The sequence below is a fragment of the Magnolia sinica genome, chromosome 15, assembly GCF_029962835.1.
Source record: "Magnolia sinica isolate HGM2019 chromosome 15, MsV1, whole genome shotgun sequence".
Lineage (NCBI taxonomy): Eukaryota > Viridiplantae > Streptophyta > Magnoliopsida > Magnoliales > Magnoliaceae > Magnolia > Magnolia sinica.
The window spans coordinates 16,898,932-16,971,020 of record NC_080587.1 but is presented as its reverse complement, the minus strand read 5'-3'; the positions used below and the strand labels follow the sequence as shown (position 1 = coordinate 16,971,020).

Sequence of the window (72,089 nt, the reverse complement as noted above, 5' to 3'; positions counted from 1 at the left end):
GCGTGTTAAACCTTATCCATCTAGTCATCAGCTTAACAATGGGGGACGCTGATTTGTTTCACCCTGCTCAACCTTAGCAGTTTGAATACCACTCATCTCGACCCAGCACACGATGGTAGGTAAGCTTGTCACACCTCTTCCCTTCCTAGTCCCGGCAATGGAAAATGACTCTTGCACCAATCATACTATGCCCACCCACACTTGACACACAATGGAAGAGGACCCGATTGGCCAATCTTAAAGGGTTCATTAGAGGATAGGCTTCTCCAATATCGAGATCTAAGCCTGGGGTGGCCATAGCACACCATTCTTAAAACTTCTTAATAATATCAACACTTGGGCCATAATTAGTTTTTAAGGCATGGGGAGAGCTAATGATAGATTTTGGGGCAGAATTAATTTTTGTTTTATAGTACATTGTCTTATATGTGCTAGCTCTTTATTTGTCATGTAATAATTATCTAGGGTCACATGGGCTCAAGTCCAATGAGCCTAGCACAATAAAAGTTACTTATTATTATAAGATACGCATTTTAAGCCGTGAATTTGATGGGCCGTATCTCACTAACGGAGCGTCGGATTGCTACACGGTTTTCGTTATTGCGACCGCAACAACAGGTGTTTCGAAGGCATCTGGAACAAATCACTCGGGTGGGTTGTTGGGTGCACTAGAGTACAATGTAGGGGTGCACACGAGTCGGATCGGTCTGGTTCTGGGGTGAAACTGGAACCGAACCGTTCCTAATAGTTCTACCCTTTTTGGAACCGGAACCGAACTATTGGCACCTTGGAACCGAACCGGAACCGGACCGTGAAAAATGGTTCGGTTCCAGATCGATTCCACAGTTCTGGGCTATCATGCTGAGGACGAGCATGAGGCCAACAAATTTCTACGAATTACTTTACATAATACAGTGAAAGAGGAGGTGGGCCACAGTGGGCATATAGGCTTAATATTATAAACTACTGCTCGTGCTTGACACATGCTTTTAAGATACCCGGAACAGGAGGTGAAACAGGCAGCTTGCCCATGGCATTGGACCTTGGTAGATGCGACATCTGTTGTTGATACATGGTAAGCATGCTGGTAGAGCTTTCACCCCCATTTGCAGTAGATTCTTGGGCCCCATCACTTTTTTGTCTATCACAGAATCTCATTGCTTTGAGAACATAAGCATCATCATGCACCTTAAAAGGGGTGCGCAATTGATGTCTCGGCGATAGAAGTTCTCTGAGAGAGGGCAGGCAGGGGCGCAGACGGTGTCGCGATGAGAGAAACTCTGAGAGAGGGGGGGGCGACAGCAGTGGGATAGTGGGATAAAGAGTGGAGACTTTTTAGGTTTTTTTTGTTTTGTTTTAAAGTAAAGGCACGGTTCGGCGGTTCGGAACAACGGTTCGTGTAACGGTTCGAATATACAGTTCGAATCAACGATTCGGTTCACGGTTCAATTCGGTTCTACAGGGCCTTAAACCGTAACCGATCTGTAATCAATGGTTCTCCAAATTTTGGAACCGGAACCGGAACCGGTGCTATCTAGAACCAGACCAAACCAGACCGATCCAACGGTTCCGGTCCGGTTCCACGGTTCTACCGGTTAGATGTGCACCCCTAGTACAATGTATGGTCTATCAATGGTGTAGGTTGGGACATGTGTATGCACGAGCGATGTTATAAAAGACTAGGATCCCATAATATTGAAGGTCTAATGCAAAAAAATATTTGTAATAAATCCAGCCTTAAAAGGATTTTGGGTGAGAGGAAAGTAGGAGAGATGAAAAAACTCTATTAACATAGGGAGCATACTACCATGTTGGTAGAACTTTTATAAGATCCAACTTGTTCATTGAGTATGTTGTCTCTCATTTACCCTGTAATTCAAAATTTATAACAACCCATAATTTAGATAGGCAACAACATAGGAAAATGTTGACATAAATGCCCACCACTAGTCTTGTATAAGCCACACCACAGTCTCTATATTTCATCCAATCCATTTATATAACTTGCCTCATCAAGATGAAATCATTTCCTTAAAATGGTGTTATTCCAAATCTCATACATGTCATAATCCACATTAATTTAGAGGCTCAAGGTGTGATTCCAAGTAGTCCATACGATGCTGGCTAGATAAGGCATGCCTAAATTATACGTAAAACCCTAAATTCATGTTGTATGGCCCACCTGAGTTTAGAATAGTGTAATATCTTGGGACCTGGCGAGTAATGTATGAATGGATTGTATTGTGAGTAAACAACTCGACGAGCCCTATAAAGAACAAATGATAAATGTACCATTTCCAATTATTTCCTACTTTCAGTTAATAAACTCGGCCTCAGCTTGTGAGCCTGATGAGTAGACCCAAATCCAACAAAAATGGCTGGGCCTTTTTTCACATGGTCACTGTTGCTAGCTAACCCACACAACAAACTAAGGTATTATCTCAAGGGAATGTATGGAATCCTTGGGCCTTTGCATTATATGAGTGGGACCCACGATGTCCAATCCATTAATCTTATGGCCTTCTTTGTACAAGGACCATGGCCCTATTGTTGTATGTTCTCTTAGCCGTTTATTTGTAGGCTACTGGTTTAAGGGTTATGGTCTTTCATTTGGAGGATTTGTGGGGCATTCCTATTCACATTGGTCATAGTATACAAATGGTTCAGATCTATGTACCATGTGGTCCACTTGTAGTAACTCAGGCTTCAAGAAATTTCAGTCCTTACCCCAGGAGCATATATTATGATTTCCTTAGGTCCTTAGTAAAAAATTGTTATGTTCTCATCCGCTTATATAAAATGTGGATCGAAAGGGGTCACATTGATGTGACATGTCAAGGTCCTCTAAGGTTGGAAGATCCTAGCCATCCGACCTTTTCTCTTTAGTGTCTAATGTGGGATGGCTACCATATTCTTTGACTAAGCATATTCCAGTAAATGGGAGGGAATTGGAATCGGCATTTCTTGAAATTTTATAAAAATAAAATGTTGTTCTCCATGAAATAATGTTTCTTCAATTTACAATTTTAGTTAGGGCCCTTTTGGGAGCTTGTATTTGGAATGCATTTGATTCCAAATCACAAATTAAGGTGATTTTGAATCGTTAGTTGTGTTTGACAGTTTGTAGTCAGAATGCATTAGAATCTAAAAATAGGAATGCATTGAAAATTTGTAGTATGTGTGTGTGTGTGTGTTTTGGGGGACCGCGGAATCACACAGAGATGAATCAAGGATAACTATCCAATAACACCAATTAAAAAGAAGAAAAACAAAGAGATTATAATGTGGAAAAATCCTTTCAAGAAAAAACCACGACACAAAACGATAGATGATCACTATAAAAGTAGAAATTACAAAGAGAAAGAGCTTACCCAATTCGAACAACCTCGAATCTCACCATTGCTATACCCTTTGAAATCTTATGACGATTTAGAAACCCTTAGAATCTCTCGATACCCTCCTAATTCCGATTGCACTCTAATATATAACATTTGGAGGAAGCACAATCAAAATAGGAAACAAATCTTGTAAATTCGCAGTTCTGTAAAAAACTGCACAAAATTTATTAATAGCATTGAACACTCATGGTGGCATCGAAACTAATCATTCGATGACATTGAAACCATGTTGACAACTGTCTAGAGACAAAACATGATTTTCTGAAATTTCTCAATGGCATCGAACTAATCCTGTCGATGGCATCAAACACTCATCAATGGTATCCAAAAAGCGCCCAGTTAGTCCATCGACCAGCTGAAGAAATTTCAGAAAATATCGATGGGATCGAGCATTGTTCGATGCCATCGAAGGTGGCATTGAACAGACTGTCAATGGCACCAACAGACCCAGTAATAGACACGATTTAAGACATTTATTACAACAATCTTCACCATGTCTTCAATCTTCAATCATATAGCTTCATATCTTCTTTTCTTATCTCTGTCTTGCATCATAGCTTTATCAACGCTTCTCGTGCACACTCCGTCTTTCTTTTACGCTATCGCTAAGCCCAGAGAAGTGACACAAAACTTGAACTTCTCTTCAGGAACCACGTTGGTGAGCATGTCTACCATATTCATGTTGGTGTGAATCTTCTCCAAAGTCACGACTCCTTCTTTAAGCACATGTCAAATAAAGTGGTGACGAACATCAATGTGTTTAATACAAGAGTAATAAACAAAAATTTTAACCAAATTGATAGTGCTCTCGCTATCACAGTTAACCGGCATGGCCTCCTACTGAAGCCCCGACTGATTGATCATGCCTCTTAACTAAATAATTTCTTTAAGCACTTTCATCACTGCTATATACTCTGCTTCGGTCGTAGAAAGAGTCATCACAGACTAAAGTTTCGACATCTAACTAATTGCTCCACCCACTAGTACAAATGAGTAACCTGAAATAGATTTTATGAAATCCACACCGCCTACGTAGTCAGAATCTACATATCCAACTAACTTGGTCCCTGTCTCCTCAAAAGTTAAAACGTAAGTCTTTTATACCTCGAATGTATCGAAATAGTCATTTCATCGCTTCCCAATGTTACTTGTCGGGGTTTGACATGTATCTGCTGACAACACCGACTGTCTGTAAAATATCTGATCCCATACAAACCATGACATATATTAAACTTCCAACGACATTTAAATAAGGCACACGAGACATATCTTGTTTTTTCTCATTAGATTTAGGACATTGTTCTGAGGAAAGTTTGAAGTGAGCCACATAGGAAATGATGACTGGCTTCGTCTTGTCCATCTCATACTTGATCAACACCTTTTAAAGGTATTCTGCTTGAGATAATCAAAGCTTGTTGTTCTTCCTGTTTCTGTGTATATCATTGCCGAGAACCCTCTTTGCAACCCCCGAATCTTTCATCCCGATTGTCCTTGATAACTGAGTCTTCAGTATGTCGATTTCAAACATATCATGACTAACGTTCAACATATCATCAATGTACAATACTATTATGATGAATTTTTCATCGCTCAGTGTCTTATAATAAACACAGTGATCGTATTCACTCCTGGTAAATTTCATACTCAACATGAAAGAATCATTTTTTATACCACTACTTAAGTGACCATTTCAAGCCGTACAACGACCTCATTAACCTACAAACTTTATTATCTATTCCTTTAACTTTGTATCCATTTGGTTGCTTTATGTAGATCTATTCTTCCAACTTCTCATGAAGAAATGTAGTCTTGACACCCATCTGTTCCAGCTCGAGATCATATTGGGCAACTAACGCCAACACGAATCTGATAGACACCTGCTTAACCACCGGCGTGAATATCTCTATGAAGTCGATTCCTTCTCTTTGAGCATAACCCTTCGCTACCAACCTTGCTCTGTATCAATCTTTTTTCCTTTTGAATGACCACTTGCATTTGATTACTTTTCGACTCACTGGAAGCTCCACCAGCTCACATGTGTTATTTTTGTACAATGAGTCTATCTCATCGTCCATAGCCGTCTTCTACTTTTCTGCATCAGACTCATCAAGAGCTTCCTGAATAGTAGACGGCTCCCCCTCATATGTAATGAGAGCATATGCGATATTAGAGTCATCCATGTATCTTACCGGTAACTTGCAATTTTACGGTGTGTTTCTCATGGGTGGCTACTTCACCTGCTTTTGTACCTCTGTTTGTGTATCCGTCTCTGCCTGAGTATCATCTGTGTCAATCTGGATGTCTATGATCGACCTTTCTAGTTCCTCTTGCTCCTCTTGATCATTCTTGTGGAATATGGAGTTTTCATTGAATCTGACGTCACAGCTAGTGATGACCTTGCATGTGGCCTTGTCGTATAACTTGTGGCCTTTCACACCAATATCATATCCAACAAAGATGTATTTTTTGGCTATATGGTGTAGCTTATCTCTCTCAACTGATTGTACATGAAAGTAAGCCTCATAACCAAATACGCACAAATATGAGTAGTCCATCTTATAACTACTTTATACTTCCTCTTGGATCTTACAATCAATTGTCATGTAAGGAGACCGGTTCACCAAATAACAAGCCACGTTAACGGCCTCACTACATAGGTCGTTGCCCAATCCAGCATTACTTAACATCTATCGAGCCCTCTTCAAGAGAGTCTGATTCATCCGCTCAGCCACACCATTTTGTTTAGACGTGTGGCACACCGTGTATTGCCTAATGATCCTTTCATCTTTGCAATAATCATTAAACTCAATGGAAATAAATTTTCTACCATGGTCGGTCCTTAAAAGTTTTATTTTTCGCCCTGCTTGTTTTTCCACCATTGTCTTTCATTGTCTAAATGTGGTGAAAACTTTGGATTTACGTTTCATGAAGTAAACCCAAACTTTTCGGAAGTAGTTGTCAATGAATGAGACAAACCATAACCCTCCAACGGAAACTTTTGTCGATGAACCCCATATGTCATAATACACATAATGAAGCACTCTCTTGTATACATGTTTTCTATATTTAAAAGATAATCTAGATTATTTACTATATATACAATGCTCGCATATATCTAAATCAAAATTCTAAAAAATGGAATTAAACAATGATCAGAAAGTACCTTCATGCCCCGCTCGCTCATGTGACCTAAACGAGTATGCCACATACGTATAGATGTGGAATCCACAACGGTTGATGTCACTCCACCTACTAAAGTGCTCCCGATCAACCTATAAAAGTTTTCGTGCCTCTATGCTCTCATAATCACGAGTGACCCTTTTAAAACTTTAAGAACATCATTAAGATTGGTGAACTTGTACCCTATAGTCTTGAGTGCACCGAGAGAAATCAAACTCTTCTTTATATCAAAAACGTGCCTGACATAAGTCAAGGAATGCTCCATCCCATCAAACATCTTGATGCATATTGTACCAATAGCTACAACATTTCAGGCATTGTCATTGCTCATAAAGACATGTCCACCAACGCACTCTTTGTAACTAGTGAACTAACTTCGATAAGGAGTCATGTAATATGACACTCTCGTATCGACAATCCACTCGTCTCTACGATTATTGTACACGTGTCCGATTATAGACATGGACAACACCTCACATATGCTTGTCTCTTCATCAGATATGACAATATTAACTTATCTGGAAGAAGCCTATGAGTTTTCTTTCTTCGACTTAGGATTTGTACAGTCCTTTTCATGTGTCCAGTCATCTTACAGTTCTAGTACTTTAACTTGCCTTTGCCCTTGCCCTTGGTTTTGAATCTAGATCTTGAAGTTCCTGTATCTCGTTCGGTATTCTTGCCTCTCGTGAACAGTGCATCAAAAGAGGTCCTCATTCTGCTGTTTATCTTTCTCATAGCCTTCTCCCGAAGGGATGAGATTACGATGTCCACACTCAGGAACTTATTACCGGTGCACAATAAGTCCCTGAATGACTCATACGATGCCGGAAGAGAATTCAGCAAAATACATGCTCAATCTTCATCTTTGACCACTTCCTCCATGTCTAGCAACTTACAAATCAACTTATTAAAATTACTGATGTAGTCTTCCACATCTTCGCCTTCTATCATCGTAGAAGTTGAACAACTGCAACTTTAAGTATAGGCTATTTTCAATGGACTTTTTAGCATAAACGTCCTCTAATTTCGCTCACATATCCGCTACGGTTTTCTCCCTTATAACATTGTAGAGAACCTTATCTGTTAGATACAATTGGATAGAGGATTTGGCATTCTTATCAAAAGGTCTTTCAATCATCGTCACTCATAAAATGGTCTTCGCTCATCAAGAGCCTCATTTTCGCCTTGCTTAGTTAATAGGCTAATCATCTTAACCTTCCATAGCTCAAAATTATTTTAGTCTGAGTACTTCTCAATGTCATACTTAGTGTTTCCCATTAATATTGATCCTTCAGACTCGAGCCTATGCCCCAACTTGACTTTGATACCACTTGTTCGGGGACACAGAATCACACAAAGATGAATCAAGGATAATTATCCAATAACACCAAGCAAAAAGAAGAAAAACACAGAGATTTTAACATGGAAAAACCCTTTCGAGAAAAACCATGGCACAAAGCGACAAAGGATCATTATGAAAGCAGAAATTACAAAGAGAAAGAGCTTACCCGATTCTAACAACCTCGAATCTCACCCTTGCTACACCCTTTAAAACCCTATGACAATTTAGAAACCCTTCGAATCCCTTGATACCCTCCTAATTACGATTGCACTCCAATATATAGCCTTTGGAGGGAGCACGATTAAAATAGAAAATAAATCCCGTAAATTCACAATTCTGCGAAAATTTGTCGATGTTTTCGAACACTCATCGATGACATAGAACACTCATTGATGACATCAAAACTAATCATTCGATGGCATCAAAACCATGTCGATGACATCGAACTAACACCTCAAATGTCTAGGGACAAAACATGGTTTTTCATAAATTCTTGATGGCATCGAATTAATCATGTTGATGGCATCAAACACTCATTGATGACATCGAAAAAGTGCCCGATTAGTCCAGCGACCAACTGAAGAAAATCCGAAAAATATCGATGGGATCGAACACTGTTCGATGCCATAAAAGGTGACATCGAACAATCTATCAAAGGCATCGACAGACGCAGTAACAAATTCGATTTAAGACATCTATTACAACTATATGTGTGTGTGTGTGTGTGTGTGAGAGAGAGAGAGAGAGAGAGAGAGAGAGAGAGAGAAATGGTACTATGAGGTGGGCCTCATGGGAGCTTTTCATGAGCTTGAGTAGTGTGGGCCCCACCATGATGTGTGTGGAACATCTACCCATCAGTTGATGCAACATTCCATGGTGGCCACATGCTTAAAAAGCTACTCAATTCATGACTTGGGTGGGCTACACCGCATACAATAGTTGAGAGGGGTTGCCCTCCTATTAAAACATTCATAATAAGTTATTGGGCCCATTGAGATGTAGTTCACAAATCCAGCCCATTCATTGTGTGTGTCCCACTTGGATGAGAGATCAGATGAAGTTTCAGCTGCATCCAAAACTCATGCGGGCTCCACCAAGTGCTTTTATATGTTTTAGGCATGTCTTCACATGGTTTTAGATGATATGGTCTGCCTAGATTCCCTGTAGCTGATTTTTTAGATATCTTATAACCTAAAGGGGACCCATCAAGTGCACATGTTGATGTTGAACACACATCACGGTGGGGCCCACACAGCTCCAGCTCATGGGAAGTTCCCATTGGGTCGACCTCATAGTATGTGTCTATATATATATAGTAATGGTCTCCTGTGAACCATCTCGCAGGATACCATGCTACAGTCCAATTCCCACCGCAAGGGGATGGGAATTTCATTCCTGCGCAAGGATGGTGGGTGGGACCCACCGCTATGTTTGTGAGAAATCCACTCCGTCCATCCATTATGTGAGCTCATTTCATGGAATGCGACAGAAAATCAGGAAACCATTTGAGGTTGTGAAAGCCATTCACTTTACATGAAAGGCATTTACAACTACACAGTCGTGAAAGCCATTCATGGAAGGGGTGGTCCACCTTCAGTAGGTCCCACTATTATGCATTAAAAAAATCTACTCTGACTATCAAGTAAATGCCTTAGTTTTAGGCCCATGGTTAAAAAACCAAACCCAACCATGATTCAAATGGACCATAAGATTGGAAATAGCATGAGGGTGACACTTACCCTCCAAATTGTTTAACTAGTTATGGGCCGCATGTATCATGGATGGGCCTAATTTTTAAGTCGCTGACCTGAATTTGTGTCATCTAATGCTTTGGTTATATGGCAGATAAACATTACGATGGGCCCTATGAAGTTTTTAATGGTGGGTGTTCAACCACCAATGTTTCTTGTGGTGTGGTCCACTCGAGATGTGGATGTAGTTCATTTTTGGGTCAATGCCCTAAAATGAGTGGGCAATATAGATGGATGGAGTGGATATATAACACATACATCAAGATGGTCCGGATCACAGCATAACTAAACCCGGTGTTTCAAGGACGCAATGATGATAGAGACTTCTTCGGTTAAGTCTTTTAATAACACATAACATTAGCCTCCTCTGAAGTGACATCACTAAGTTCTATGGACGATGTATGTGTTATATCCACAACGTCCATCCATTTGCGGATATTATTTTAAGCCATGAACCAGAGAATGAGGCAAATCCAAAGCTTTAGTGTCACGCCCCGAACTCGGAAACCGGGCTCACAAAATTCTCGATCGCCGAATCCGGCGCCGACAGCCTCCGTAGAACCCCATTTTCGGGTTCCGGCACCCATTCACCAGGTTCCGATCCTGGGATACTACAAGGAGGATTTCAAGTCATCAGTCTGATTCATAATGAGCATAACAAAAGCATAACCCACAAACAATAACCACAAGAACACCACCACAAAATCCACTATGATCAAAAACTTTTTGAGTACAATGCGACTGAAAGAAAATAAAATACAATGTAACAAAAGAAACAAAACTCCAGAAGCTGGAGTCCTCAAGCTTAACTCTACTTCATGCTCTGCTGCTACGTCGCCTGCCTAGAGTCTCCCGCACGCATCAATCGTGCATAAGCTTATAAAAGCTTAGAGGGTGGTGTAAGTGTGTGCAATGCTAAGTATGCTCAAAATGCAAGGTCGAGGAATGCGGAATCATGGTGATGAGCACATGAATGCAAGCAGATATCAAGGCTATGCGGTGCAATATATGAATGCTATCGGCCATAACACGCCCATGCGATGCGAGATGCAACTCAAGCATGCTAATCCTCATCATGTATCAATACAGTTCATTCTGGATAATCACCGGGTTCAATACACTTCAAATGGCACTGTCGCTCTCCTACCGCACACCCAAGTGAGCGTAAGAAACCTCACTATCCGCCCGACCAATAGTCCGCCAATACCTATCCGAAGGATGTCGATAGCGGACCCATTCGCGAGCTGGTCAAACTCACCTAGTATTGCCCCTACCCTGGGCGAGTAAGGCCACACTCCTTTCCAACCGACCACGACACTGGGAGACGCGGCCTCCTGGTATTCGGCCCTCATGCGCTCGTATATCCACTCGGTCTCGACGTTGGAGTCATCCTCTGGTACCATCGGGTTTAGGGATTTTCACCCAGGGACATCTATGGTGCCCATATGCTAGAACCAAATATTTCCGGTCTCCAATCCTGCCATCCACGATGTATCTGTGGAGGCTATGGCCCTGATGTCGCTAAGGCATACAGTAACTACAATCACACAAATGCAAGTGCATGAATCATACTATCAGTCATGCAACAACCCTGTATATACCATGCACTTATATGAGGCAACTCCGCCTATCAGGGAGCCCATAAACAGTCTATCCAAAGGTATATGCTATGATCGGTCATTCCTCACATCAGGCATACATATGGTGCGAATGATCATGAATCATGCATCTATACTAAACATGTAATAAGAGATGAGTTCTAGATATAATGGAGATGGCCCTAGGCGACCTTCTTACCATAATTTTGGGCCTATCAGTGGGCCTTAGGGAGAGTTATAATGCGGACATTTAACCAACATTATCAGTGTGGACGTCAAACCAGCATTGCTCCCAAGGCGTGGCCCGTTACAAATTCAATACATATACCATGGTGGAATTACACTACATTGGGCCTTATGTATGTCCTATGGGGCCTTGACCCGTGGGCCTCTAATACATCAAGTGGCCTCATACAAGGGTCTCACAGATACATATCAAGGTGGGCCTCAATGACGGGCCAAAATTGCATCAACATGGGCCTAGTCACACGGGCCTTGCATACATTACAGAGGGCTTATGCAATTTAAGGTGGGCCTCAATAATGGGCCTAAAAAAATTAATTTTCAAGGTGATTGCATGATTGGATGAAACACACGTATAGTCTTGAGTGCACCGAGAGAAATCAAACTCTTCTTTATATCAAAAACGTGCCTGACATAAGTCAAGGAATGCTCCATCCCATCAAACATCTTGATGCATATTGTACCAATAGCTACAACATTTCAGGCATTGTCATTGCTCATAAAGACATGTCCACCAACGCACTCTTTGTAACTAGTGAACTAACTTCGATAAGGAGTCATGTAATATGACACTCTCGTATCGACAATCCACTCGTCTCTACGATTATTGTACACGTGTCCGATTATAGACATGGACAACACCTCACATATGCTTGTCTCTTCATCAGATATGACAATATTAACTTATCTGGAAGAAGCCTATGAGTTTTCTTTCTTCGACTTAGGATTTGTACAGTCCTTTTCATGTGTCCAGTCATCTTACAGTTCTAGTACTTTAACTTGCCCTTGCCCTTGCCCTTGGTTTTGAATCTAGATCTTGAAGTTCCTGTATCTCGTTCGGTATTCTTGCCTCTCGTGAACAGTGCATCAAAAGAGGTCCTCATTCTGCTGTTTATCTTTCTCATAGCCTTCTCCCGAAGGGATGAGATTACGATGTCCACACTCAGGAACTTATTACCGGTGCACAATAAGTCCCTGAATGACTCATACGATGCCGGAAGAGAATTCAGCAAAATACATGCTCAATCTTCATCTTTGACCACTTCCTCCATGTCTAGCAACTTACAAATCAACTTATTAAAATTACTGATGTGGTCTTCCACATCTTCGCCTTCTATCATCGTAGAAGTTGAACAACTGCAACTTTAAGTATAGGCTATTTTCAATGGACTTTTTAGCATAAACGTCCTCTAATTTCGCTCACATATCCGCTACGGTTTTCTCCCTTATAACATTGTAGAGAACCTTATCTGTTAGATACAATTGGATAGAGGATTTGGCATTCTTATCAAAAGGTCTTTCAATCATCGTCACTCATAAAATGGTCTTCGCTCATCAAGAGCCTCATTTTCGCCTTGCTTAGTTAATAGGCTAATCATCTTAACATTCCATAACTCAAAATTATTTTTTCTGGAGTACCTCTTAACATCATACTTAGTGTTTCCCATTGATACTAATCCTTCAGACTCGAGCCTATGCCCCAACTTGACTTTGATACCACTTGTTCGGGGACACAGAATCACACAAAGATGAATCAAGGATAATTATCCAATAACACCAAGCAAAAAGAAGAAAAACACAGAGATTTTAACATGGAAAAACCCTTTCGAGAAAAACCATGGCACAAAGCGACAAAGGATCATTATGAAAGCAGAAATTACAAAGAGAAAGAGCTTACCCGATTCTAACAACCTCGAATCTCACCCTTGCTACACCCTTTAAAACCCTATGACAATTTAGAAACCCTTCGAATCCCTTGATACCCTCCTAATTACGATTGCACTCCAATATATAGCCTTTGGAGGGAGCACGATTAAAATAGAAAATAAATCCCGTAAATTCACAATTCTGCGAAAATTTGTCGATGTTTTCGAACACTCATCGATGACATAGAACACTCATTGATGACATCAAAACTAATCATTCGATGGCATCAAAACCATGTCGATGACATCGAACTAACACCTCAAATGTCTAGGGACAAAACATGGTTTTTCATAAATTCTTGATGGCATCGAATTAATCATGTTGATGGCATCAAACACTCATTGATGACATCGAAAAAGTGCCCGATTAGTCCAGCGACCAACTGAAGAAAATCCGAAAAATATCGATGGGATCGAACACTGTTCGATGCCATAAAAGGTGACATCGAACAACCTATCAAAGGCATCGACAGATGCAGTAACAAATTCGATTTAAGACATCTATTACAACTATATGTGTGTGTGTGTGTGTGTGTGTGTGTGTGTGAGAGAGAGAGAGAGAGAGAGAGAGAGAGAGAAATGGTACTATGAGGTCGACCTCATGGGAACATCTCATGAGGTCAAGCTGTGTGGGCCCCACCATGATGTGTGTTAAACATCTACCCCATCAGTCAGATGCACCATTCCCTGGTGAGCCACAAGCCTAAAAATCTAGTCAATTCATGACTTGGGTGGGCCACACCACATACAACAGTTGAGATGGGTTACCCTCCTATTAAAATATTCATAATCATTTATTGGGCCCACGGAGATGTGGTTCACAAATCCAACCCTTCCAGTGTGTGTGTCCCACTTGGATAAGGGGTCAGACCAAGTTTCAGCCGCATCCAAAACTTAGGTGGGCCCCACCAAGTGCTTTTATATGTTTTAGGCATGTCCTCGCATGGTTTCAGATGGTATGGCCCACCTGAGTTATGTTTACGACTGATTTTTGGGATATCCCATAATTTAAAAGGGACCCATCAAATGCACGGTGTTGATGTTCGACACACATCACGGTGGGGCCCACACAACTCGACCTCATGGGAAGTTCCCATTGGGTCGACCTCATAGTATGTGTCTATATATATATAGTAATGGTCTCCTGTGAACCATCTCGCAGGATACCATGCTACAGTCCAATTCCCACCGCAAGGGGATGGGAATTTCATTCCTGCGCAAGGATGGTGGGTGGGACCCACCGCTATGTTTGTGAGAAATCCACTCCGTCCATCCATTATGTGAGCTCATTTCATGGAATGCGACAGAAAATCAGGAAACCATTTGAGGTTGTGAAAGCCATTCACTTTACATGAAAGGCATTTACAACTACACAGTCGTGAAAGCCATTCATGGAAGGGGTGGTCCACCTTCAGTAGGTCCCACTATTATGCATTAAAAAAATCTACTCTGACTATCAAGTAAATGCCTTAGTTTTAGGCCCATGGTTAAAAAACCAAACCCAACCATGATTCAAATGGACCATAAGATTGGAAATAGCATGAGGGTGACACTTACCCTCCAAATTGTTTAACTAGTTATGGGCCGCATGTATCATGGATGGGCCTAATTTTTAAGTCGCTGACCTGAATTTGTGTCATCTAATGCTTTGGTTATATGGCAGATAAACATTACGATGGGCCCTATGAAGTTTTTAATGGTGGGTGTTCAACCACCAATGTTTCTTGTGGTGTGGTCCACTCGAGATGTGGATGTAGTTCATTTTTGGGTCAATGCCCTAAAATGAGTGGGCAATATAGATGGATGGAGTGGATATATAACACATACATCAAGATGGTCCGGATCACAGCATAACTAAACCCGGTGTTTCAAGGACGCAATGATGATAGAGACTTCTTCGGTTAAGTCTTTTAATAACACATAACATTAGCCTCCTCTGAAGTGACATCACTAAGTTCTATGGACGATGTATGTGTTATATCCACAACGTCCATCCATTTGCGGATATTATTTTAAGCCATGAACCAGAATTAGGACACGTGTCTTACATTTAGTGGACCCCACCACAGAAAACAGTGGGAAGATTGATGCCCACAATTGAAACCTTATTAATGCCCACTCTGATGTTTTTTCGAAATATAACTTGTTCAAAAGTTAACAAAGACATTAAAGAAGGGAAAATACAAATATAAACTTGATTAAAAAACTTTTGTGGCCTTTATAAGGTTTTTAACGGTGGCGTCACTCTCCATATTGTTTTATGTGGTGGGTTCTACTGGAGCTTTGGATGTGACTCATTCTTTGGATATTACCCTAAAATGATCTCTCCAGATGGATGGACCGCGTTGATACAAAACAAATGTCATGGTGGGGCCACAAAATTTGGTGACGTCACTTCAGTAGCAGTCTCGCTATCACTAGCCAATTCGCGCCCCCGTAAAGGTATCCCGTGGGGACGCAGATTTTCTGTAGGTTTCTGCACAAGGATGGTGGGTGGGACTGCTATGTTTGTGAGAAATCCACTCCATCCATCCGTTTTTCGATCTCATTTAATGACATGAAACAAAAAATCAGGAGGATTCAAAACTCAAGTGGGTCACACGAGAGGAAACAGTGGGTTTTCAGCTAGCACTGTTGAAACATTCTATTGGCCATAAAAGTATTTTATCAGCCTAAATTTACTGTGTTTTGCTTCATCCATGTGGGAATAACCTTATAAGCAGTTTGGATTACATATAAACATCAAGGTGGAGCCCAAAAAGGTTTCAACGGTAGGAATTTCTTTCCCCAATTTTCCATCTGGTGAGACCCACTTGAGTTTTTAATTCTCCTGATTTTTGGTCAAAAGTAATGTAATGAGCTCACAAAATGGATGAACGGAGTGGATTTCTCACAAACATAGCAATGGGTCCCACCCACCATCTCATGTGAAAGGCTTTATAAGGAAATCCACGTCACTCTTACGATGGGAATTTGGACCGCACCAAAGTATCATACAGGATGGTTCGCAGGAGACCATTACTCTCTCTCTCTCTCTCTGTGTACACACACACACACACACACACACACACAGAGAGAGAGAGAGAGAGAGAGAGAGAGAGAGAGAGAGAGAGAGAGCCAAATGCTCAACTGTGCGCTAGGTCTCATGAGTTATCGTGAGAACCTTTTGAGAACTCATCATACGTGGTGTGAGTCCAAAATCTAAATGGTACATGTAATGCAACACCCCATGAAACCCCAGGGCCCAACTTTTACTTTGATCCAAAACTTTGGCGGGCCATGAAAAAAGAAAACATTTTCCTCCCTTGATTTACATCTCTCTTTGCTATGGCCCACCAGAGTTTTAGATCAAGGTGAAAATTGGTCCCAGGGGTTTTCATGGGATGCCGCATCACATGGACCATTTGGGTAAGAGGATCATGACACGTGTGCAAAGGTGCACACGTCCATAAGTGAGCATGCCTATATGTGTGTGTGTGTGTGTGCGCGCGCGCACACACACACATATATATAAAAGAATTTGAATTTGATTACTTAATCAACTTTAATATCTCTAATTAGTTTGCATATGTGATATTTGACATAATGATTATAATAAGCCCATTGAAATATATAATTTGACAAAAAAATGACAAATTTGAATTTGATTACTTAATCAACTTTAATATCTCTAATTAGTTTGCATATGTGATATTTGACATAATGATTATAATAAGCCCATTGAAATATATAATTAGACAAAAAAATGACAAAATTACAAGTCTTGGCTGGTCCATAAGCATATGATCACTAATGAGCGACTTGCCAACATTTTTTAACTGTTAATTTACTTGACCAATGTTTGGATTGTTCATATTGTTCTATTGGTGTAATTTTAGTGATGAAGCCGATAATTTAATTGTTTTGGGATATCATCACTATGTCACGTGTACAATGGATTAGTACCCTAACATTTGTTATACGTGTGATTCTCTTACTTCTAAAAGAGCCAAAAAAGACATTTGGTGCTAAATTAAAAGATAATTGAGATATTTCAAAACAACAATTTTATGGATTACAAATACCTCTGATTTTATATACATCCAAAACCACAATGTTAAGTGACTTTTGGATTATGACTGTACTTAAATACATGCTGCCTAATAACTCCTTGATCCAATACACACCTTTATTTAATATTATATATTAGATATTTAAGACACTTATGTGGTGGTTCTCACTAGACTAACAGTCATGATCAATAATATTGCCTCTCACTTGTACGAAAGGAAAAGCTCATGGCTAATTCACCACACCATAATCTGATCATCCCAATATGGTTTTGAATATTGGTATCGGGCAGTGTGTCGGCTCGGCAAAAAACCGATACAATATAAACATCGTGTATCCGTATTGGCTCATATCGAACCATATTAGCTCATATCAATTGATTTGTTTAGTTGAAACTTAATGAAAATATTTAAAATAAAAAATAAAAAATAAAAAATGTGATATTCAAGAATATATCTTTTTTCTTTTGTATTCTAGACATGCATAGAATAGTGTATTAAATCATTCTTGATAAGAAAATTCTTTATTGGTTTGACTTATTAAAAGTCAATCAAATAGACCATGAATGAATGTAAATTAAGCATGATTTAGTGATCTAGAGCTCGTTATCTTAAGATACTCAAAAGGAGCATGAAAAAAGAATGTTGGTTGATCATGAAGAATGTTGGTTGATCTAGAGCTCATTTTTTTAAAGATCTCTCTGTTCCAGAAATAAGATGATCGAACCATTTCTTCCGACTCTTTTTCAAATTCAATAAATGTTGGTTAATCGTATATTTTATTATAGTTAAATGATTCAGAGTATCATTTTCGATTTGATCCCTTTAAATTCTATATTTGAAGTTGTGATCAGTTCTATTCATTAAAAAGAATTGATTCGATACATTTCTTATGTACCCATAGGTGTTAGATGTCCAAACATCCCTCTATCCATCAATAGGAGTGAAAGACAAAACTAGCATCCATCCATCCTTAAAGAAAGCTTCCGAGTCGCTAGAGGAAAATCAATCCTTCAATGGCGGAGTCAACTACGGATGCATTCCAACAATTCATCAAGTTGTGCCAAAGGATCAAAATGGATAGTTATTAATGGAATCCCTTACCGGCTCCATGTGAAATACTCATTTGGCTGAGGGCTTCTATACACATCATAAGCTAAACCCGTGCTAAGCAAATGTCTACCATTTTTTTCTATAATAATCTACTTTGCTTCGATTTGTCAATCCCACTTAAATCATTTGTGTTGATCCTGAAACAAGTCCATATCTAATCTAAATAACTTTTTTAAACTTCATTTTATAATTTAAATGAAAAAAGAATAAAATACATGAGTGATATTTTGAGAAAAATAAATAAAATCAAGCTTTTATGGGCATACCGACATGTTTGAACCTATCTTGGTGCTGATATGCCCGTATTAGTGGACATGACCGTTTTATGACTAGGTTGATTTGGCTCCACGGATCACATCATGCCGGTGCAGATACAATACAACCATATTGGTGGATACAATACTGGTATTGAAAACCATAGCCCTAAGTTCTCCACAAGAATGTTTAAGAATAAAACAATGAAACTGGACATTGAATATCTACGTCTCTTAATCACATTCAAAACCCCAAAACTCAACTCAACATGCAGCCAAGTCGTTTTGATCCGAAGGCTTCACTCGATACATAATACATAGGTAAAAAAGTGTTTGAAGTGAAAATAAAGATACAAAATTAATATAACTATAAAAAAAATGGTGAAATTAGCTACATGTATAATGCATGGTTGGCGAACTCTTAGTGTTTATATATATATATATATATATATATATATATATATATATATATATATATATATATATATATATATATATATATAATTTTTTAATTTTAAATTAAAAGCTCATTGCTTAGCAACTAACTAGGTTCGATTCTTGCCAATTCAAAACTGAGTTGAGCTAACGAGGGATTTACATAACAACACTCAAAATCTCTAGCCGAGTTGAGTTGACTCAGCCATGTTTTGGGTTATTATCAAGTTTTGAAACTATGCTTGTGATCTATGATCTAGAAGATTTCGTGGGGAGTCCCATCCTCCGTTTGTTCGACCATAGTTTTAAGACTTGGTCCGGTTTGAGGTGACTCGTTGAAGTCAAGCTTTGATGAGTCGGATGACTCCACTGGACCCGGTCCTGTTAGTTACCACGAGCCACCCCCAATTTAGGTGAGTTAGGCAATTCGGGTCCAATTCGACTCAAGACTGAGCGAGTCAGTCCGAGTCACCGAGTTTTTTCAGGTCTAACTCGACTCAGGGCTGAGCGAGTCGGTTCGAGTAACCGAGTCTTTTAACCATGCACTAAACCATGGTCCCACTTATGCAAAGAAAAACGCTGATGCATGCGTCAGCGGGCCGAGGATAAGACTCCCATATAAAAGGTCCCTCGCGCAAATGCCCTGAGAAAAGAAGAGATAAGAGCGCCAGTCGCAAAAACCCTCTCTTACGTTCTAGGGTTTCTCCTCCTCCTTGCGAAGGTATTTCTCCTCTCCCTTTTCAAATACTTTCGAATTTCTTGTTTGGTATATCTCATATCGCTATTTCACATTCTTCAAATCTTGTAATCGATATTTCCATTCACGGATTCGTTCTCGTCTTTCTGATTGCCGTTGGGATTTCCATTTTCCGTGAAATTGGCGATTTTATTATCATTTCTAGTAGATATGTTATGTCCAGTGCCCGTGGAGAGAGAGAGAGAGAGAGAGAGAGAGAGAGAGAGAGAGAGAGAGAGAGAGAGGCATTTTCACAAGCAGATTGATCAAGATTTGAAGAAAAGGCCCACATCTTATGCATGCACGTGTGCACAAGAAAATGGCCATTTTCTCTTTTTCGCACATCTCAAGACTAGAGGACTGTTGAGCACGCTCGGCACGTGTGCACAAGAAAATGGCCATTTTCTCTTTTTCGCACATCTCAAGACTAGAGGACTGTTGAGCTCGCTCACAGTCTTGCATTTGTGACACCTAGCATTCGGCTAGCGAATTGTTGGGTCCTTTTTCACAATCTCTTTCTTCTTTTCTTTGATCTACTTGCTTCCCCTTTCAGGGTTTGCATTACTTTTCAACTCCTTGGGAGTAGCTTGCACCACTTGTTCTCTTTTTTTGTGTGTACTCACACAGAAAGCGTAGCGTTAGAGAGCCCATGCAAAAAAAGGCTGTGGAGCCCACTGTGATGAATCTACAACATCCATGCCATACATCTGTTGTGCCAGCTTGTGTTAGGATGTAGGCCTAAAAATGAGGCGGATCTAAAGCTTGAATGTGTCCCAGCACAGGAAAAAGTGTTCATGGGTCGCCCAACGTCAAAACCCTCTGCCTTTCTCTCTCTGCATGTAGCCCGCATGCGAGTGACTGCACCCTTTCCCTCAAGTCTCCTTCTCCATTTTTCTCACTCCGCTACTTTCTCCAAGTGCGTTGCACGTGCCACAACTGCTAGTATACATTACATGCGTTGCTATGGATAAGTCATTGGAAGATATGTAAACTTTAGATTTTAAAATGAGTTTGATGTCTCTGTGTCTCCATCCAGGGCTATTTCTGTCATTTTCTTTTCTTGCGAGCAGCCTGGCATTGTGTCCTCTGCTCTTCACATGTAGCCAGCACCTATGCTACTGGACAGAAGTCCATAGGGAGCCCCTCCAAAAAAAGAAGAAGAAGCTTTGTGAGGCCAACTGTGATGTCCGTGTGACATCCACGGTTGTGAAGGTTCATTTTAGGATGCAAGGCCAAAAAATGAGGCAGATGTAAAACTCAAGCCGGCCACAGCACCAGAAATGGTGGGTTTAGGGATGTCCGCCATTAAAACCATTATGGCTGTTATGTTTTTCTCTCTCTGTGTGTGCCGTATAGCCTGCACTCACCGTGTAACTGCACTCTTCCCCTCTGATCTCTCTTCCTTCTTCTTTCCCTTCCCTTCTCTTTCCATATGCGCTGTATGTGCCATGCTGAATTGTCCCAATTACCTAAACATCATTTCTTTTGCCTAAAAACCCTACTTATGTCCTTCTTTAATGCACAGTTTAATGATCTCAAATAACTAGCTGTGGTGAAATTTTTTCCCTTCCCAACTCTTGGTGTATATATACTAGATGTTAGTACTATTATTACTTTTATTGTTGTTGTTGTTATTGCTATTATTATATCATCACAAATGTGGATTGGATATATATTCACAACGGCAACATGGAAGAGTGAGGAGAAACTATAATGCAATTCGTGCAAGAGATCAAAGGAGTCATTTGTCAGATTGCTTCACATTTGCCAATGTGGCACCAATGTGCGAGATCTGGTCATCATTGGCAGGTTTATTGTGCATGTTCCCTGATCCAAATGTCGAAATGCCCCAAAGTGCCAAAAGATGCCCAAAACAACTAATTTTTGGTTCAATCTATAGGTCTGGAATAAACATGTATCATTTGAAAAAATAAATAGAAAGAAGACACTGAAAGGAAAAATGGGTAAGAAAATCAACCAAACAAACCCTAATTGAACACATATCAAGCATGATTGGTGGATTAGCCCCATCAGGTTGCAATACAATAATAATAAGACAAAAAAAAGTGATGGCTTACCCTCGTCCAATTTCCCTCAAAATGGTCCACTTCACTTGGAATCTTCAAATCCTATTCAGGCATAGCGTATTGATCTCTTAGGGCTAAATCTATTTGTAAACGGGTTTCTAGTCTTCTTCTATCATTGGAATGAACAAAATAAGCTAGAAGGGGGGAAAATTAGCATCTCTAGTGTAGGTTGATGTGCCTAGGCTGTATCAGTACTAGTATTATTGGCTAATACTGCCCAATGCATAATCTTCAAGAAAAAAAAGAGATACTGCCCAATGCACCAACCAACACACCTGACACACTATTTCACATGCATATGCCATATAGTTGGGGTGATAAGGTCTCGATACGGTTGAAGGTATCAAATATCTTGAACATTGGAAACTAACTATAAAAACCAAATCAATGATCTTGATACGGAAAGTACCAATCAATATTTTGATAAGTACTAATCAATTTTTTTGATACGGTAAGTACTGTTGATGTTGAAATCTGGTCATCTCCTGCTGGACCACGGTGTACCTGCAAAAGCCAAATGACGATGGGGGCCCTGATTGTAGTCGGGGACCCTTCGATGCCTAAGTCAGGTTTAGAACTTGATGGGTCCAGTCGGATTAGGGTAGATGTGTATGCCTTTTTCCATAGGCAAGGTTCTTATTTATAGCCTTCCCAGGTTTCTTCCGTGTATGGTAATGAGCCTATTATGTAGGAGCGTATCGTTCAACGGAGAGCGGCGTGATCCTCGGCGTGGATTTCGGAAGGTAATCTTTTCTGGATACAGAGTCGACATCTTCTGGTGGTCAGTATCCGAGGAGACTGTTCTCTTGAGTTATGTTGGTCGGGGTCTTACTGACCGAGGTTGGTAGCTGAAGTCGGTGACGAGGTTGGTCTCGAATCTTGAGGTATGGGTCCCTGGTGGTCTCTCCCGAGGTCGGCTTCCGTAGTCGTTCGTAAGTTGCAACAGTGAGGTATCAGCCAGAGCCGAAGTCGTTGCTTGTGGCTGGTGCTCGAGCTGGTTGTGGAGGTTGTGCTCGGTAGTCTGAACTGAGCTCTCATTTGATCTCTTCTTCCGAGCTACTTGCCTTTTGTTTTCTATCTTATCTTGGTTGTTTGGTTAGTCCGATTTTACCCATAACAAGTACCAATCAATACATGTCGAATATTTTGAAGATTGGGAGTTCCCTACAGAAAACCAATCTCGCTTATCCAAAATCTCACAAAATTCTCATGCTTAGGTTTCTGTGTTTTTTTTTTTTTTTTTGAATGGTAACGACTGTTTTATTAAAGATAGCACAAAGGCTCAATGCTATATAACAAAATTGCATATTGGTTAAGAATGACCAATATTTTGGTCAAATTCCTTTATACAGGAAACCTAGCCCTTTACATTCGTTTTTGTCTCATGTTGGGGTCTCTTATGCATAAAGACTCACATTTGGATTGAATTTTTATATGGAAAACACCCTTTGCAAATATTTCCCCACCCATGACACGTGTTCTCCCACAAGCACGCTAATATATCTAATAGAAGCACTAAAACAACACCCTAAATTATTTTATGGAAATCTTTGCTTTTCTAGCATGCAAGATCCATAAGGCGGACCTAGTGGTTGTTCGATCAATTCACCACCACCACCAGCATCTAAATTTTATCCCAACTAATTAGGGTCGACTACATGAATCCTATTCTGCTATTCCATATTGTTAGGATTGATGGTGGAAGTTATGGCAAAAGTTTCATGCCAGATGCCAACTTGACATAACCCTCTCTACCTTTGTCTGGGCTTGGTACCGGTAGTGAGAGCACAGAACTCCCATAGGCACCATGTAGTCTTTTACATAGGTGGATTGAAATCAATGAGTTTTGTTCCATCTATTCATTAATAAAACTTGTTTGATCTGCTTGTGGCCTGCTTTGCTTGTTTACCATAGCGCTCATTCCCTTCTTCCGTGGATGACAACCATAGTCAGTCTATGTACTCTTCCTTCTCTGCCTTTTTACTGACTCTTATCTATTTGTAATTGAATATAGAGGGTTCCAAACCTTCTTATTCTTATCTCTTACTATTCTATCATTAAAAAAACTTGCTTGATCCCATTGTGGCCTACTTTGGAGTGGGCCATAGATAAATTAGCGGTGAAAAAGGATCCGTAAAGCGAACCAAATGTTTGGGGCAAGGCTATGGTGATGATGATGGCAACAATTAAGGTGTAGGCACGTGCTTGCTAAAGATCTCTATGGTTTGTGTTTGGTCTTATCCAAAGTATCGGTATTGTTACATGGATTGATGATTGGGAATACAAAAACATGTATCGATGTTGCTGATGCTCGGAAAAATATTGCCAATTGAGGGAAACATTGGGAAAAAGGGCAAAAATTTTCAGTGAAACTTAGGATATGTTAAAGGGCATGTTTACATATTTAGGAATCAAAATATTGCAAAAAACAACTATATATAATAAGTTCCCATTTTATAAGGATGTAAATGACATGTTGTCGGAAAAAAAAGCAGTGCAATTGTATCCAAAATGAGTTCACATCATTCAAATACCATACAATGCAAGTAATAAAACATCCATTTTCAATTAGAGGGGTAAAAATGGAGGAAATTAGGATTTCCTCAAATTTTCCCATCCACACACTCAAATGTTGATTTGTTTGCCACAAATCCATGTCAATACATAAGAATCATGCATAAACATTGCAGCGCATGCATAAACTATGGATTTTGTCTCCTTTGAGTTTCAGCCCATCTCTGCTTTTAGTTGAGATTTCTTCCCCGGATCCAAGCTTTGATTTAACCAAAATCAAAAGGAGTGTTATATCACCAAGGAACAACATTTACTCCAAAAAAAAAAAAAAGCCCCACAAAAATGATGATTATTTTTTATTTTTTTGGAAATTTCTGATTTTCTCGCAAATTTTGTTTTCTTAGAAAGTGTCCCTTGTGTTGGTGATATCATCGCTGGTGCTAGTGAACTTCTATGCTCTCAAAAGATCAAAATATGCTGATATCACTAGTATCACCACATATTGCCCATAATATCAAAATTATTGGTGAATGATATTCAGAATTTTCTTACTTGGAGTATCAATATCGCTGACCTGACAATACAGATAATATTGGCGATATTATCATAATGCCGATGTTTGGAACATTGGTCTTATTATCTTATTGATCGATGATGGTGTACATTTATTTGATCTGTAATATAACTTTTTACTACTACAGAAAAACTAGGTATCAAGGTAAATTGGAACTGTCATAGAAATGTGGGGAAGAGCAGCAAAATTTGTAAATGTTGGAAGATAAAAAAAGAGCTTAAGGAAAGAATCACCTGTCAATCTTAAGTTCAATTCCAACTTCCAACTTTTGTACTCTTGTTTCTTATGGACTTGCGTTGAGTTGTTACGCCTTAGAATCTACTCAACAAATCATGCCCAGTCTGAAATTCTAGGTTCAGGTTTTGTGGTAAAAGTTTGTTTTTATTAATGACTGTATCAACTGTCCTTTGTCTTGCAGTAACTGAGGCATCCTAGAATTGTTTATTGTACTTTCTATTCAATTCACATTTTCTTTGTTTGTTTATTGTTCTCATGCTTTCTTTTACAGGGCAATCCGAAATGGCAGGAAGAGGCCGAGCACCCCGTCATGTTCTTGATGAGAGACGAGGTTATCCTGCTGTTCATGAAGGCCCTCCATTCATTCGAGGTCCTGTACCTCGGCCACCCCATCCCGCACTGTTGGAGGAAGAGCTTGAAATCCAGCATGGTGAAATTCGGAGGCTTGTGGTGGACAACCGGAGGCTAGCTGAAGATCGTATGGGTTTGCAGCGGGAACTAGGTATGGCAAAAGAGGAACTGCATCGCATGAATATTGCCATTTCAGAAATCCGTGCAGAGAAGGAAGCCCATTCTAGGGAATTGATTGAGAAAGGCTTGAAGCTAGAAGCTGATTTACGAGCAACCGAGCCTTTGAGAAATGAGACTATACAGTTGCGTGCAGAAGCTCAGAAATTGACTGCCTTGAGACAGGAACTGGCTGGGCAAGTTCAAAATCTCTCGCAAGAGCTGGCTAGGTTACAAGCTGATAATCAGCAGATTCCTCATTTGAGAGCAGAGATCGATGGTTTACATCAGGAGCTTGTGCGTGCTAGGTTGTCCTCTGAGTGCTTTTTCTCCTGATGCATTTCTTCATTTCTTCATTTTTTTACACTGCAAGGTTTGAAGCATGTTTCTCATTTTAAGTTTGATTTGCAATAGGACTCTTTGCTATGTTGCAAGTAGCAGGGCTTGTTTGTTGAGAGCTGCCACCATACAGTTTGGTTGTATGGTTAGTGGATCGCGTTCGTAGATCTAGGGGCCCTGTTATGTATGGTCCATTATGTGGAAAAAAATATACCACAGATTTGGCAACACTAGCTATTCAGTCTCTGGTCTTCAAAGTTTAAACTAAAAGGCAAAGATCAAAGAGAACTTGCACTAAGAAAAATTTCTTTCTTTTTTTCTCTTTCAAAATTTTTTGGGAGGGGATTGGAGGGGTTTCGTCAGTTCCTTCATATGGGAAAATTATGCAATTGGATGGCTTGGATCATTTAATTGTGGTTTCTGTACAGTGGCTAGCCCATAGGAGGTCTTGCAGATTTTTGCGATCAACAGGATTGGATCATCTAATTGCAATTCTGCACAGTGGTTAGGTCCTTCATAGATGGACGATCTAGAGTCACCAAGTTTACAGCCACGTGTTGAATGGTGACTGTCAATGAACCAAGATGGTTTCATGACTGAACCTGAAACATCCTTTCGTAATCATAAAACTCGTTAATTCAGATTAAATGATTATTTAAATTCTAAAGAATTTTCTTTTGCAGGACTGCTTTTGAGTTTGAGAAGAAGGCAAATGTTGAGCTGGTAGAACAGAGGCAGGCAATGGAGAAGAACCTGGTTTCCATGGCTCGTGAAGTTGAAAAGCTAAGAGCAGACTTTTCAAATGCCGATAATAGACCATGGGGTGCAGGTATGTGTCTTGCACCATTTTCATTTAAATGTTCCTTATCATATCTAGTCAGTGAATAAGATTATAACTCTCTGGAGTTTAAGACGTGGGTTTTCACTATGGAATATTTGTTATTTTCCACATTCAATGGCTATTTTGTGTGTGTTGGTAATGAAGAATTTTCCTGGTAATAGTGTGGTGTGGTATCCTTATAATGGTATTGAGACTTTCTGATTAATGCTTCTGCAAAAAAGCATTTAATTTCTTTTTCCAGCAACATACATGTAGCCTTTAGCTTTCTTGAGTACAAATGCACCATGGTATTGTCTCCTGAATTTGTTATGTTTGATGACAATCCTAGTGGTGGCATAAACTTCTTGCTTTTGCTAAGCCCCCAGTTGCAGAAAGGATCATGCACATGTGTTGCATGCTATGATGCGTATGTTAGCATTTCATATTTATCCATCTATGCAGCCTTAAAGAAAAAGGGAAGAAAAATCTGTCCGCATATTTATATAAAAAAATTCCATAGCTATTCTCCTCCATCTACTAGTTACAGATAATTATTGATTCCTTTTATTTTATTTCAAAAATGTTTTTTGGTTCTTTTATTTTGTTTTCTAACCTTTTGTCTTTGGATTGGTGACTGAAGGTGGAGCATTTGGGGTGAAACGTGGTAGCCCAGAGGGGGGCTTTGCTGCTTCATATGGGGATGGATATGGACTTCATTCGGTATGGCTGTTTTTGCAGGAACTATTTATGACTGGAAATTTAATTTTAGATAGTGTAACTCAGATTATGAGTGTACATGCTGTTTTATTAGCTGACCTCTATGCATGGCAGGGTGCTGCTGACAAAGGTCCTCTATATGGCATGGGTTCTGGTTCTTGGGGTGCATTCGAGAAGTCTCGCCTCGGACGTCGTTGAAATCCAGTTGATTTGCCATTCGATATGAAGGAAGTGTGTTCCCTGTCTGGACTGCTGGTGCTTCTATATTCAAGGGGTTGGAGTTGTTATAAGTATCAAAAGGTGCATGCTGCATCAGTGTTCTTTTCAACTAAATGTTGTTAGTGATCATGAACCAAACTTAGTATGGACTTGTGGTGTAGCTTTTGTTGGATGAAGACATGATATCCGCTTAAATTTATTTGAAGTTTGAGATTAGAGAATTCTCTCTGACCTGTTCTAGCTTAAATTTCCTTGAAGGGGTTCTCTTATCAGTAGCTCGTGGTATATAGATACCTTTTCTTTTCCTCCTATTTCTTAGAATGGACATCTGGAACTTGTTTGTTGTTCTTGATTTAGTGTCTTCTTAATCTTTTATCATTTCGTGTAGAATATGACTGCATTCTGATCCTAAATGCTGCAATAAATGTCTCCTTTTATGGCCATCTTTGGCCACAACTATTTAGAAGCAGTCGCATCCTAGGCTGGAATATAAAGGTTTTGACCAAGGATAAATAATGTCACTATAAGACGGTGCATTTGAGATGCAAGTGCTATTCTATTTTCTTAAAAATGCTCTTGGTGCTTTGTGCTTCAATCTCCACATTATTAGCTGCCATGCTTCTTTCAATGAGGTTAATTGTTCCTTTTTGGTGACATGTGGAATTGGTATTGTTCGTTTTGTGGAACAACAATGAGGATTTTTTTTTTTTTTTTTGGAGAGAGAACGGTAATTTTATTGAAAGGCACGCCAAAAGGTGAGAAAAGAATACAAACTAAAATACCACCTGATCTTGTAGGTGGTATATATTTCGTGCATGTTGTAGTTTTGCAAGATGTGCAAGAAACCCAAGGGTTATCTTGGATGTATCCTGGTGGGGTTTCATTTGGATCATATCCTTTATGGGCACATATCTACTGTTGTTGAGTTTTCAAGTTATTGGTCGTCGTTCATGTATCTGACAAAGGTCTGAGTGAGTATGATCACCAAAGCTTGACTACTGTGGATTTTATATGAGCATCTTGTTTGATGGAAAAATGATATTGCGACTTTTAGACATTTTAATGTGAGGATGCCTGTCTATTGAATATCGATGAATGTTGGAGCTATATGCATGTTTTAGTCAAAGTTTGGGATGTCTTGCTTTGTGAAATATCTCAAGAGTATGCGATCTTTGAACATCTGAACTGCAACAAGCCCTGGAAAAGATTTCTAGGTAGGTGATTGATTGTGTAGTAGTGGCACGATGTCATATGACCATATAACAGGGCATGTTCGAGTTGTAATCATAACTGGTGAGGCTGGGTACTCTTGCATAGGCTGGGCAGTGGGTTCTCTAGTCTAATGTGAGTTGAACAATTGGGTTCTTGCACCTGGAGTAGCTTGATGCATATTGATCTAATTCTATCTGTTGGTGCTATAGTCGAATGGAGATGTGGTTGGCTGAAGTTGCACATGGAAAGTGGTTGAAGGTGTGGCTTGGATAAACTGAGAAAGCTGGCTTCCCTTTCCTAATGGTTCTTATATTTTTGTGCAGAATGGTGTGAACTATGGAAAGTGATCGAAGGTGTGGCTTGGATGAACTAAGAAAGTTGGTAGTTTCCCTCTCCAAGGGATGCTTGAATTTTTATACAGAATGGTGTGAACCATGTAATTCTTTCTATCGGCTTTCCAAATGGTTTGGGCCTCTCCAAGATTATATTCTGGTTCTTCCATGTCCTTTGGATGGAGTTCCATGTACCAGCGCAGATATCTGTGTAAGTGATTTGGTTCTGGATAAAGCCATTGACATCAATTCCACTGGGAATGCCTAGTTACTTGTTTAAGGATGGAGTTGGGAGAGTAATTTCAATTTACAATAATGTATCCATTTTAGATGAACTTGTTTGGATTCTTTTATTTGGTTTGTTCGTGGAGGTTGGATGCAGAGGCATTTCATGTTATCCATTGATATAGTGGCTGTAGCATGGAGAAGTTTGTTCTTTTCAGAATATTTACTTACCTTGGAGTACTTGAAGAAAAGTGTACAACAGAACTTTACCTGTGAAGAGGAGTTGTAGGCTGGTTTCATTATATTTTCTTGATTAGCGTGACTAGGCAACCTTTCAGATTGGATGTGCATCACAATCATTGCATGTCAGCGGAGTTATCTATGATTTGATGGGTTAAATTGGCCTCTAGTGACTACCGTCACGGTTCTTGTCATTGATTTGAACCTATATTCTCTTACCTGTGCAGTATTCTCTAGGGCATATCTTATAAGTTTCTGATTATTATGTTTATCTGTAGTTTGCCTCTTGTAACTCAGTGTTTTAAATAGTCTGGCCTGCCCTGTACATGAGAGCCAATTTGCTCCAGCATGAGTTGAGATGATCGTGGAAATAGAACCTGAAGATTTGGAGGCATGCCATCTGACTCCGGATTGACTGAGGCATGCAATTCATAGGCAAGTATCCTTTACTGTTATATGATTTTTCGTCCACTGATTAAATTACGCCTGCTTTTCAAGTGTTAGTTTGCATATGATGTGCTTGTTATCATCGTCGTAGTGAACTTCTACTTGATTGATTCACAATCAATCACATTATATTCTTCTTTTCTCTCTTGTTAGCAACCAGTTTGTTAAGTTAAAAAAGTTTGCTAGTGATTCACATACACAGGTATTATAGCACTTGCTGTTACACTCTAAACTATTGTTTCATTAGTGTGCTGTCAGACTTTGTCTATATGGCTCCTTTATAAAAGCTTTTATGGCCTGTGTATAACTTCTGAATAAGCATACGATTGCTTTTAGGCTAAACTGGAATTCCTTTTTCCACATTCATTGGAGTACTTAGGGAAACTTAAACTAAAATTATTTATTTATTTATTTATTGCTCTGAAGAAGTATTCTCGATTAGGCTAGCTGTGCAATGGTCCTTGACACGCTGGCTTGTGTATCTATTTTTGATCTGCAAGAGATTTAAGAGGATGGTGGAATATGAGATGGAGCAATGTGGAGATGTTGGTTTCTGTCTGGTTGATTTAGACCTGCTTTTGAATTTCTGTGGTAGTGCTGCTGAAGACATCTTAGTGCAAGATATAGCATAGGCTGTATATGATTGTCATTCTGCAACACTCAAGCAGATGTTTGCTATCTTTCATCTTATAATCCCAATTAGAGTTACGATCGATAATGTCTCCTGAGCGCTTTTCTGAAGAATGAGCTGTTCTTGCCTATGCTAATGGTTGGTGAGATTAGGAAACCATACAATCCTGTTTGTAAATATTCTATCCTGTAACTGGTTGGTTCCTTCAATGGGGAAAAACTTACTACGATTGAACTAGCTGTGATGCAAATACTAGTTTGTTGACATCTCCTTGGAGGGCTTCTGTCGTGCAGGAGGACATTCTCCATGTTCCATTGGCTACCGTTGCTTTCATTTATGATCTTCCCAATATAGGACAGTTTTCACTGGCTAGGTGAACTCAATATCTGGAATTAGGAATCCCTGCTGAAAATCAAGGAGATGTCTTCATATGCTGAACATAGCCAGCGTTACAGAAATTCCATCTTCCCTTTTTATATGCATTGGGTGAAATTTTTTGGATTGATTGGGGGTGCGGGGCTTAGTGAAGTCCTGAATCATGATTCATAGTGGAAGTAGTGAACCATGATGTTGCGGTAATATTTGAACTTCTGCTAAAGAACCGAAGCTTAGCACCATAGATAGACAGAACCAGCTACAAGTAAACACTAACCTTTTCCTTAAACATGAATGATGATCATGGCTTGATAGCACTACTTCCTATCAAATTCGCAGTAAGGAGCCACTAAAGTTTAGCAAGATCTCAGGCTAAGGTGGAGCTCAACCGCGCAAGTAATTTGGCAGCATTATTGATTATAACCTAGTCTGAATTCTTAGTAAGAATCTGCTTGACAAAGCAGCAGATGTGATTGGCTCATCCAGTGTTATAAGCCGCACTTCTTTTACTTTGTTTGGTGCGCTTCATGTAGAATTCTCATTATCAATCAGTGGCTATGTTAAACGTCAATACCAATATGGGAAGTGATAGCTTCACCTGTTTCCTGGAAATTATATTGTGTAAGATGATCTGAATTGGAACGGAGGAACATCATTTCATTAGTACAGTGTTGGGGTGGAAAATGGTGAGGCCATTTCTATGGAGGACACAACACTAAATGCTTCCTTGTGCTTATATTTCCTTTGGAAACAATGGATCTCAATTCTACAAAAGGAGTCCAGTTGGAAGTGGATGGAGTTATTAAAACTGTCTCTTAAAAATTATTCTGTAGTACCACTGCACTTTACCACTTTTTGCTGGATGGAATCACCTTTATCCTCAAAATGTTGAGTGGTCATTGGAACATCAATCTGTTTCCACAATATCTTTTCCCACAACTTTACATGTTTTTATCTCTTGCATTGTTAGCTTCTTTCTAAGAAATCTGTTGTAGCAGTCATGTGTTTTGGTATAATCAAGCACTCGTTATGGTCATTCTCACTTTATTACATCTGGATTCATGGGGCTTGGCCATACATATTTTTTGGTTTATTAATCTTAGTGTGTGCAATGGAAAATGCTTTGTTTTTCATTTGTCTTTACCTTCTACTTGGGTGCAGGGCGTCGTTAATAGCTTTGGTGATTCACCATTCTTAAGTTATGGGGAAAAAGTAGTTGGTAATAATTGGCATTATGCAAAATTTGTCAATTACTTCATTGGTATGGATTTTGTTGAGGCACCATACTTGAACTAGAACAATTTGGAGGAAGATCTAGGTTTTCTTGAACCAGCTTCTCAGAAGAGGAGATTTATACTGCGGTTTTTGATCTTGGAAGAGATGTGCTTTGGGTTCAGATGGTTTCTGTTTAGCGGTTTTCCACATTTTCTAGGGACTAGTTGAAAATTATCTGATGGAATTTGTAACAGAATTTTAATGAGAACTGCAGACTTGTTAAAGGAAATGAGTATGTCATTTGTTGCTCCCTTCCCTAAAAAGGAAGGAGTTGTTCGGATTAGAGATTTTGCTGGTAGCTCCCTAGGGAACCAGTGGACGATGGGAATTGGGGGCATAATTTGTGATTATTAGGGAGAGGTCTGCTGCACTTTCACCAGCACTATTGGGATAATGAGGCTGCGATTCAGGCTCTCTGGTCTTTGGTAAGGGCTGGGTTGGTCTGGTTGCATGCTCCTATAATTGAAGGCGATCCAGCAAATGCTGTACAGTGACTAACTCATCCATTGAGTACTCTTGGAGGCTATCTCGATGGATAGAAGATATTAGAGAAATGAAAGGGGAACCATCTCAGTTTCTTTCCGTCACACCCATAGAGAAGTGAATGTAGCTGCCAATGACTGTGCTAGGAAAAGTACCAAACTTATGAATCTCGTAATTAGGGATTCTCTCCCCCTCTTGCAACACTTTTCTTTTTCAAAAAAATATTTATATACCCTTAAAAAATAAACCTTGAAGAATTTGGAGAATGCTGATTTACTGATTTAGATATAGCTTTTTAACATGTGAAATGGGAAAAGCATTAAAAACTTGAAATGGGTCTTGCAAGAAGATAATATTTTGAATTCGAGAAATTACAAGGTCCTGATGCACTTGGACATGAATAGTGTGCCAGTTGGTATAAGTGGGACCCATCATTTGCTGATCCAAAGTCTAAACCTGTGTTGGGATGGATGTGGGTCTTCTCATGCATGTAGAATTGCATAAGAAAAGTTGGAAATCCTAATAATTTGATTAGCGGCATATACAAAGAAGAGGCTAAGATAACAAATACCGCGAAGGCCAGGGATTGTATAACAAGGATCTCTGGATCTGAAGTATCCACCATCTATGGTGATTTCCATCAGTTTGACGGTCCTGATCATATAACTAGTGGGTCTCACTTGTACCAACTGGGTACATCAGGATACTGTTCATGTTGTGATGCATCAATACCCTATAATTTCTCTTTGAATGCTTTTTAGGCAAGCAAAGATAAAATTTATAATAAGAAAAATACATGTTTAATTTCTCTTTGAATGCTTTTTAGGCAAGGAAAGAAAAAATTTATAATAAGAAAAAAACATCTATGGTCTGTTGGATGCAGAACACAAATATAGCAAGTCTTTTATTTTCCATCTTTTTAATTTGTTGAAATGTTAAATTGCTTTTGTGGCTTAATACATCAAAAGATCATCCCCTGTTTTAGCACATGATAAATTGATGGTTTTCTTTTTTCCTTCTTCTTCTTCTTCTTCTTCTTCTTTTTAAATTTTATTTTATTTTTTTTAATTTTTTATGTGAGACAATTAGAGATCACCATCTCCATTTTTTTACTCATAGTTGGCAACTTTTTTTGGTCTCCGAGTTGATTCTCTCTCTGTGCTGTTTGAAATCATTACCCTGAAACATTATATGCTGAGTTTGTTAAATAGGCATCTTATAATGAATTGTTCTAAAGCCAATATGCCATTGGCAAAAGATTAATTTGTAAAAGAAACTTCTTATTGCATGTTATACATCTTTGCTCATGTTTATCCATCAATTATATCGTTATTTGGTGCACCTTCACTTAAAAGCCATTAGTTACTCTTTGTACTCTTTTACTTAAGCCTTGTCTTTCTGTGGAGTTTTTATTGATTTGCTAGACATGATAGTGTTCATTTGGACTGGAATTTGTTTGAATATGGAGAGTTCACATCTAAGAATTAAGAAGTGTTTAAAATGTCATTCAACTCAAGCCCACCATGCGACCCCATGCAGCCTTGATGCCTCATGATCCTCAAGCCACCATGCGACCCCATGCAACCTTGATGCCTCATGATCCTCACCTCTAAATGTGTAGTTCTTGTCTAGGAGTCAAACAATTTGCCTTGAGATCCCACTTAGCTAGTACTCCATCGACATTGGTGCCAATTGTGGCTTCTTTTTGATGGGGACATCTCGCGCACATACACGCCCCCTACTGATGGGGACATCACGCGCACACACATGCCCCCTACACGTACGCAAGGAGGGGGAGGGCCCCAACATCGATCTGGATCGATGACGACGTCCAGGGAGGGCCTTTTAGTTAGAAGATTGCGTTTTGGTTCGTTGGAGTGGACTCGATAGTCATGTGAATCCCACCATGGGTTCTCATGATCGTGGCCCACTATTTTAATTAATCTAGTACTTTGGGTTTTGCTTATTATTGTTATTAGGAATATCATGGATGGTTTAGATTGCTTTGATTAGTTGTTATTTTTAATTACTTTGTCTCTAAGTAATAGGTTGCACACATGGCGCGAGTTTTGGGGTATAAGGTTTTATTATAAATAGGCACCTCTCGTGATTTTTTTTTCTCGATGAAGATTAATAAAATTGCTGTGTTTTTCTACTCTAAATTTCTGAGTTGTGGAGATTCAATTGGGTGCGAAACCCTCCCTTCTTCGAAGGGCTGATTACCGTGGTGCGAAGCCACACCTATCCCGATTCGCACTCATCTTCTTCCATCCATATTTCTCCTCCTACAATCATCTACGCTTCAAATTCATCCTCCATTGCAGCCGTTTTTCTCTCTACAGTAGATTTTCAGAATCTGGCCCTGCAGGAGGGCTGAAACTTCAGCAGAGCACCACGCACAAACCGTGCATCGGATCGAGTTGAAATTTGGGGGTTTTGGAGTCCATCCCTGGCCGACAGGGCCAAGGTGGCATTTTCTGAATAGAGGGCCCCACACACGTGCGGCCGTGATCACAAGCACGTGCGTCTGGGCCATTGCTGCTGTCCACACGTGCGGTACTTATCTGGTTCGTCTTTCTTCTCTCTTTCACTCCTCTTTCACCCAAATTACTTAAATCCTCAATTTTATGCCTTTTCTTCAACCTTAGGGTTCTCCGAATTGAAATTTCTGAATCCCTTGGATTAAGGGAATTATTTCCATGCATGTGTGGATGAATTTACCCTCATTTGATTCTTGTTTGGTTTATAATTTTGATTGATCCGGCCCTAGCATGTGTAGGCCTGGACCCGCATAAGATTCCCTTTGATTGTGTTAGACTTTATGTGGGATGTGGAATTTTGTGTTATTGTTTCTAATTTAGTATGATCTTAAGCTTGAATTTTTTTGCATATCATGTTTAATTTCCATGTCCTATATTACCTACGCACGTACGCAAGGAGAATGAGAGCCCCACCATCGATCTGGATCGATGACGATGTTCAGGGAGAGCCTCCTAGTTAGAGGGCTGCGTTTTGGTTCGTTGGAGTGGACCCGATAGTCATGTGAATCCCACCATGGGTTCTCATGATCGTGGCCCACTATTCTAATTAATCTAGTACTTTGCATTTTATTATTGTTATTAGGAATATCATGAATGGTTTAGATTGCTTTGATTAGTTGTTATTTTTGATTACTTCGTCGCCAAGTAATAGGATGCGCACATGGCGCGAGTTTTGGGGTATAAGATTTTATTATAAATAAGCATCCCTTGTAGTCTTTTTTCTCATTGATGATTGAATAAAATTTTTGCATTTTCCTGCTCTGAGTTGTGAAAATCCAATTGGGTGCGAAACCCTCCCTTATTCGAAGGGCTAACTATCATGGTGCGAAGCCACACCCATCCCGATTCGCCCCCACCTTCTATTATCCATATTTCTCTTCTCCTACAATTATTCTACCTGCAAATCCATCGTTATTTTGTAGCCGTTCCTTTTCTACAACAGAATTCTGGAATCTGGCCCTGCAGGAGGGTTGAAACTTCGATGAAGCACCACGCACGGACCGTATGTCGGATCGGGCCGAAACTTGGAGGGTTTGTAGCCCAACCCTAGCCGACCAGCCCCAAGGAGGGGGTTTTTGGTTTCGTGGGCCCCACGCACGTGCGGACAGCCCTCTGTGCACGTGCGTCAGGCCTAACCTACTGTCCACATGCGCGGGCTGTCTTCAGGTTCACTCTTTCCTCTCTTTCACTCCTCTCTTACTTGATCCCCTTAACTTTAACCCTAGATCATCTTAAATTCCAATTTCTTGTCCTTTTTTTCTAACTCTAGGTTTCCCCGAATTGAAACTTGTGAATCCCTTGGATTAGGGAACTATTTCCGTGCATGTGCGGATGACTTTACTCTCCTTTGAGCATTGTTTGGTCTATAATAATTGATCCAGCCCTAGCATGTATAGGCCTGGACCCGCATAGATTCCCCTTGTTGAATGCTTGACTTTTTTGTGGGATGTGGAATTTTGTGTGATTGTTTCTGAACTAATATGATCTAAAGCCTGAACTCTTGCATAACATATTTAAAATTTCATGTCCTGCATCACTTTTTTTGGCTATCATAGGATGAAGGTGTTGATATGCCCATCCAAATCTGCTGATAATAATCCGCTCGTAAAGTGGGTCCTTGTCTTCCCAATAATGAATACCTCTGCTGCTCTCCGTCAAGTCCAAGGGTTGGGCTTTGGTTCTCTTACACCGTCTCCCTGTAGCCACCTCAGTCACAACTTCATGTTTTAGTGGTAAAAAATGAACTTTTGGAGCTTCAAGTACTCCCAACCTGTTCATCTCATTTATGTGGATAAGGGAAAGCGTGCCCCTAATTCACTCTCATGGCAATGACGGGATTGTTTGGGTTGGTACACGGACACCAACACCACTAACTGCAGGGTTGGGCAGTCACTCTTGTACATTGACCACCACTTACCCGCTAATTATCATACACACACACATACATATATTTGTTAGTTTAGTAAACCATGTGTCCAATAAATAAATTTGTAAATTAACTTTTAGGTGGTTATTCCATGAGGGGCTTGGGTCCTAAAGGGCCTGGGGGGCCATTATTCCTATTACAACAGGCCAACGGGAGAGGGGGATAGCTAGTAAAAGGCCTCAGTCAACCTTCACGAACAAAAGACACAATTTTTATTTTTATTTATTTATTTATTTATTTATTTTTTTTTTGTTATGAACAAAATTGGCGAGTCCATTGGGGAATGCGGGATTAATCTCTAGAATCTTTGGTTGCTTTTCTCCTCTCCCCATTTGCATGGTATGCAGTATGCATTGTACTCATCTTATACACTCATATGGATCATCGTTACCCTCAATTCCATTGTAGGTTCACTCGAGAATAGAGTTGTGCATCTTTGGACGTAACAATCTATTCAATAGAAGTAGAACAATGTGTCAGTCATTCGTGTCCTATTTGACAATGATACATTTTAGATAGAGATGCACAAATTAAATGAGAGTACGAGACACATGCCCTTATTTCCCAACCGAGTTTACCCTTTGACTTGGGAAGTCTAGCATAGACTGTGTAGGGTCTTTTTATTTTTTATTTTTATTTAAAGGATAGTAGTAACTGCTTTTGTTAAATGGCTGCAATGACAAACATCAGAGCAGCAAAAGAATTCAACCCAAGGATTCAACCCAACTTACAACTGAGAATCACAACCTAAACATAGATGAAATTTCATTAACATTTACATCCTTAACCCCTAATACCCTGGATACTCAATCTATTACATCTCTCTTGAATTGCCATACTACCTCTTCCCACAATCCTTGTCTCTTACAGAAGCATTGATTGTTGCGTTCCCTCCAAGTATTCCACAAAGTCGCTAGCAATATGAGGTGCCGTGTCGGTAATGAAGCCTGAAGAATAGGGCTGCCATGCCATGCTTGAAGCAATTCATTAACCAATTGTGGCATAACCCACTGAATCCCAAAGACTTGTAAAAACATGATTCCCAACTCATTAACTGATTATGGATAAAAAGGTGATCTATCGATTCCGCATTGCTCTTTCAGAATAGGTAGGTTTTAGGAAGGTTCATAGACCTTTCAGAAGATTTTCTATTGTTAAGATTTGTTTATGCGACCAACCAGGCAAACGAGGCCACCTTAGGTGGTGCCCCGTAGAACTAAAAGGCATGAAAGAATTCCCGTCTTCTTGTAGTCAATGATTCTTTGAGCAACTTGTAGAAATATTTGACTGGGAATTTTTTGGAAGGTGAAGCCTTCCATGCCAAATGATCCTCAGAAGCTGGTGAAAGATGAATGTTATGAAGCCACGTCAACAGTTGTGCTAAATTTGTTACCTTCTCATTTCATAAAGCTCTTTGGCATGGGGACACCCCATGCCACCCTCACCAATGTGGGAAAAACATGTCTATTGATGTATATTCTTAATGGGGTCTAATCTTGCCAAGGATGGTAAATCATTATCTAATGGGGGCTAATGCAATATATAGAAATTTCATCATCATCTAAGCCTTATCCCAATTTAATCCTTTTCTGCCATTCCACACTATAAAGGGCCATAACTTTAGTTAGACCATAGGTCTTCAAGTCTTTTCTTACTACTTCCACTCACACCTAGCATGTAGAAATTAGAATTGAAGATTTAGTACTTGCATTGTAGGTGCTCGAGGGTCCTGTCCCATTGGCCGCTGATGATGTTATGCACCCATTTTGTCGTGATCTTGATGGACTCTTTTATGAGCCACATCAACTTGTAGATTGGCCCCCCATGGACACCCTTGACTTTGTTGTCTACCATCCTCAATGCTCTAGAAATGGGCTCCAGAATGGTCATGCACCTTCTTCTAGAATCCATTGCTCATAACAATCCTCTCAACCCTCTGCCCCAACACACTAGCTCTCTTATCCCAATTGGCCAATTTGACAAAGGTGAACAAGTCAATACAACTGTATTGTATCATCTCTATCCTCGATTCTACAATAGCTCACTCAAGAATGAAGTCGTGCATCTCTGATGTAACAATTTGTTTAATAGAAGCATGTGCCAATCTCGTTTGTATACTTGATGATGATGCATTTTGATGAGGACATCCGGGCCCATAAAGAATACCAGAGGAGGAGGAGAGCCCTAACGATTTCGTTGTGGGTAGGTGATTTTCACGTGGGACCCATTAGCGAGCCCGGATCGAGTTTGTTGCCATTGTAGATAGAGGTGTACACGAGTCGAGCCGAGCCGAGCTTTGCCCAGGTCGTGCTCGAGGCCCAGGTCGTGCTCGACTCGGTCTGCTCAAGGCCCAGCTTGTACTCGGCTCGGCTCAAGCTTTGAGCTCGGAGCAGCAGCTCGTGCTCGGCTTGGCCGAGTTCGAGCCAATTTTGAGCAGCAGAAGCTCTTCAATCCCAAGACGGGACATGCTTTTCTTCAGTTGCTATCGTGCTACCTTCTTCCTTAGGTGGAGTTTCTGTTAGCATTGATTGCATGAATAACCTCTTCTTGCTATAGACTTGCTATTCTGCTCGTATAACAGCTCTGTCGAAATTTTATTACTTGGGAAGTATGTCGTCTTTGCATCGTAGTCGGATCTGTTTATTGCTGACTCTATCAAATGGGTGTCGGTGTCGGGGTTTCCAACCGAGCTTGTATAGGGAAGGCCCAGTTTCTGTCTTAGAGACCAAATCTCCACATCCTTTGTGGCGTTGGAGCTGTTTTGGATGAACCCATAATCTCAACTTCTTCATCCTTTTGTTTAGGTGGATCAAGTTTCTTGAAGAGACCATCGAAGGTATGACATGTTTCTGTAAAACTCCTCGAGCCAAGTCGAGCCGAGTTCGAGCAGTAGTCGAGTAGAGCAGGGCCAAGCTCGAACTTGGCTCGAACTCGTTTCGAGCTCCAAAAATCAGCTCGAACTCGGCTCGGGTTGAGTGAGTTTCGAGTCAAGTCAAGCTTTTTTGAGCCGAGTCGAGCGAGTTACCGAGCTTTTGCTGCTCGTGTACAGCTCTAATTGTAGAAGCCCCCACATGCATGTACGTGCATCTTCAAAAGCTCCACACTAGGAAGATGCATGTGGGTTGCGTAATTGGAAGATTTGGACTGTTGGATCATGATGACACAATGATCGGACTTGTTGGATCGCGTGGATTACTTGATCGTGGGCCATCGTTGTCACCAGACATCATCAGATATTACATACTGTAGGATTTCAATTTTCAATTTAGATTAGACATTATTTTAGTTTATTTCATATTTGGTACACATATTTTATGTTTTGAGAAGTTTGGAACATATATGGAACAAAAAAAAGAACCGAGGGCAAAATTGTAATTTGACAGCCTAAAAACCTATTTAAGGCTTGGATGCCTAGCACTTGGTGTGTTTTTTTTTTTTTAGATGATATACTTTGTGAAAAAGAAAAGAGTTGTTCTCTCTTTTCCATGCGTGATTGATGGAAAATTACGTGATTAGGGATCTCTTGGTGTGATTCTAAGGTGGTGTGAAGCCACAAGCTATCCTTTTGTCTCTTTTTTTCTTCAACAACAAGGTAAATACCCTCCTCTTTTCTTCTCTTAGCTTCTTCTTCTTCTTCTTCTTCTTCTTCTTCTTCTTCTTATCCCATCCCATATCCAATCCATTAACACCAACCCTAATGATGAGGACATTCGAGCACCATGCCAGAGGAGGGCTGTGCCAGTCTCCTTATGGTTAGACGCAGTGTTCGAGTTGTCGTCATCGCTACAAGTTTCGCTGGCCGGAGATAAAGATATAATATCGTTTTCACTGATAATATCGCCAATAACTGGAAATGTGGGGAAAATTGGTGAAACATAAGAATAATGGTGAAATTTTTTAGTGAAACTTTAGGAGATGCTAAAATATTGCATATTTAGGAATCAAAACATTGCAGAAAGAATGCATACATAATAAGTTTCCATTAATAGGGCCCAAAAGTATACATTGTAGTAAGAAATCAGTCCAATAGTAACACTACAATCACTTAAATCTTATTAAATTAATTAACAAGCAAATAAACATGCGTAAATATATATATAAACACAATACACATGCATGATGATCCAACCATCCACCCATTGTAGCAAATGAACAGAGATGTGACATATCTACTTTCCCTTCACAACCTTTTTTTGGTGGTATTATTCCATTATTACCCTCTCACCATCATGTTGCATTTCTTTGTCCGAACATAAGTATTGAACTTTCATTGACATTAATTGGAAAACCATGAATGCCCTTCGTCTGTATTTGATGCGATCTTTATTGGACAGATGCCACTGTTCCCAGCACTTTCTATTTTTTGGCAATCAAACTATCACATTCCCCATAATCAAAAAGCAAAAAGTAATTAAATTGAAAATTTTTAGTATGTACAACTTATTATACAAGAACCTATGAGAAGTTGCACCGTTTCTACCGTATCTTATCAACTCTATACTATCCAATAGTCCCTAATTTCCATAAAGGTGTTGTTTCAATGATCTTTAGAATGCATTTGTCTGATTATTGAAGTTGTAGACATGTAGTCAAGTATAGTACATCCATTAATAATCATATAAATTGAAATTCCTACAAACTTGAATCTCAAACTAATGCTCATCTTATCTTATGAAGCAACTCTTCGTCTTTTTTTTTTTTTACATTGAATCAGATGCATGCATAGATGATGTCATCATGTTATAGTGACATTGGGTGCAACGAGAGGAGAAAGGCCACTTAATGTTCCTCTCTCTTCCAGAAGATCACTAATGTTAACCATCTTGGCAGAATTTAGCTCCTTTGCCAAGCTTGTCTCCAACCCTTTCACCTTCTCCACTAATGCAGGCATCACATCAACATTCGATGATGGCCCCTCATCCATACCAGGTCTCGATTAGTCTTTCATTGTATTCATCTGCACTAATCTCATCCATAAAGCCCTCAATTCTTTGCTCTATTTCAGGCTCTTGTAACAGAATTAAACAAATGTTCATTATTTAAGTTAATTTACTACTGAAAGTAATGACAGCAAAACAATTTGACTGTCATGCTGTTTGAAATTGGTTGATGGATTCGTATTTGTTGATTTTTCCTAGCCCTCACACGCATAATTTGGGGGTAGACTCTCTTCCATGCTCTATCAAGTCAATGGCAATGAACATGCTCGTAGTGCAAAATATACACAGACAATGCATAAAGTCAAATTAATTGAGAATCTTTCATTTACATGTACTTCATACGAATATTTCTAATGTAAAGGACCTGTACCTGCATGAAGAACAAGCAATCACCTATAGATGTATTTTACTTCCCAACCTAAATGCTGTCAATTCTTCTAACAGAACCTATATACATGCTTCCCCTAGGCAAAATCATGGATTGCTTTCATGTCTATTAAGTGACCCAAATACCTTGCATTGTGGTGCTTGTAGGCCGTCAGGCAAAACAATGTCGTAAGGACATAAAAGATGAATATCTGCTTGAAGTAATCGTAACTAGCTCTGATTGTCTTTTTCTCCCCCCTAAATCCTCTACTACCATAAATTCTCAGTGTACATTGTATGATGTTCGGAGGAATGCGGTAGGCTTTGTATAACTTGTAAATGCAACATATTCCCCATCAACCCTAAGGCCCATAATCTTGACCATGTCCCTGTGCAAGCCACTTGCACAACCCACACTAGCCCGTTGATTACCGATCTGATCAATCCAACTGTTCAGAGTGTCTTGATTGATGATTTGATCAGATCCATGGTAATGGTCAGATCAAGTTGCAGAACTGATGAGATTAATTGAGTGGCTAATAAATTCATAGGATATATTTGCTTTCATTAGTTTCTAAGTTTAGGTTTAGCAATGGGTTGTCTAATAATTTACTCTTTTGTATTTTCATCCCTATTTTGGTGGGCCACTCTTGCGGCACCAAATGGTGTCTGAATAATGCAAACTCGGTCCAGTTTGACAGCCTATTGAGTTATCTTTCAAATGAATGAAATGTCATGCAATTCCGATACCGTCTAAATGAGTTATGGCCTATTTACATATGACCCATATGGTTGTAGAGATCACAAAGTGATCTCCAAATTCTTTTGTTTCAGCATTTCTTTGATTCAGTATATCTTACTTTGATCCATTTGTATCTCCTTTGGGGTTTGCATGACCACCTAATGTACGGGTTGGATGTTTGACACATGTTGTTGTGGCATGTAGAGGATGCTGGGTATCCCATGAGGCCTCTCACATTTAATGAGAACCTTATTATATTGGTACTGAAGCAAAAACTGCAAAAATGGTTCTTGTACATGCTGATTGTTTATCTTCTTCTTTTTCTTCAAGATGTTTTGCTCTAGTTGCGAGTATGTAAAAGTTCAATGACATGTTTGCTTTTCATTGCGAACTGTCTTTTTGCAAGATGCCATAATTTTTTCTATCATTTCTTATCTTGTGTTCCTCTCATGCAGGTGAAAAGTGCTTCTTCAATAGGGAACTGGAAGGGGAGTTGCTTGATGTGCCGGTGGAGTGCGACAGCCATAGGCATGCACTCTGCAGTTGTACAAATGGTATACACGTTACTAAAAACTAAACCATCCAAATTATGGGTCCCGCTGCTGATAGTTCATAACTACAAGTAAGATTGGTCGATGATCCTAACCTGTGATTAATAGACATTGTTGGTTGAAGTAGGGATGTTGACTGTCCGTTAGATGTCTCCACCAGTAGGCCAGTTAGGACATCAATCAAAACTGTAGTTTTGGTTTTATCACCCATGTAAAGTGGGGGCATGATTTGGATGATTTTAGTTTGTTACACATGGCCGGTGTACAATTTCTGAGTGCATGCCTGTGAAGTATCTCAACATCAGACTTTCAGAGTTTCTCAAAATGGAAATGTCTCCAGGTACATATCAGTTTTTCTGGGTTGTTGCATTAGCACAAAAAAAGAAGAAGAAGAAGAAAGAAACTGGGAGACTAGTGGTGCATCTTACCCTTTCATCAGCCGGGTGCTACCATAATAGATCCTCTGGTCTAACAACTGGCCGGTGCACTCATTGTTAGTGAGTGTACCAAACCCAAATTTACAAAGCCGCTGGTCCACCAGATGAGTGGAATGGCCTGACATTTTGGGCGGGCATCTACATGGTAGGTTGACCTGGTGGATGGCTGGATGAGTGCACGTGTTAAGGTGGCATGTTATGAGAGATATTTCTGTTCTTTAGAGTCGTTAGAAGATCTGGATTGAATAAGTCTTTTGTAACGTTGCTGAAGGTTGCTGTAACTGTTGCTTGTTTATTGCCCTTTTTTTTTACAGCTCTTTTTGTTAAAGATTTCCCTGTATAAAAAGATATTTGGAGGAAGTGGAATGGGAGGACTTTTGCAATCAACTCTTTACAGAGGTGTCTGGAGGGATGGTTCCCCTCGAAGAGAACCTTTATTTTGTCCATTATTTTAGTTCATACAGCCATAGGCCGACGAAGAAGATCCAGGTCTATCACTTGGGTATCAGAGCCAGATGAAATGGCTGATTCACGAGCTTCTCAAGCCCCAGAAAACATCAATGTTCAACAGGCGCTCTTAGATATCATGCAACGGCTCGCTCTTCTTGATGCCCGCTATGAGGAGATTTCCAGTTTGCTTAAAAAGGGGAAGGAAACGGAAATATCTCCTGAAAATTCCTCTCATAACAATAAAGTGATAGACCTGGATCTTCTTTGTCGGCCTATGGCTGTATGAACTAAAATAATGGACGAAATAAAGGTTCTCTTTGAGGGGAACCGTCCCTCCAGACACCTCTGTAAAAAGTTGATAGCAAAAATCCTCCCATTCCACTTCCTCCAGATATCTTTTTATACAAGGAAATCTTTAACAAAAAGAGCTAAAAAAAAGGGATAAACAAGCAACAGTTACCACAACGTTACAAAAGACTTATTCAACCAGATCTTCTAACGACTCTAAAGAACGGAAATATCTCCCGAAAATTCCTCTCATAACATGGCACTTGTGGAGGCATACATAGGGGCACATGTAGGTTAGAGCAAACCTCGGATCAATGCAGTATTTTGTCTCTGTAATTGTAGACTGTATACCCTCATACTGGGGAGGAATGGATATATCACCTGCACCTCCATACAGACGTGGTACATGTATGAAATCTGGACTGCTCATCTGGCTTTCATCACCATGGATGGGCCAAAGACAGCAACACCACTTCAACAAAATCCTGCTCGAGGGGAGGATTTCTGCTCTTTAAATGTGAAACATGGTCAACTATTTCTTTTAATTGGCCCTTGTTTCTCTTGAACCTAAGGTTAAATGTTTAGGATGGTTCTGATTGGTATGATTATTGGTGTATGGTCCATCCAATTTTCACGGTGACTGCTGTTAAAGATGTTATCCTCATGCCACGTCCCATGGTGTTGTATATAATGTTTTCTCTTGATAGCATCAGTCCTCGGGAGAATGATATGAGTTGGAAGGTCCAGAATATGGTGAAGGCATCTCTACATAGCACACATTGCAGGGTGTGTTAAAAACTGGTGCTTACTGCTGTTGCTTTGAAGGCTAATGTCAGATGGCTAGGATTGTTCGGTGGATGTGTCATTTTAAACATATGCCATCCACAGGATGGGAAACTGGATAGACACTCCCCATTAGTAATTCATCTGCCATGTGTGCTGTTGGAGAGATGGCTTTACCATATTCCGGTTCAGTGGGCCCCATATCATTTGCCTCGTTGGCTAATTCTTCACCTGCAAATATATTACTACTGAGAAATGATATAGTGTGCTCAGTTTATAGAAACCCCTTCTGGTGCACCTAGTTGCAGTTGGGCTCATTGGCATCTGCATCACCAATCTGAACCATCCATTAGGTCAGTCCATGCTTTGTCCACTATGAAAAACTCACATCAATCTGACTCTCCTAAGCATCCGTGACTGGACCTGCCAGAGTATATATTTCAATGGGCTTATTACAATCATTCTGTCAGTCACATATGTATATTAGTTTGGTATATTAAAGCTGATTTAGTTAATCAAATTCATGTCTTGTGAATATACTAGAGAATTCAATGAATTCCAAATACAAGCTCCCAAACGGAAGGTTTGGATTCCAATGTATTCTAATTACAAGCTGCCAAACACTACTGAGGATTCAGAATCACCTTGATTCCAGTGTAATTGTGATTTGGATTCCAATGCATTCCAAATACAAGTTACCAAATGAGCCTTACAGACTACCTATAATTGAGTACTGACATACGCCTTATTGTATATTAGTGTTGTAAAAAGAACATAGGCGTTCACTCTAAAGTGTGATGCATAAGCTACACGGTGATGTAACCCTACATGCTACTTCTGAATTTTTAATTAAGGTTGCTATTGGTTGCACCAGATATCAGGAAATATTATGATATTTGGTGAAATCAAGCACAACCTAAAATAATAGGAAAAATAGGGCAAAGATTAACTATAAAGATAAAGAAAGAGCTACAAAACTAGTTTAATACTGTTTACTTATATAATTTTAACCACCAAAAAGATTAACTAATTTTATTGGAAAATAGAAAAATGCAACAGATAATTTAAAACCATCAACTGTTTGATGTTTTTAATGAAAATAACTCAAGTGTAAGGGGCTGTTTGGCACCTTGTATTTGGAGGTATTTGAGGGAATTTAGAGTATTAAAAAATACAATCAGTCATTTGGCACCGTGTATTTGGAGGTAAATGGAATTGAAGGTATTCCGAATACACACTTTGGGTGTGTTTGGAATCTCAGGTTTTTGCTGGGATTTGGGTGTATTCGGCGTGAAATACCTTTTTGGCTCCCTCTGTAAATGCAATAAAGTTGCAGGTGTGAAGTGGAGTCCTTAGGCTACTAATCCGTTGTACACATGGCACACTGATGATACACCAGAATAATCCAACAATTGGCTGCAGCACTAAAATCACATCAATAGAATGATCCAAATGTTGGCTATTTAAATGGACGGTTAAAAAACGTTGGCGAGTCACTCATTTGTGATCCTTACACTTGTGGCCCACCAAAAGCTCACAATTTCTTGATTTTTGGCTAAAGTATATATTTTAATGGGCTTGTTACAATCATTCTATCAAATATCATATATGTATACCAATTTAGGATATTAAAGCTGATCAAGTTTATCAAATTAGGACTTGTGAATATACTAAAGAATCCCAGTGCATTTCAAATACAAACTCCCAAACAGAAGGTTTGGATTCCAGTGTATTCCAATTACAAGTTGCCAAGCGCAATTGAGGATTCAGGATCACCTTGATTCCAGTGTATTTGAGTGGTGGAATCCAATGCATTCCAAATACAAGCTTCCAAACAAGCAATAAGCTACGTAGCGTACATTGCAGATTGTGTATTATGTAAGCGTATGTAAATTAACATGTGTCTTAAGATATTTTCATGAGCTATATGACCTTAAGGCTTAAGATATTCTCATGAGCTATGTAACCTTAATGCTTAAGATATTTTCATGAACTATATAACCTCGAGGCTAAGCTACAAGCGATTTAGCTCTTAGAGCTTAAAACACTGTCACATATGGATACCTTTTCCTTTTCCTGCAATCCCCATTCTCTCTCCCTTTTCTCTCCAATATTCCGCCTCCACCTCCTTGGCTACTACTAATTGAACGGTGTTGGCTGTTGGTTCCCAAAATTCCGAACGTCCAATCACAGTTGCCTCTCTCTCTCTCTCCAGTTGACCAAGTGAAAAGCAAGGCTTGCTTTAGAGCTATGCTAAGTGCAAATGCATGCGCAATAAAGAGCTTGTGGCACATAGGTTTGAGATCCTATCCATCCATCAAGTGTCGGTCCAATCTTTGACATGTTTTTGCAAAAATAAATCTGGTTCACTCAGCATGTGGGTCCCAATATTGGAAACAGGTGGAATGAAAACTTAGTCAAGTTTTTTATAGTTATCAATTTGTTTGAAAAGTGTGGCCCACTTTTTTTTAAAAAAATTTTTGTTTTAAATTTTAACACACGCACACACCCCACACACTCACGCCGTAGTGGAATTTCACCACCTGTGGGTACTCGAACCCTTGACCAGGTGTTGAAAGTCCTGAGAGTCTACCACCCGAGCAAGAGTGAGGACCCAAAAGTGTGGCCCTCTTGACCAGTGGATCATCCTGAATCTTCGGCGGTTCGGGCATCAGTATGATGGTGCCACTTTGCTGGATGGATTGAATCTTGGACCTATAATTCCATGTTGGCACATTTGTAGCATGTACGTGAGCCTTATTCCACGTGTGTGTGTGTGTGTGTGTGCGCCCTTAGCAAAATGGAAGCTTTATTATTAGTTAAGAAACAAGCTCAAAGCTTTATACTCTGGCAGAGAACAACACTTGATACTCAGCCACAAGACTTCTAAACTTGGCATGCATTAAACCGTGTTGATCCGTTAAATTCTTGAACCCACTGTTTTGAAGTCACTATCCAAAATTCATATTGTTTAAGCAATCTTAATCACTGGTTTGTGGACACTTCTTGGTTCAAATAGGACCATTGTTTTTTTTTTTTTTTTGAAATTTTAAAATTTAAAATTTTAATAATTTTAACAATTCAATTAATGCCTTCCGATCTGATGGTTAGATAGTTAAGTGTAGTTTTTGGCACATGATAGATCTAAATTGAGACTTATCATCCTATTTGTGGTGTTGACAGATTGCCTACCCTGTTCTGGTTTTTCAGCTGTACTGCTGATGTGTTGGTTGACCTTCTTGTGTTTGCTTGTTCAGCTTGCATTCCTGGCGTTGCTCAGTGTCCCTGCTTGTGAATTTTATATATGTTGAACGCTGCAGGCCGTAGTAACCAAATGGGTTGTCATCTCATCCATGGGCTAATGGCCATGAGTTGCAGGAAACTTGGCCCAGTGATATACTCTGGTATTGTATCTCTACAAGTGGTGCTCATGATATGGCAACCTAGATAATTGATCTAGGCTCTGGGCGTGGATGGACGGTTCCCTGAAAAATTTTCTTGCTAGTACTGATTTTACATTTCTGACTTCTGTCCAGGCCGAAACACCAAACTGCCAAAAAAAAGAAGTTAATGAATGCTGATCCCTGTGGTCCCATTCCTGGATTTATGGGAGGGGTTTGAGGGATTTTTGTTTATATCACTCTTTTTTTCTTTTTTTTTTTTGCAATTTCTCCCCTTCTCTGAGGTTTTCTAACATTTCTCCCTCGTGGAGAGATGGTTGTGAAAAAGGTAGAATCATTTGATACTCCAGTTGCATATGATGATTGATACACAGGTACTTAAAAATGGTAACACGAGACATTACTCAACGACCTAAAATTAGGTCCCAAAAGTTAATGTGTTGCACAATAAGAATCATCTGTGAATGCCAGATATTTGTTAAATAGGACCATTGGATATCTGTCAGTTTTGTCTGTCCAATAAATGTTCACAAATCTACAGTTAGGTAATCAAATAATTATATTTTGTTTGTTTATATTGCATTTGAATAGGATGATATTTAATTTGAATTACGTGTATGGAAAAGTCCCTGGTATCATCCATCACTTTCTATCGGAATATTAATCTTTTTCTTATGGAAAAGATGCTGGAGGCCTCACCCTTTTGTTTTACGGGGCCCTTGATGAGATCAGCTGTTCTCGCTGCTGGCCCATATGATTTTAATCCCAAAACGGCAGGTAGGCTTGCTAGAAATGCCCGCTTTATTTCTTCTAATTCCAGATACACCCGCCAAAACTATTGGGCCTCTAAATTCATACATCTCACAAACTGGCCATGTGACCTAGCCCAACCTTCTATGGTGTGCCAGGCGAATGATCTCACAGCTGGCGAGACGTTGGGTGATGCTCTCCCATTGGGGACTTGTTAGGAACGCATGACTTGGATTTGGGCCACACATCTGATTAAGAAATCGGCTCCTACATCTCTAACTCGATTCCAAGCTATGTCGTCTGGAGCCCACAAGCCCAAATGTTCTTCATTGCTCCCAAATGGGAGCCAGCTCATAATGCTATTTTGGACCTAAGGCCTTCCTCTTCAGGTCCGGTCCTACCATTTATGGTTTAGACTTTGGGCATGGCTCATAACCCATTAGCCCAGAATCCAGGCCCAACTGTTGTTGCCAATCAATCTTCTAATTCAAACCATGCCATGGGGTGGAGAAAGCTATTTCAAACAAAGAAAATTGAACTAGCATTCTCCCAATCCTAAGCACCCACTTCATGTGGTTTTTACCGAGGAAATTACCAAAGATAATTGCTATGCGATGGAAAATTCTCTAATTGGCTATTTCATATGTAAAAGGTTGTATTTTATGACAATGAAAAACGCTCTTGAGCGCGCATGAAAAGTTCCAAGTGTGATTGAATTCCACTCTCTTAAGTATGGAAATGCAAGATATTCTAGAGGATGGATCGTGGTTTGGAAGGGGTCACCTTCTAGTCCTTAAGAGATGATCCTCATTGCTTACTCTAAAAAAAGAGGAACTTGATAGTATTCCAATTTAGCTCGAATTTCCTGATCTTAATTTCAATTTACAATCAAAGGAGAGGCTTGGTAGGCTTGGTAGCTTTATAGGAAGGCCTCTTTTCATGAACAAGCCTACCTTGATGAATCTAGACTTGCTTTTGCGAGAATTTGTGCAGAAATCAATGTTGACTTAACCCTTCCCAATGAAGCTGACATATCCAATGAACGATAGAAGTTTCAAGTAAAATGTTGAATATTCGTCATGCTCAAATTGCCTTTCCTCCCAACCAAAGTCTCAACTGTAAAAACCCTTGTTTTTTTTTTTTTTGGTTTAAAATCAAACCCAAATCGGGTTAAAGTGGTAAAAGGACCTCAACCCCAACCTATGCATGTTTCGATTGAAAATAAAAATAAAAATGGGAGTGATGCATCTTCTAAACTTGTGCCCATTCTTGTTTCAAAAGCGAACCCTAAGGCACCTCAAAATGAACTTAAAAGAAAATCAGTGAACCCATCAGCCACAATAAGAAATTCGAGTTCAAGTAGCTTTATTGTCCAGCCCAGTAAATTTAGAGTTTTTTTTTGACCTGAATGGCAATAAGGATATTAATGACCTCCTCATTGATGGCCTAACAAATCTTGTTGTGAATGCCATCAACGACCTTCCATAGGTCTTCTCAATTCCCTAATAGGGATAGTTAACTTGATAAGGAGAATCAATCTCCTGTGATCCAATGAAAGCCCTAATTTGGAATGTCAAAAGGCTTTAGGCTAGCTATGCATAAAGAACTTAAGGATTATATATCTAAACTAAGCTTGTCTTTTATTTGTATCATGAAAACTAATAAAAAACTCTCATCTTTATGCCATTTGTAATATTCTTTTTCCTTATTCACGGGACTATACATAGTCATTTGAATGCTCATCAAATTGCAAGATTATTATGGGTTGGCATAGTTCTCTTTCTGTCTCCATGCTAAATAATTCTGAGCAACTTATTCACTGCTCTTTTAGATTTAAGAACTTTACCAACCAACTTGCCTTTGCTAGAGATTATGGATATAATGATTCTTCCTTGAGACATATCCTTTGGGATATTACCCAGCTTTCCTTGGAATTATTTCACCCCTGGATCTTGGCAGGAGATTTCAATTGCACTAGTTTTGTTATAAGAAGTGTGAAGGTGCTAGCCAAAGCCTAATTGTCAAGGAAAAAAAGAGAGGCGAAGGCAAATTTTGACTATTTTCAAGGACTCAAAATATTCATACTAAAGTAGAAAGCAAAGCAAAGATTTCGTAATCTTGGATATATAAATTTCAAATTATTTTATTCCTGGATTAAGGTTAGATGGGCCTCTTCAATGATATGGAAATATATTTACTAACCAGTTGAAAATTAAAGATATTCTAGTTGATTATTTCAAGAGTATTTTTATGTCTAATGATAAAAAATGATTTCATAGTTAATTTAAACCTAATGGGCAATATTTGTAGACTCACTCAGTAATAGTGAGATTCCCCTATTTCCGTTTATATAATTGAGGACATAATAAAATATACATTTTCAAATAAAACTTAAGGTCCAGATGAATTCAATGCCCATTTTTATAACGTGTGTTGGCTCATAATTGGAGGGTATATGTGTGATGCGATGATTAGCTTCTTTCAAGCCTCAATGCTTTTAAAGTAATTAAATGTCATCTTAATTGCTTTGATATCTAATGTTGACACCACCTCTCCGCTAACGACTTAAGACCCATCTCACTTACTAATGGGGTTTATATAGGATTATGGTCAACTGGATGAAAGTTGTGATGCCACATATTATAAATTACTTCAAATTGATTTTTATATTGATTAGAAATATCTTAAACAATATCCTACTTATCAATGAATTGCTGCACGATTCATCTTGACTTAAGCCCTTCTAGGATGTGCCTTAAATCGACTTAAGAATAACTTTAACTCTGTCATTTAGCATTTCCTTCTGACAGCTCTCCGAAATTTTTTTAAATGAATATGTTGAATATTTTCCTGTATTTCTACCTCCGCTTTCTCCGTTATAGTTAATGAGGATGTTTGCGGGTTCTATAATAGCAATAGATGTTTACATCAAGGTGACCCTTTTTCCTTTTCATTTTTCATTGTGATGGAGGTGTTTTTGGCGCTTGTTAGCAAATGTTGTGAAAATGGTTATGTTCGCTCCTATTTCTTTAGATGAGACGTTATCATTTCTCACATTTTATTTGCTTATGATCTTATTATTTTTGCTAGTGCGAACCTGTAGATGACTATGAATATAAAATTCATTTTTAAAAACTTTAGTAAAGAATTGAGTCTTGGAATCAACTTTTAGAGGACTTCTCTAGTTCCTGTTTAATTAAATAATATAATTAAAGTAATTCAAAATGTGGATAAGGGATATTGCCTCTGAGATACTTGGATATCCCTCTTTACTATGTTCACTTCCATATTCGTGATTGTGAGCTACTCCTTGATAAAATGAACAAGCAATTAAGTGGTTGGAAAGCGACTCTCCTTTCTTTTACTAGGAGGTTAGAGTTAATTCATCAACTCATCTTTTCATCATTTTTCATCACATACCTTTTTTACTTAGAAAGAGCTATTTTGATAGTTTTGAAAGACACATTAGAACATTCTTTTGTGGCAATTTCAAAATCCATTATGTTTATTGGGACCAAATTCATAAGCCCAAGAGTGAAGGTGGTTTTAGCATTGTTTCTCTGGAAACCACTGTTAAAGATTATTTCATCAAGTAGATTTCGAAGATTCTCTACAATGAGTTTAACCTTTGGAGAAGATGTATTCAAGAAAAGTATATCAAATGGAGATTCATTTGGGATATTAAGATTGTTCCTTCAACCTTTTAGGCTTGATGCAACATTCTCAATGTGTGCCCAATTGACAAATGTTATACTAAATATGTCATCGTTAATGGTAATTTGACTAACTTTTGCTGTGATTCTTAGTTGGGGGACTTTAGTCTTATTGTCATTTTGATCATAGGGTCATTTATAATCCTAGTATGACTCCTCACTTAAAAGCTTGTGTATTTATTCATAATAATAAATGTCACACTATCCCACTTACTTTTACTGACTTTGTAAATATCTTCAATCAAATGAATAGGAATTGCTTACCTTTATTGATGATGAAATTGTTTAGATAATTTGCTTAAAAGTTCATATTTCTTTTTCCTAGGCCATTGAAGCAACTAGACCTTGATTTTCTTTTACCTTAAGACCGAATTTTATTTAGTTTAAAGGAAATATTATGAAGCATTCCATTGTGGCTTGGATTACTTTTTTCACTAAACTAAAAACAAAAACATGATCAAATTTAAATTTATCAGAGATAATTCTTATACCTTTTAACCCTGTGATCTTAAGATCAATAACCAACTTTTATTTTATTGCTCTTTTGTTTCTTAGATTTAGAACCAATTTCATCTAAAGGTTGACTTATCTTTTTACCTCGACATTCCCTTATCCCAATCTGACAACTTTCTTTTTTTGTGAAAAGTTCGGGGAATCTTGTTACTTCCTTATTGAGCAGGTATTGTTTTCTATTCTTGCTTAACTTATTTGGAGGGAAGGAAATAATTGTATTTTCAATAATAATTCTCTTAAAAGAATTTACTCTTATGTATATTTTAGAAGATGCGATATTGTTCACTCCCCAAGTATAGGGCTGTGATGTAGTAATAAACTCGGTGAGACCGAGGTTGAATCCCAAGGGACTGATACCTGTATGTTATCTGAAACTAAGTATAACTAGAACTAGACTAAGATGAAATTTAAATTGATTGTAATTTGGAGAATAATAGTGAAATATTAATCTAAAACTTAAGGAATTCAGAGGAAGGAAACTAGGGATTCAGAGGATCCACTTGCAGAGATCAGGGAGATCTTATGCCTGTTCAAGAACTCAACTGGACTTAGAGTCCCATCTTCATCCAGTTGAAGAGTGTAACCATGTAAATCAAAACTGAACTTCCTTTGATCTAGTTTTCAGGAGATGAAAGGTATAAGAATTAGAATGGATTCCATCACCAAACCATGCCCAGGAGACAAAGTAAACAACATAATTAAAGTAATTACCAACCAATCAACAATGTATGAAGGTCTTCATAGGAAGGGTACCGTCATCCGACTATGCCCAGGAGACAATGGTAAACAATAGGGCTTCCTGACATCATAAACATAAAAAAGAAAGGAACATGCTCAAAGCTATCGCAGACCAATTGTAATTTTAGTCACAACAGATCATTAAAAATTAAAAACATTTCCTTAATTAAACTAAAATCAACATCAGTTCAATTTAAACAGGCACAAGCAAAAAGTCTCCCATCACGCTACAAGCTTTACCTCTTAGCCCTAGCTAAGAGGTTTAGCCACACAGACATGATAAGGCTAAATCCCTTAAAAACATAAAAATAAAAATAAAAATAAAAACAAACTCTGCTGTCTCTCTCTTGTACGTTCAAGCCGTAGATGATTCCCTCTCTCTTCTTTCTTGTCTCTTTTTTTATAGTAGTGGAAATAGAAGGAACGTCGGTGGAGAGACTGAGAGAGAGTCAACTGGAACTTACGCACAAAAGGCGGTGCGGAAGCCTTCTTTACGCTGAAAACGAGTCGCGCCCCCGGTTTTACGTAGCAAAGAATTGATCAGATCTGCTCCACTTTCTTTTCTTTCTTTCTAAAGAAATAACGTCCCCTAGGACGGTTTTCGACGGCCTACTCTATGAACGGATCAGATCTTCCATCCGATCAATGACCATGATCATGCAATCAGCCAAAATTTATCGGTTTCGGACGTTGAAACAGAGCCTGCGTAATAAGACTTACGCTGTGACGTTGGTGGGGCCCATGATCAACGTATGTTGAGAAATCCACACCGTCCATTGAATTACTAGAGAAAATCCAGTTGGGAATGGGTGGTTTTGGTCGAGTTTTGGTGCGGTCCAGTGATGTTTTTCTTCCACCGTTCATCCTATGTTTGATCACGATTTACACGTGTGTGCACGTATGGGAACATAAGGACACTAGAAGAGGGTCCAGCCCCCCACCTGGATGCAATGAACGGTCCAGATTTTTCAAAAGGATGATGAGTGGGGCCCATTAGTGAAAAATGGATGGACAACGTAAAGACGCTGTCCGTTCTTGCACAGAGGAGAGAGAGGAGACGGGTCAACTTATGTTGACCGGACTCTCCGGTCTGGTGCACTGCAAGTGCATGTGCACTGTTTGCACGTCCAACCCCATCTGGGGTCCACTATATTCCTATGAGAAATCCGCTCCTTCAATTTGCTTTTTCATCCCATTTAAGATTGAGAACAAAATTGGGGCATATCCAGATGTCAGGTGGGCCCCAAATTAGAGATTAAAGGGCTGATTTTCTTTTAGGTCACTTCCACAAGGATCCAGGAGCTGAAATTCGACGTGTACGGTTAATTTATGGTCCTCAGGCCATATATGAAGTTTTGAGCCGGACGGATGGTTGAAATCCTGTGATCTTGCATTCTGGACCAATTTCAGGCCACTTGAGCTTCAGTTTCTCGATTTTCTCGGATTTATGACGTGTAAATCCGTCAATTTTGGTCCCATGGGGTCCGTCCCTTGCCTTGGTGAATTCTGAGCATTAAATCCGTGCTTTAAGCACCCTGTTTCAGTCCAAGCGCGTACATTCACCTTGCATCACAAACACGATTAAAATAGGGCATTAAACGGTATCATGTTCATAAAATTAGGTAATAACTGGGGTCTAATATGCAATATTTGACCCTCAATAGATATCTAGAACCATATTTTCTTTTGGACCATCCATTGCGCTTTATGTGATTGAGTCTATCTCAGCAGCTTAGGACCTCCCAACCTCTTATTTTTCAGTGTACGAATTACACATACCTTTGGTGAGCTAATCTTTATCCTTGAGGAGCAATCAGATTTTCTCATGTGCTGAAATATGCTCTACCGATATGGGTCTCTTATGTTTCTTTCCATCTTTTAGAGTAATCTAGGGCACTATCTTTAAAGCTGATGCCTAGGGGCTCGAAGACAAATGATTGTTCATATCTTTCATTGTTATTACTAGGTTCTATACTGCTTCGATTGGAGGATTTGCTCTAAAAGTTTATAATGATAATCTGATGCCTCATTGATATGTCGTTAAGTGTCTTCCTAGCCTATGTGGGTCTTTGCACATTTATAATTTAATTACCTGAGCTGGTTTGCTAGTCGAGCTTAAATCATGAGCAAGAGGTATTGTGCTCTCATCGTTAAGCTTGCTAACATCTCTTTTGGCCGAGCTCCTCCCTTCCTCGTTTTCTTAGCTAAGCTTATTAGTTTTTGCTACATTTACGATCTGTTAATAGTGGGGCTTCTTTTTGCTTTGGTGTTCTTTTGCCTCAATTTTAGGTTTTTTTTTTTTTTAAATTATTTTTTTCCATAACACAAGGTGTGTACTTTTTTTTTCTTAATCTTAGAGTGTGGGTTTTCTTACTCTTGAAAAGGAAACTACTCTTCACTCACTTTTAAGGAGGAAAACGAACAAGATGAGTTTTCTAATTGAAAACCTTACTATTAAGCCAATTATCTTCAATTTGAAAATTAATTTTTCTAATAGCATGAGAAATACTCACAAGAAAATCTACTTAAACATCATCAATCACTAGATAACAATATACTTAAATGCAGTGTTGCATCTACAATACTTTTTTCTAACAATAAGCTTCATCAATATATCCACTAATACTTTTTCCTAACAATAAGCTTCATTAACATATCCATTATGTTGCCATTAGTGTGAATATTTTGAACCAATATCTTTCTATTTCACAACATCATTAATAATGTTATACTATAGATCAATATGCTAAGCTCGAGTATGAGATATTGAATTTTAGCATACATTTAGCATGCTTTAATTATTTTAATGAATCCTCCACTATTTGCTTGAATGTCAATTCTCTAGTAATCTCTTTATGCAAAATACATTGAATTCATATGTAACTGATTTGTACATTGCTCAGTCGACAAGCCTACAACAAACTACAAGCTCAACGTCCGACTAGTAACATTTGTGGCTATAAAGAAAATATAACCTATGGTATCTGTTCTTTTATCATACACAATCTGCATCCATGAATCTAACCAACTTCATATTTTAGATACTATAGTAAATAACAGTCTCAGAAATACCCTTTAAATAATGATGAATCTACTTTACTATTGTAAGACCCGTATCCTAATCCGTACCGTTTCGTAGGCTTCCGCGGTCCTCCTGGTCGAATTTCGGTAACCCTTGACCTGTATCCGACGTTTGCGCATGATCCTAAGCTGAGAACTACATACCAAAGTCGGCTCAACCCAAAACTTGTATCTTAGCGGCCGCGCCGTCGCCACGGTTCCAACGCCGCGACTCGCGCACCGATCCGATACCCGGGCGAGAAGATGTGGGCCTGCATTCATTTTAAGAAAAACGCCGCGCGTTACAAATTTTGAGAGAATCTCTACAACCTATCCCATCAATCAATCAATCAATATCAAGTACAAGACATATCCCAAGTACATCAACCCATCCCTTCCCATTCCCAAAGTCAACTCTCTCTTTCTCTCTCTCTCCACCCATCCCTTTCTTACAACCCCATCACTCCACCTATCACCCATCACACCTCATCCCATCCCTTTTCACCCATCACTTCTCTCTCTCTCTCTCATTCCCTCTCTTCACTCCCAAGCAACAAAAATTTCATACGTCCAAGCCTCCCCAAACTCTCCCAAAAACAACAACTGTGGCCCACTCTCTCATCTCTCATCCCCACCATCAAAAGTGAAGGCAAGGAGCATAGGAGTCCAAGGGACCAAGAAGAAGGCCGATAGGTAGGTGTTCTAACCATCAATTTTGTATTTGAGGGCCCACATATGTGGGACCCATCTTGATGTATGCTTTGTATTTAGGGAGGGCCCATAGTGGCGGGGTCCCTCCCCTTCTCACCAATCTCTCTCTCTCTCTCTCTCTTGTAATGGGCGTGGCCCACTAGATCCACACCGATCGTGGACCCGCCATGACGATGTATTTTATCGATGCCGTCCATCTGTTTTATCCAAGCCATCCAGTGAGCTTGGATGATGAGAAAACACAAATATCAGACCCATCAGGTGGGCCACCTTCATGTGGGACCCACCTTGATGAAACATGGGCCACGTTCATGTGGGACCCACCATGATGCTTGTGTTATATCTACGCCGTCCAGCATCCCTGGACGCTGGACAGGGTGCGGCTAACATGGAGTGCGTGTACTGACATGGGTGTGTACTAACAGCTAACAAGAAAAACTTAATAAATAAAATATATATTATATTGAGCTTTTGGGGTGGGCTGCTCATGCAGGTTCCAACTTGATGCAATGATCAAATCCATGCCGTCCTTTCTATTTCTTAGCCCATTTTAGGCGTTGAGCCGAAAAATGAAGCTAATCCGATTTTCTGGTGGGCCATAGCATAGCAAACAATGTTTTTTACCGATGAAACCCACCTTGATGTTTCTGTACCCAAAACACATCGAATATTGGGCTTGATGGGTCTGTCTTGATCTGTAGAAGATAATGGGTGGGGTGGATTTTACTGATGCGGGCCCCACCTAGGAAAAACCATAAAAAAATAGTTTTTCAAAAAAAAATAATAAAAGAAGCAGCAGGTGCTGCAGCACGCTGCTGCGCTGGCGTGGGAAAAAGGCAGGGACCAAGGTCCCAGGTCGAATTCCGGCAATTTTCAACCCGTATCCGACGTTTGCGTATGATCCTAAGCCGGGTCCCGCATACCGAAGTCGGCTTGAACTAGAACTTATATCATAGTGACCGCGTCGCCGCCACGGTTCCAACGCCGCGACTCGCGCATCGAACCAATACCCAGGATAGAAGATGTCAACCCATGTTCATTTCGAGAAAAATGCTGTGCATTGCGGACTTCGAGGGAATCTCTACAGAATGTCACATCAAATCAAGACAAGTACACCACTTTACCTCCATGCCACCTCACCCAACAACAAGTACAAGTGACCTCTCTCTCTTTTCCCACAAGTCAAACCTGTCTCTCCTCTCACCATTCCTCCTTTTTACAATTTTCAAACATAACCATACTCCTTTTACAAATTTTCAAAACTCACCCATACCCATCCATCTCCCATCCTTACAACACCACTCCATCCATCCTTACACCCATTATTTCTATCTCCCTCTCTCATTCTCTAGCAAATATCCAAATCCCATAAGAAATTCCACACATCCAACACTCTCTCTCAACTCCAAGTGTGGCCCACCCTCTCATCTCTCATCCCCACCATCAAAACCCCATCAACCTCCATCAAAGTTGAAGGCAAGGAGCTTAGGAGCCTAAGGGAGCAAGGAGAAGGCCTAGAGGTGGGTGATCTACTATTGTTTTTGATTTTAAGGGCCACTTGTTGTGGGACCCACATGATGTATGCATTATACAAGGGAGGGCCCATTAGTGGCTGGGTCCCTCCCCCTTCACGTCTCTCTCTCTCTCTAGCTATTATGATGGGATTGGGCCCCACAAATGTGTGTTATAGATGTCCATCAAACGGTGTGGCCCATCCTCCACACCATCCATTATTTGGGAATGTGGAGATCCCCACACTAGACTAGGGGTATATGTCATATTATACACACACACACACACACACACACACACACATATAGGTGGGCCACGTCCAAGTGGGACCCACCACAATGCTTGTGTTATATGTAGACCGTCCAGCGTCTTTGGACGCTGGACGTGGTGTGGCAAACAGAGAAGTGTGATCTGACGCTGGTGTACAAGCCAGCTTTCAAAAAAAAAAAAATATTTTTTTGGGGTACTCATGTAGGCCCCACTTGGATGTATGTATAAAATCTAAGCCGTCCATCCTCTTCTTCAGATCATTTTAGGCGTTGAGCCAAAAATTGGGACCAATCCGATTCTTGGGTGGGCCATGCCATAGGAAATAGCGGTAATACCGTTAAAACCCACCTTGAATCTTCTATTCGCCAAGAATATGTTGCATATTGGTCTCATTTGGTCGATCAGGGGCCGTAGAATCCAATGGCCGGGTTGGATTTTTCAGATGTGGGCCCTATCTATGAAAAACCACGAATTAAAAAAAAGCAGACAAGGCAGTAGCGTCTGCTGCTGCCGCTGACGCAAGGACGCCACAACGTCCTTGGACGCTGGAGGGCTGGCCCTCACGGCCCCAGATGTGGGCCCCACTGTGATGCATTTTGAACATCAACACCGTGCATTTAAGGTATCTCCTTTAAATTATGGGATATCCTAAAAATCAGCCGTATACGGAACTCAGGTGGGCCACACCATCTAAAATCATGTGAAGACATGCCTAAAACATATAAAATCACTTGGTGGGGCCTACCTGAAATTTGCATGCGGCTGAAACTTGGTCTGAACCCTCAGCCAAGTGGGACACACATAATGGGTGGGCTTGATTTGCGAACCACATTACGGTGGGCCCCTGACCATGACCCTATGAACAGTTTAGGTGGCAAATAAACATTCCAGTGGGCCTAGTTTTTCCCAGGTCCATGTGACCTTTTAAACAGGTTGGATGTCAGATAAATATCACGGTGGGCCCAGGTCTACGTGACCTTATGAATAGATTGGATGCAAATAAATAGTACAGTGGGCCCCCAGGTCCATGTGACCTTATAAACAAGTTGGGTGCAAATAAATATTATGGTGGGCCCCCAGGCTTGCATGACCCTATCAACAGATTGGGTGGAAAATAAACATTTCGGTGGGCCCTAGGTTGGGTGGGAAATAAACATTATGGTGGGTCCTACTTGGGACCCACTTGTGTATGAATTGTGTCCACACCTTTCATTAGTGTGGACCTCCACCATGAAGTATGTGATTTATCTATGCCTTCCATCCCTATGGGACCTACCATGATGCATATGTTTCATCCAAACCGTCCAACCATTTTCGAAGTTATTTTAAGGCCATGTGATAAGGCCCATCTTGGTGTGTTTGTGGGCCGTCCGTTGAGGCCCACCTTGATTTGTATAAGGCCCATATTATGAGGCCCATTGTGACGTATGCAAGGCTCATGTGATTAGACTCAGCTTGATGTATTTGTGGCCCACCCACTAAGGCCCACTTGAGATATATCCATAGTTTGAGGCCCATTTGATGTATTTGGGCCCTTAGGTCGAGGCCCAACAAGATCTATATAAGGCCCATTGCAATGTGCGATTCATGGCAGGCCGTGCTTTAGGAGCAATGATGGTTTGATGTCCACATTGTAAGGATGATGTTGGTTAAATGTCCGTATTGTCACTCTCCCTAGGGCCCTTTGATAAGCCCATACCTGTAATGTGTAGGCCGTCTAGGCCCATGTTTGTTTTGATCAAAGCCAATTACCACATAACATGCTTAGTATAGATCCATGATTCATGATCATACGCATCATATGTATGCCTGATGTGAGGATTGACTGATCATTTCACATGCCTTCGGGTAGATTGTTTATGGACTCCCTGATAGGCGGAGATGCCCTACATGAGCGCTCGGTATGCGCAGGATTATTGCATGTCTGAAAGTATGATTCAAACACTTGTATTGTGTGATTATTGTATGCCCTAGTGACACCAGGGCCATAGCCTCCACAGACACATCGTGGGTGGCTGGATTGGATACCGAAAATATTGTTACTAAGCATCGGGGCGCCATAGATGTCCCTGGGTGAAAATTCCTAAACCCGATGGTATCAGAGAATGACTCCAATGTCGAGATCGAGTGGATATATGAGCGCACGAGGGCCGAATACCAGGAGGTCGCATCTCCCACCGTGTCGTGGTCGGTTGGAAAGGGGTGTGGCCTTACTCGCCCGAGGGTAGGGGGCAATACTAGGCTGAGTTTGACTAGCTCGTGAATGGGTCCGCTATCGACATGCCAGATAGGTATTGACAGACTATTGGCCAAGTGGATAATGAGGTTTCTTACGCTCACTTGGACTGTGCGGCTAGGAGAGCGGCAGTGCCACTTGGAGTGTACTAAATTTCGGTGATTATCCAGGATGAGAACTGTACTGAGATATGATGAGGATTGACATGCTTGAGTTGCATCTCGCTTCGCATGGCCGTGTTATGGCCGATAACATTCATATCTTGCACCACATAGCCTTAGTACAGCTGATTGCATTCATGTACTCATCAGTATAATTCTGCATTACTCTGACCTTACATTCTGAGCACGCTCATATTGCGCACACACTTACACCACCCTCTAACTTTCTATAAGCTTATGCACGATTGATGTGTGCAGGTGACACCAGGACGCAGCCGTAGCCTCGTCAGAGTTGGAGCGTGCAGTCGATCTTTTGAGTTTCTGTTATCATCATCATCTTGTATTTCCTTTTAGACGCATTGTACTTAAAAGTTTTTTATCATAGTGGATTTTGTGATGGTGTTCTTGTGGTTATTGTTCGTGGGTTATGCTTATGGTTATGCTCATTATGAATTAAATTGATATTAGAAATTCTCCTTATAGGATCCCAGGATCGGAACCTAGTAAATGGGTGCCGGGGGCCGAGAATAGGGTTCTACGGAGGCTGTCGGTGCCGGATTCAGCGATCGAAAATTTTGTGAGCCCGATTTCTGAGTTCGGGGCGTGACACCAGCTGTATATATATGAGGCCTATGTGATGCGGCCCATTTAATGTATTTAGAGCCCTTGGATCGAGGCCCAATGGGGTGTACATAAGGCCCAATACAATGTGAGATTCCACCATGATGCATGTAATGATGTTTTGACGATCGTGCTTTGGGAGCAATGATGGTTTGACGTCCACATTGTAAGAACAATGATGGTTAAATGTCCGCATTGTAACTCTCCCTATGGCCCATTGATAGGCCCATACTTGTAGTGTGTAGGCCGTTTAGGCCCCTCTTCGTTATGACCATCACCACATAACTTGTTTAGTATGGTTCCATGATTCATGCTCATACGCTATGTATGCTTGATATGAGGAGTGACTGATCATAACATATGCCTTTGGGCAGATTGTTTATGGGCTCCCTGATAGGCGGAGTTGCCCTACATGAGCGCGTGGTACGCGCAGGATTATTACATGACTGGTAGTGTGATTCATGCACTTCGTATTTGTATGACATGATTACTAGCGACATCAGGGCTGTGGCCTACACAGGCACATTGTGGATGGCAGGATCGGACACCGAAAATACTGTTCCTAGCATTGGGGCGCCATAGATGTCCCTGGGAGAAAATTTCTAAACCTAATGATACCAGAGGATGACTCCAACGTCGAGACCGAGTGGATATATGAGTGTACGAGGGCCGAATACTAGGAGGCCGCATCTCCCACTGTATCGTGGTTGGTTGGAAAGGGGTGTGGCCTTACTCACTTGAGGGTAGGGGGCATTACTAGGCTGCGTTTGACCAGCTCATGAATGGGTCTGTTATCGATGTGCCAGGTAGATATTGACAGACTATTGGCCAGGCGGATAGTGAGGTTTCTTACGCTTACTTGGACTACGTGCCTGGGAAAGGAGCAGTGCCATTTGGAGTGCATGAAACCCCGGTGATTATCTAGACTGAGAACCGTGTTGATATTTGATGCTCTAGTGAGGAGCTGCATTGATATGTGGATGAAGATTGGCATGCTTGACTTGCATTTCGCATCGCATGGCCTGGATATGGCCGATAACATTCATGTTTTGCACTGCATAGCCTTGGTACGGCTGATTGCATTTACATACTCATCAGCATGATTCCACATTACTCTAACATTGCATTCTAAGCAGGTTCATATTGCTTAACACTTACACTGCCCTCTAAGCTTTTTATAAGCTTATGCACGATTGATGCGTACAGGTGACGTCAGGACGCAACCATAGCCTCGTCGTAGTTAGAGTGCGCAGTCGAGCTTCTGTAGTTCTGTTATTTTTCGTTATCTTGTATTTCCTTTCATACGCACTGCACTCAAAGTTTTTGATCATAGTGGATTTTGTGATGGTGTTCTTGTGGTTATTGTTCATGGGTTATGCTTATGGTTATGCTCATTATAAATCAAATTGATGTTAAAAAATCCTCCTCGTAGCATCCCAGGATCGGAACCTAGTGTATGGATGCCAGGAGCTAAGAATGAGGTACTATGGAGGCTGTCAGCGTCGGATTCGGCAATCAGAAATTTTGTGAGTTTTGTTTCCGAGTTTGGGGCGTGACAGCTATAGTCTAAAGATCTCTACCTAGTAATTATTTCCATTACTTTTGCAATGTCAAGTTCTTTGTCCATGTCTAGTCCGTTATACACAATAGAAAAATAAGGCTTCTTATCATCGATGAATATGTACTTGAAATATATCCCTTGCTTCCACTTTTATGATAGAAAATTGATCCAAAGATACTTTATAATTAATATGAAATAACAAGATTATAATTTTGCGTATTAAAGTGCTGTAAAACTCTTTTAATATCACTCTTTTAAGTTATTCAAACTTTCTAATTATTTGCCTTTAAATATGATTATTTCGAGAATTTGATTAATAACATTGAAATCTTTCACATCTAATTCTTTAATTAAACAAACTTTTAACACTATAATACAATCTTTACTAGTACCTACTATTAACATGTTATCAAAATAGAGTAATGAGATAGTGAAGTCACCTGTATCATAACCATGATCATAAGTACAATGATTTTCTTTACATGTTTAAGATTTCAAGCTTACAGTGAAGGAATCAAACATTGCACCAATACTTTGGTAACACATATTCTAAACTATAAAGTGATATGTTTAACTAATAAATAAAAATCTTCTCGTTTTCTTTATAATGCCTTTATATTTAGTAATATAAATTCCCTTATCAATATTTTTGTACAAATTTTTTTTTTCGCATTTAATTGCTGAAGTTAAGTCAAGCACATAGTACGAATAGTACTTAAGGGCATGTTTGGTTTATGGACTTCCACAGTAATGTGCTGTAAAACTCATAAATTATTTCTTATCTTTGATTGGATTTTGCTAATTATTAAATCAGTACAATCCTTTGAAATCATCATATGACATGGATTGACAGAGGTGTATTAATGTGGCATAGTTTTGTGGGCTCTACCATTATATCTACACTGTTTACCCATCTTGCGTGATTATTTTATTAATGGGATAAAAAATGACGCAAATTCAAAGCAATAAATGGACTACACTATAGCTAGAAGTGGGGATTAAATGCTTGCCATTGAAAACTTCTTGAGTCCACAGAAGTGTTGGATCTTCCTCATTTTTGGAAAAATCCAAAAATGATATTGCAAAATGGATGGATAATGTAGATATAACACATATTGAAAAAATTACATCCAAGTGTATCTAACCAACGAAAGTACTTTACATGTTAGAAGTGGAGATGCAAAATGAGTATTGCGTACAACCACTATCATAATTTACTTCCGACTATAATAGAAAGTATTTATTTACCACACATTACAACACATTGCTACTGTAATCGATAATCCAAACAAACCCTAAAAGAATAATTAGAAAGTATTTTATTGAAGTCAATATATGATTTTTTAACATATATTTTTATCACTAATTTAAATTTGTATATTTTAACATTCTCGTTAGATTATTTAAAAAAAAAACTTTTAAATCCATCTACAACCAGTATCCTTCTGTCGTTTGGGTAACTCAATTAATTTTCAAGTTTTATTTTTAAGTCAAATTTTTACTTATTCTTCGATAGATGCTTTCCATTTATTAGTATTCCGAATTCATATATCTCTTAGTATAAACAAGTCTCATATTCTTTTATCATCCAACCATTAACCGTAAATGATCATAAATAAAAGATTTCGAAACTTTTTTAAGTTGTCCTCGATTACTTTCTATTTCGACATTCAATATCCCAATTGCATCATTTACATCAGCTTCACCTTTAAACATATCATCTACTTTTCTAGGTTGTTTCTTATTTTTCTACATAAAATCTTTATTATCAATGCTTTCTCAAATAATCATTGATTTGTGGGGAATAGTGTCCAACAATTTGTACTTATTGTTCTATTTGTATAGTTAGGAACAATGCATTTTATGGATCTTATATTTAATTTAATCCTTTGCAGTTTAGAAATCCTTATATATCATTATAAAAGAATTTAAAGAAACAAATATTAAAAATATCTTTCAGACCATACCTCTTTAGGAATTTTGTAGTCTATTTGAGTTGTAGGTTGTCAAACGGAATTTATGATTTCAATTCACATGGATTCTATGGTAATTGCTAATGTATATCAAATACATACTCTTAAATGATCTCTTAATATATGATTGTGATAATTTGACATTAAAGTAATGAAAAAAATGCTATCAATAATCATCGATAAACCAAACATGGGAGTCTGCGGTCAAAGACAGATATTGTTATGTGACATGTAAAGGAATTTGTAATAATTTCGCTTTTCCTTTACGTTATTATGAAAATTGGTAATCCCAATAGTTCTTAAAAAATAAAATACTTGGAGTCTCTTAGAATTAATAGGAGCCTTTTTAGTATTCAAATGAATTATGTTTAAAATATTATTCATTCCAGTAACAGACGAGAGCGTAGCCTTAAGGAGTTTTTTTAAATAAATAATTTTGTAAAAATCTAAATTATAGAGTTCAAATGCAAAAATAAATTTCAATTAAGGAATATCTTCAATCCATACTCTATTATGCCAAATAATGGTAGACTTTGTCATGACATTAACAAAAAAATAATATCACCGACCACAAATATCTCTGATAAGCTGATACAAATTGTGTACCAAGTCTCATTCAAAACTACCATTACTTATTTTATAAATTTAAATAGTCTCTTTCTTACGAAAAAAGTATAGCCATTTTCATAAAAAAATAAATTCAGTGATATAGTTTCACAAGTATATTATTGAAGTTGTGCCTTGCAAACAAACGAATCTTATCCATTGACGACATAGATGTTATCTAATGGTATAGATGATTTTACTTGTAAATCATGATGACAATGAGATCAAGATAGATATGTTACAATTACATAGTTAATACGTGAGAGTATCATAAATGTACATAATGTGGAGTTAAAGAATATGAATTCCTTTGGTTGTCCTTAGGATCTTGAGAGTGGACACAATGATAATTGGGAAAGGGAGAGTTGTAAGTTATGATCATAAGCCAATGGAGAGTTGTAAGCTATAATCATGATACTCTATTATATCATGTCACTTAATAAGTTGTACGACAAAGTTAATATAATTACTTTGTAAGTGCTCGTCCTATGTGAGGAGACTTACGACGAGTCAAAATTGAGGTACTGTACATTTGTCCTACTATGAGTTTGTCATGGAAATAAGCTCTTGGTTTGGACTTATTGGGCACTTTCATTGGTGGATTGAGGTCAAGTTTTTAGATCAGGAGACCGATTATATTTGGACTTTGATAAACTTAAAGATGTATTGAGTCTGATTAATCCTTAGATCAAATACTATTTTAAGAAGTTCAAGGTTTTAATTGCATGTGTTTTAACTCACTTTACAAGGTCATCATGTGGTCAATAAAAGTGGGAGTAGCTTGGCATATCTGTAAGCCCCGTATCCTAGATCGTACCGTTCCGTAGACTTCCGCGGTCTTTCTGGTCGAATTCCGACAACCTTGGACTCTTAACCGGTATTTGCGCGCGACCCTGATTCACATGCTGTCAACCCGAGTCGACTCAAACCGAGACTTGTACCCTAGTGACCGCGTCGTCGCTATGGTTCCGATGCCGCAACTTGCGCGCCGATCCGATACCCTAGTCAGGAGATGTGGGTCAACGTTCAGTGTAAGAAAAACACCGCGCGTACGAATTCTGAGAGAATCTCTACGACTTGTCACATCAGTCCATGAATCAATCAATCCCATCATGTCAAGTACATATTAAGTACACATCACCTCTCACCCTTCCCCAAGCAACCCATAAAGTTAAAAGTTTCTTACAAGCCCATACCCCTTCTTACACAATCTACCCCAAAGTCAAAAAGGCTCTTACACACCCATCTTTCTCTCTCCCATCCATCACTCTATCACATCTCTCTCTCTTTACAACACTCTCTCTCATTCTCAAACTACATTCCAAGCAACCCAAAGAAAAAAAATTCCATGTCCAAGCATTTTTCCAAACCTCTAAGAGAGCTTTGTGTGTGGCCCACTTCCTACCTTCTCATCTCTCATCTCAACCATCCAAACTCTATCTCCTCCATTGGAATCGAAGCTAAGGAGCAAAGGAAGCCTAGTGAGTAAGAAGGAATGGTGGGTGATCTTGAATTTTTGTCTTTCATTCTTTTTTTGATTTAAGAGTCCATATATGTGGGACCCATTTTGATGTATGCTTTGTAACATGAGGGGCTGATATCTCTCTATTTCTCTCTCTCTCTCTTTCTCTCTCTCTCCCTTGTTTCTCCCTCTTTCTCATGTATTATGGCCCCACTGTGATGTATGATCCACACCGTCCCATCCGTAGGGTCCACCTTGCTGATCGTCTATGTGTGGGCCTGGAGGTGGGAGAAACATAAATATCATATTGATCCAAATCTGGTGGGCCACGCCCAAGTGGGACCCACATGATGCCTGTGTTGTATCGGCAGTCCAGTGTCCAAGGACGCTGGACGTGCACCACAGTGGTGTATGGCCGACAGTGGGGTGAGCTAACAGTGGAGTGTGGAGTGACAGTGGGTGTACTAACAGTGTGGGCTGACAGTGGGGTCCATGGGACCCATCCATGCCCTCCATCCCTTCTATGGGCCACACCATGGTGCAAGTGTTTGATCCAAACCGTTCATTGTCTCTGGACGGTGGCACCACGACCGTGTGGGGCCCTCCTGGACAGGTACCCACACCCAGATCCATAGCTCAACTGGCAGACTGAATGGATATACCTCATTTCAACACTTGAGGTCTTGGTATCGATCCCTGTGGAGGTGGCAAACATGGAGTATGTGTAATGACATGGGTTTGGACTGACATGGAGTCCATGGGACCCATCCACGCCATCCATCCCTTTTTATGGTCCACACCACGGTATATGGGTTTTATCCAGACCGTGCACCACCCTGGATGGTGAGACCCACGTCCGTATGGGGCCTCCTTGAGGTGCCTTCTGCAACCAGATCCATAGCTCATGTGGTAGACAGAGTGAAAGATACCCCGTTTCAACGGTGGGCCCCATAGCTCACGTGGTAGACTGAGTGAAAGACACCTCGCTTTCAGCACTGGGGTCCTGGGCTCCTTAGTGCGGTGGCAAACAGTGAAGTGTGCCCTGACATGAGGTCCATGGGACCCACCCACGAGATCCGTCCATCCATTTGGTGTGGACAACACCATCAGCCGTGTGTGGTGTCCATCGTCCTTGGACGGTGGGACCCACCCCTCGTGTGGGGCCCTCCTTGATGTAGGTGACGGTCCAGGCCATCCAAAGGCCTGGACGTTACGCTTATATAATGTATATATTATTATATTATATATAATATATATTATATATTATATATTATATATTATACATACTCCTGTGGTGGGCCCTACGTTGGACCCACCTCTGGCCGCTGTTGTGTATAAAGCTGCAGCAGCAACCGTTATATGTATTATATATATTATATATTTTATATTCAGTACATGAGGGTGGGCCTTTCGGGGGACCCACCTCTGCTTTACAAAGCAGGCGGCAAGCTGCCCGTGGAGCAACTACCAAGCTCTCTTGACGTCAGCAAATTGCATGTCCCGCATGTTGTATGTGTTTTACACGAGCCGTCCATCCCGTCTGATGGTGGGTCCATGCCTGATGTATGTGTTGCATCCAAACCATCCATCCAAAGGGCGGGGCAGATTATGGCTTGAGACTAAATGAGATAGATCTAATTTCAAGTGGACCACACTGCAAATAATAGTGTTGAGTGAATGCCCACCATTGAAGCCCTTCTTGTGGTCACAGCAGTTCTGGATCAATTTGAAATTTGTTTTTCATCTTAATCCAGGCCTGTGTGACCTCATGAACAGATTGGATGGAAAATAAATGTTGTGGTGGGCCTTGAGAATTCTAATGGTGGGAATCAGTATCACCACTATTAATTAGAGTGCAGTCCATGTGATATATATATATATATATATATATAAAATTAATCCCTAAGAATAGATGAATGGTGTAAATGGTGCGACCCACTTGGCGGCCCTTGCGACATGTATTGGGCCTATTAGTACGGCCCACTTGATATATGAGGCCCATTGTGATGTATTCAAGGCCCGTGGGCGTGGCCTATGCGATGTATGTGAGGCCCATGATCGAGGCCTAATGTGATGTATGTGTGGCCGTTATATTGTGTATGGATTCCTTATGTAAGCCACTCCTTGGGAGCAATGTTGGTTTGACGTCCACATTGATGGGCAATGATGATTAGATGTCCTCATTGTGACCTTCCCTTAGGCCTTGCTAGGCCCATTTTCTTCGTGGGTTAACCCGAATAAGTGGGCCCCATCCTCCGTATGTGATTGGCCGATTCCGATTTTTGATTTTCGATTTTCGATTCTGATTATGAGTATATGGCAACATAACATCATGATACATGTTCATATGCATCATCTGCATGCTTGTGATGAGATGAATCGCACATGCTGTTAGGCAGATTGTTATGGACTCCCTGGTAAGGGAAGTTGCCGCACGAGCGCGCGGTACGCACATGTTTGCTGTATGATTGGATTGCGTGATTCATGCATCTTGCATTGTGTGACATGGTTACTGTACGCCCTAGCCACATCAGGGCCATAGCCTCCACAGGCATATCGTAGTTGGTAGGATTGGATACTGAAAATCTTGCTCTACATGGGGTGCTATAGATATCCCTAGGTGAAAGTCCTTAAACCCTTACGGTACCAGGAGGTTGCTCCAACGTCTAGACCGAGTGGGTGCATAAGCGCCGAGTGTCAATTACCAGAAGACCGCGCTTTCCACTGTGTTGTGGTTG

The 72,089-nt window shown here is 39.8% G+C and overlaps 1 protein-coding gene across 12 annotated transcripts; it reads left to right on the top strand.

Moving 5' to 3' along the window:
* Positions 1-19,654: 19,654 nt before the first annotated feature.
* LOC131227897 (protein FLX-like 3) lies at positions 19,655-50,039 on the top strand. Of its 12 annotated transcripts, none has more exons than XR_009162578.1 (9): positions 19,655-19,790; positions 25,489-26,032; positions 26,747-26,892; positions 27,524-27,603; positions 27,715-27,900; positions 42,337-42,435; positions 43,759-43,846; positions 44,010-44,445; positions 49,321-50,039. XR_009162578.1 is itself a non-coding variant. In XM_058223728.1 (5 exons), the coding sequence occupies exons 2-5, from the start codon at positions 25,500-25,502 to the stop codon at positions 27,796-27,798; spliced, it is 843 nt and encodes a 280-aa protein (XP_058079711.1). In that variant the 5' UTR covers positions 19,655-19,790; positions 25,489-25,499; the 3' UTR covers positions 27,799-28,040. The 12 variants fall into 12 exon arrangements, 1 of the variants encoding a protein (XP_058079711.1); XR_009162575.1 differs by having other exon boundaries at positions 42,221-42,435; XR_009162583.1 differs by lacking the exons at positions 42,337-42,435; positions 43,759-43,846 and adding an exon at positions 46,344-46,416.
* Positions 50,040-72,089: the final 22,050 nt, after the last annotated feature.

Coding starts and splice junctions, on each gene's coding strand:
- LOC131227897 (XM_058223728.1), top strand. CDS start 25,500: ATGGCAGGAAGAGGCCGAGCACCCCGTCATGTTCTTGATGAGAGACGA. Junction 26,893..27,523: donor TAATAGACCATGGGGTGCAG/GTATGTGTCTTG, acceptor TGGTGACTGAAG/GTGGAGCATTTGGGGTGAAA. Junction 27,604..27,714: donor ATGGATATGGACTTCATTCG/GTATGGCTGTTT, acceptor TATGCATGGCAG/GGTGCTGCTGACAAAGGTCC.